Here is a 72,089-nt window from a genome sequence, read left to right on the forward strand (position 1 = left end):
ACTCACCTTGTCGCCTTGATGAAATGCTTCCGAATAATCCACAACTCGCCAATGGAATGTACCTATTCCATTATCACAAATACAATAACACATTTAGAGTGGATTTACAAACCAACTCAATTCGACCCTTAGTGCAAATTCGGCCAATTGCATTTACAAGCCCAAAACGCGCCCAAACTAACCAATAATCACTAACACAAGTGAAAATGGTCTTATTATGCCAACTGAACCCAATCTTAAGTGTTAAACACTTATCATTCTCAAAATCAACCAAAACCCCAATTTTGACTCATTTCCAAAATTAGTCTTTCAAATACACAAAGTGGGTTCTATCACTTACATAATCACTAATCCTAGTGATTAAACCCAAATACAAGTCCTAATCATGGCCAATTTGTTCACCAACCCAAAATCCACCAACAACAACCAATAACCCGATTACTAGCATCAATACACTCACTTCAAGAGTTTAATTGGGTTTCCTAACAATTTAAGTTCAAACCCTAACTTCAATATCAAAATCAAACAATGAAATTCGGAGTTTGAACTTACCAAAACTACCACAACGTAGCCGTGAACGAGATGAACAACTTTAAAACCCGAGCTTTGGTGAGAATCCAACTCCTTCTTCCCCAAATGAAGCTTCCTCTCTCTAAAACCTCTTCTCTCTCTAGGGTTGAAGATGAGAGTGTTTGTGGTGTAGAAATGAGGATAAGATGATTAATGGATCAGATTTGAAGGCTCCAAACCGGCCCAAAGTGAAATGACCAAAATGCCCATCATTTAATTCAAAAAGAAAAAGACAGAAAAATGTCGTCAGGTGAGTGCGCTGAGCGCACTCTTAAAGGTGCGCGGCGCGCACTAAACTCAGATCAGACAGTCAGCTTTTAAATTTAAACTACGCTTTACCCACTATACGTACATCATTATAACTCTTTGTACCATAAATATATGGGTGTTACATAAAATCCTGTATCTCTCGAAGGTTCTCAAGACAAATCGACCCGCACTTGCGTCATCAAACCCGAAAAGTTCACCTGAAAACTGCAGCAATTTCTATCATTCATATTTCAAATTACAGCGGTCCGATCATCCCTAAAATTTAGTCACCTATAAATCTATGGGTCTTCTATCTACAGTCCAATATTCAGGGCGATCCAACGGTTACCCGCTATGAATTTTTTCTTCCAGTTGCGCATGAACATCCGAATTCGATAGCTCAATCTTTTTTTCGCACGAAGTCGCGAAAAATGAGAACTCATATCCAAAACCCAGATCTTCCAAAAATATTTCTTTCAATAAAGCCCCATCTATCCTACCCCTGAATCCGTTACCCTTTGCTAGCGATCATCATCATAATATAATTGTCGCGATCAACTATGTTAGCTGGTCTCGGTACCTGTTGCAAACGAATCCTAAATTGCGGTTTGTTCACTCGATGAAAACCTATTCATCAAATTATCGAATAAACCATACTTCAATCCGTCGTCGTGTCCGATCTTCAAACCTTGAAGCTTTGATACCACTTCTTAGGAATTGGTAGCTGAAGACCTAAACTAACGATTCCTTCGTTGGCAAAAATATAACCCACACAAGACTTGTGTAATTGAATTACACCCACATACAACAAACAAATAAATAAACAATGATAAATATGTAAAAGGACACAAGGATTTAACATGGTTATACACTTATACCCTACTCCAACGTGAAAAAGGGTTTCTACCGGCGCAAACTAGAGAATCACTATTATTTTCGTGCACACCATAAATAGGAGGATAGGGTTACATTGTATAGGGTGAAAAAAAAATTGTTACCTAAACTGAACCGACTTTATGCGCAAAGCAGCCTCGTGGTCCGCGGGAGATGTCTCGGGATCCACGAGTCATGTAAATTCGACCTCGCGACCTGCGATCCTTGCCTCGTGACCTGCGAGAGGTTTCCGCCACCAAACTTCAATCCTCGTGCCCCATGAGCTTATGCCCGCCATCCGCAAGCCTTCCACCAACTTTCTCCGTTCTTTTCTTGTTCAAAAAACTTCACAAGACTTAACAGAATAGTGATTAATTTGTGTTGTAACGATTACGAGTATATATGTACAGTAATTGACAAACTGACAAACTGTTATTTTAAGCTCTCACTCTTCCCAACTAAGGTTTAGCTCTTCACATGCTAAAACTTTCATCGATCCACCTTTGACTTACTATGTGATTCTACATTTTGTTACTTAAATAAACTGTTAATTTTAGTGAATACTCTATATTGATATATATGATGAGATGACACGATGTATCATAAACTACTTATTATTATTTGAATCTAAACTATTATGGTTAATAGTATGTATAATCACGTATATGCATATGCTATGAATAATTTAGATTGATATACTAGCTCTACAATCGATGCTATGAATACTCTATATTGATATAGGTAAATTGGTATGGTTATTGTAGTTATACCAATATTTAAATATGCATTGCTAGGTTATGTTTACTGTTTGTGTTTGTATTTCTTTGTTACTCTATAGCTGCTGTGTGTTTTCAATTATGGTGCTTAGTGTTTTTGGACAACCTCAATTTCCACCCATGCGTGTAACCATTTATACTCTTTGGAGACTCAAATTCTGTATGCAGCTTTTGTGGTGCTTTGTAGCCCAACCAACACGGCAACACCACACAAAGCGCGGCCTCCCCTATGTTATAAAATGGAGAATCTGGAGTACGGACTCAGATGAAGACTAACTAAAATGGACAACTCCAAGTACAAATTCAACCTATGCAGACTAAAAAGAATATTTTGAATAAGATATAAAGACAAGACAAACTGGGGAGATCATGAATAACGAAAAAAACTGCATCATCTCTGAGTGACAATGTACACATATCAATTTGCATAAATGCTACGAGTATCTTTATTGTAATTTGACTTTAGGTATGTAAATGGTCCATTAAGTTCAGTACATAATACATATCATCATCACAAGTTTTTTTTTTTTTTTTTTTTTTTTTTTTTTTTTTTTTTTTTTTTTTGAAAGGCAAGGTTAGTTGTTAGTTGTTAGACTCGAACCTGGGTCACTCTCGAATCCATGAAACATGGATACCAATGAAGCAAGGCCTCATTGGCTATCATCATCACAAGTTACATAACATAATTTAACAAATAGTAAATTCAAAGTGCTGAATAAATTGGTACACCTGGTAAGGAATAACCTCCATCTACAATGAAAATATTACCTGTCACATAATTTGATGAATTATGGATTAAGTACCTAACTAATGACGTCATGGCCGGGTTAGTTGTGATAAATTCTTGTAACGGAACGGTTTTTAAAGTCACGTTCTTAACCCATTTTTTTTGGAAGAGTTCCTCTGTGATCTCAGATTTGAAGATCCCAGGAGCTATTGAGTTCACCCGAATTTTATGATGTCCAAGTTCCATTGCCATTACCTGTAAAGATTATTAATTACTTTGCATCAAATTAAAATTAATACTTATAGGGGGGAGGAATTAGTTTCATTACCTTTGTCATAGTATCTAAGGCTGCTTTTGAAGAAGCGTATGCAACGGTTCCATGGTAATGACAACGATTAACACCAGAAATAGAAGAGATGTTGATTATAGATCCTCCTTGATTATGAACACGCATTTGAAGGCCAACGTACTTCGACACCAACCATGATCCTCTTATGTTTATTTTGAAGGCTTGATCCCAGTCTTCTTCAGACAAATCGAGTGAACTTCTTATAGTACCTATGTACATATAATTTAAATAGGCAAGGTTAAAACATGAAAAAGAAAGGTATGAAGTATAAATACTTTTACCGCTTAGAATTAGCTAAGTCTTAGCCTCATTCCCAGAGACACCTCCAATGTGTTTTCCCCAATCACTCTCTAGCACATTGTTAGAGACTAGATTTTAGAAGGAATTAATAATTTGATTAATCAAATTGTGAGTTCAAGAAAATTTGTAATTGAATTCATGTACTCCGTAACAAGTTGTTTAGATTCAATACAACTTGTATTTTGCATTTGAATCTTCATCATCTATTCCTTTAATCAATACATCTTCCTGTTACTATATCTATCATATACATATATTTCTATAACTACTGTTTCCGATCCAAACACCCTAGAACACGAATCTGAAGCTGTTAATCTAGGCTTATCAGTTTTGTCCAACAAATCTGTCACCCGATGATAGGCCTTGGGATGTTAGGTGACCAAATACGTTTGGATATTAACCCTTTATTCAAATCCGATTGTGCAAGTTTCATCAACATAAATTTCACTTCTTTCATTTGATGAATCAAGTAAAACCCCTGAATTAGCTACTTCCTCTAGAAAAAGGTACTCGGTATATTTCATAAATACTCGCCATTTTTCAATTTATTCGGAAAAATCAATATCAATACTATATATCAAAACTTAACAATCACAAACTAGGACCGTCTTAACAATTTAGAAAACCTGGGTGAATATAAAAATGACCCTTATATATGTAAATTTTTTAATACTTACAAAAAAAATATACTAAAATTTATTAATACGACAGAAGTTTGCAAGACAATTGTATCATTTTGTTTTATCATCGAATATTTATTCGACAATTTTTTATTTAGTCTACTTAACTAATGAACAATTGTTTTATTAACAAACAAATATTTGGGCCTTCTAAAAATTTTGAGCCTTCACCGGTTATCCATGTTGCCCAATCTCGAAGAGGCTCTGCCACAAACAATCATGTGTACACATTCCTCTCAATAAGTAAAGGCAACATCTCACATTGACATTTTTATAAAGGGTGATGATATGTACACAATTCTTTTTTGTTATGTACACAATCAACATGCTTTACAATATTATACTGTACAACACTGTAAAGCATGTTGATTGTGTACATAACAAAAAAGGGTTGTGTACATATCACTCCCCATAAAGGGGAAATCGTTCAGAATATTCCAAAGGTTTTCAGCCTTTGAACCACGAGATATGGAGTCACTTCAATAGTTTGTACAAGTAATTTTGTTTCATTTTTTAAAAGCAGTATTTTTGTTTCACTAGTTACTACATTACTCCAAATACACATACGTCATGGTACAATATTATTTAGATTACAAAAGCAAACCAAATTATAGAAAAAGATGTTATAAATCAACAAATTGAAATTCATTTATCAACAAATTAATTTCTTCCCTCAATCCTTTCCGTCTTTATTAGTGCATAGTGTAAGTCCCTAGTTCATTATCATGTATTCGTGAGTACTATTGACATTGTAAGTACTTTGGACAATTGTTTGTTGTTTTGTTACCTTTTCTATTTCGATTACAGTCAATTGTATGCATTTATTGTTAACTTACAATTTGTCTGTGTAACCGCACGAATGCAGACTGCATCCATACTGATACAAGTTCAACCGCAGGGTTACATGTGCAGAGTATATATAATGTTGATTTCGGGTTCATTGTTGGGGTTACGAACCTTTACACAACCCTAGCCGTGTTTTTCATTCTCTGCAGGTCTAGCACTCATCAAGGTCGATCTATAACATCTACAAGTCGTTTTTAATCAATAGATCAAAGTTGTTTGAGTTGTTTTGATATAAAACCCAATATCGAGTTTTTCCGCACTCGATATTGTTAATTAGGTCGATTAATACTATTTAATCGCTCCTACAGTCTTCCCCGGCCTTCTCGAAACACTCTTGATTTTCAATACATATAATATAATGAAGTTTTATTGTTTGTTAAATACAAAATACACTATCAATATCAACAAATATTATACTCCCTCCGTCCCAGATTAATTGTCCCCAGACAAAAAACACACAGTTTAAGAAATGTCATTATCACACTGTACTTTCTCTGTACTTTTTTCTAACTTTACAGTTTTACCCTCAATCAATTAATTAGAAAACCCTCTATCTTTTGTAATTTAATTAATTCATTAGGGATAATATTGTAAACTTTGTTAAATTTACTTTCCATTTTTAGAAGTGGACAATTAATTTGGGACAGTCCAAAAAAAAATACTGGACAATTAATCTGGGACGGAGGGAGTATAAGTGAACAAATTGTAGGATAATTTGCACATAATATCTATATGACTATATCCACTATTATCAATAATTATATACCCCACGTTTAAGAAAAAGAGTAGCTGGTTGCTGATGATGTAGTTTATAGCTAGAGCGCTCTTAGCTGGAGTTTAAATTTTTAACTTGAAAGTTGTAACTTATATTTTAAAAGTGTTTGCTAGATTCGGTGGAGTTTATAGATGTATATAATATATAATATAAATGGACAGAAATTAAATTATTATATATAAGGATATAAGGGGTAATTAATAGTGTAAAACATTTCATAAGCTCGTAATTAATTAATTATTATTAATTATTAATTAATTAATTATTATTAGCCTTATATACTAAACTAGTGAAATGACCCGTGGAATCACGGGTTTGTTTAAATGAAACAGTTTAACGATGTGTTTTATGTATTAAGTGAACGTAAATGCTAACGTCATATAGTTTAATGACCCGTGGAACCACATATTCCGACTAAAAAACTTGTCATTATTTTTACAAACATATTGATATACTAAACTTAGTCAGAATAAATGAATACATTTATTCTCCCACCACTTACTTTCAATTTTGATCACAATTATTATTTTTTCTTATCATAAAATTTACATTACAACGTTTTATTGAGACATGTATTTCGCATACATATGTAACGTAATTAATCCCGTAAAGAAGACCTATATTTGAATAATAATAATATATATTAATACTCCCTCCGTCCGACTACAAGTATCCAGTTAATTTTTGCATAAAGTTTTATGAAATTCTACTAACTTCATTCTCCACTAATCAGAAATCTTCTCTATCCAGAATAACCTCTTCTGTTTGATTGAAATATCAAGTACATACTTGAAATGGGACAGCCCAAAATAGAAAGGTGGATCATTATCATTTTGCATTATTGTAGTAATATCGTTGTATATCTATGTAAATCAGTATTGTTATCTCATCGTATTATTGGTCAAAACAATAACTGAAGTGCTACTGGTGATGTGAGCAAAATAAGTAAACAATTGTAATTAGTTAGATGTATATATCAATTTTTTGACGAAACGTGATTTATAGTATCCGTAGCCTATCAATTAAGAGAAATTAACAACAATAGAAAAAATTCGAGTCAGCTAAAGATATATAAAGATAACTAATAGTGATCTGTCACACCCCCCAAAATGGACCAGGGGTAATTGTGACCAATCATATCATAACACACTTGTATAAACGAGAACGACTCTATATGAGACTTTTTAAATAAAACCTTTGTTAATAAAACAGCGGAAGCAGTAATACATGTTTACATTATTATTAAAACGTAAAATAAATGTTTATGAACTAAAATATAATATGCGATGTGGACTCCATGCAAGCATCAAATCTATCATCACAAAGTTGCAAACAGCTAGCTCAATCATCATCTGAGACAAAACATGCTTAAAGCGTCAACCAAAAAGGTTGAGTGAAATTCACAGGTTTATAAATAATATCCAAAGTTTTAGACCACAAGATTTAGTTTAAAGTTGATTGATATAGAAATATCAATCTAAAAGTGTTGCTGCATTTTGTAATATCGCTACTAAACAAGTTTACCCTATGACACCTTGTACTGTCAGTGTCGTGGAATCATTATTATGTAACCAAAGACCAACGGTCGAATGGTTAGAGACGTTACTCTCAATAGGCCTACTCACAATAATTAAGTTTGCATTTAAACGTAGCAATTGACGATATTACGGTAGGGATTTAGCATGAATCAAAGCATGAAAGCATAGTTAACAATTTAGTACTTGTGTCTAAGTGTAAAACAGTTATAAAGCAAGCATGTGTCTCACCCCAAAAGTTATAAATAGTTAAGTAAACAGTAAAAGTAGGGCTATGAAAATCACCTTAGTAGCACAAAAGAGTATTCCACGAAAGAATTGAACGAAAGGACGTGACCGAGATCTCAACCTAGAGATAGAACGTATGATCAGACATTGCCTAACAGACAATAGTATATAGTACTATATTGATAGTAATGGTTCACTAAAGAATTTTCATTTTCGGAAGGTTACTATTTATGAAAAGTTTCCACTTATAGTAATTTTTCAATTTTAGAAAGTTCGGGTTAATCTTTAGCAAGACGTTGTATAACTTTACTCAAACTTCGTTGCTATCAAATAAGTCAGGAATGACCAGATGTAACCGGGGGCCCAGGACTCTTGACCAGAATCTAAGTCATGGCATTCGAGATCCACAAGCTTACCCATAAATGGCAACCTAGACATCATTCACTTACGACCGTGAGTAGCGATGAAGTTCACATGAATTGTACATTATCTTTGATTAACCTTCACTTTAGGTTTATATGTTATTATATATGTTATATTATATTTATTAATGTATTAACAATTTGATTATCTTATATTATATACTATAAGTTATTATTATTAAATTAGTATAGTTATAAAATAAGTGTTTATTAATAATGTATTGTTATTAACTTACATTATAAGCATTATACTTTATTATATAGTATAGTTAGTTATTAACCATAAGTTATAATAATAATATTAATTTAGTATATGTAATATACTTATGTTAATCGAAAATCATACTAATATATGTTAATTCGAATATTAATTCATTAAATATTATATTTATAATTTTTATAAACTTAGTTAATTATACAATTCAGTAGGATATTTTATAAAAATAATTTTATCAAGTTTTTATATTTATTTCCCACTTTTCTTTATATATATACTCGGTTTATATTAATCAAATTAAATTAGGTAATAAATATTAAATCGACCTAAATAAATAATTTTATATTTTTTATAGGTTCTATATTATGTAAAAATGTTATAAAATTATTAAATCAAATTTTAAATCAAAATATTATTTATTTAATGTTTTCTAATTATTTAACCATTGTAATTGGCCTATAATTAAATAAATAGGAAAATTAATTTAAAATTAATTTTTATATTTTTTTAAAGTATCTAGTGATGCTAATAATTATATAAAAATTTTATAAAAATATTTAATACACGTTTGTATTTATTTTGTATTTTCTTTATTATTTCTCTCGGTTTAGAATAATGCAAAAGTAAATTCTTTTTAAATACTAATCGTCCCATTTATTTAATTTTTATAATTTTCACTTGTTTATAAAAGTATAATAATCTCAAAAAAAAAATATAATTATTTTTATTACTGTTTAATATTTTATTACGAATTTTATATTGTTTTTATATTTAAATACTACATAATTCGTATTTAATTATAAATAATATTCCATAAATTATCAAAATTATTTTTATACATCATAATACTTATAATACTAATTATAACATGTAAAAATAATTTATATATATTAAATTCGAATTTTTAAAGAATATACAAAAAAAAAAAAGCAATTCGATAAAAAATATAGAAAATACCTCAAGTACTTTCCCAAGTTTGTGAGAGAGTTTTTTCAAAGATTTGATACAAGTTTTTATAAAATGGAAGTGGGTATTTATAGGAAAAAAATGGTTGGTGAAAATAAAAAATATAAATAAAATAAAGGTGCCAATTTTGATAAAAAATAAAAACATGTTAAAAATGTTTTAATTAGTTTTTGTTTTTGAAAATATTTAGTCAAAATTCATGGGCTCATTATTTAATTTATAAAAAAAATCTCTTTTTTTATAAGCTAAAAATATATATATAATGATTAAAATAACTTATCATTTAATTAATAATTATGTTTCATATAGTTTTAAATATAATACGCATTAATATTAATATTAACTAAAGTTATTTTATATAATTAGTGTAAACTTTAGTTAACAAAAATTGTCGAATAAAAATAAATATTTGATCAATGTCAAATTTAATTATATATTACGTATGGATAACAACCCTATAGTCAAATTAGTCAATTCAGGTATGGAAATATGAGGGCTGTTATAGTACATACCCGTTAAAAGAAATTTCGTCCCGAAATTTAGTTGTTGCCATTAATCGGTGTTGTTCGTACATAGAAGAGGATATTTACGTTTTATTTGGTTTTCACGTTCCCAGGTATGCTCGGGACCTTGCGTGAATTCCAACGGTTAGAATATTGTTCTGTTTCAAGAATTAAAATCATACAAACCATAATTTCTACAAGTTCTTCTACGAAGTGCATTTTATTATTAATGCGAAGATCATTCAAAATGATGATGTTATACAAGTCATTTCAGTAAATTGGATATATAAAATGTGTTATGAATAATATCGAGCTCATTTAAACCTTGAGCTTTTATGCCACCACGCTAGGGTAGACAAAATAGAGAGGAGTTCATGAAAATCATAGTCGTGAAATTTAATAGATATTTTCATTCTTTACAACAAGAATGATGAATATGAGTTGAAAATATTGTTTTATCAACATTGGATAATATGGATAAAATGATTCGATTATAGGAAGAGTATAAATGAAGTTATCTTAAAAGTTTGAAATAAGGAAATATCAGTTTGCCTTAACTTTTGATATAATTAAAGGTGATTTTCGGAATTCAAGGGATTTAAAGGAAATCTTTATAATCTGTATAAGATTTGATTCTCCGGTAATTAAGGAAATTAAAATTGCCTTGATTGTTGTGTCTAGAATTTTGCTATAAATTAGCTTCTTCTGTTTCATTATCTTCACCACTTCTATACTTTCTTTCTCGATTCATACTTCCAAAGATTGTGAAAATGCTCCATCCAGTTCTTATCCTGGATATTTTTCTGACTATCGTTTCTGTCATTCTTCTTTTTCATTTACCCTAGAGGAATCTGTTTACTTCTACAATTACCTTGGGGTTATAGTGTTTTTAAGTCTCCCGTGTCTTTATGTTGCTATACGCATTGATATACACGGTTTGTAATTTCCGTGTTGTTATCGGGCTTTATATTTTCCCTTATATGTCGGAGCTCTATGATCTTGTTTTTCCTTCCCGAATTCAAGTCAAGCGAATAATGGTCTAGAATTCGTAGGTATGGAGTTTCGAATGATCATAATATACAAAGCAGAAGGAAAGGTAATAGCACGATTTGATTTGTCAAATTACTAGAATTACTAAGGATAGAACTATAAAGAATATATGTTCTTGATATGTTCAGAGGTTAAGTAGAATGTAAAAGTCATGTAACATGGCAAATGATGATTATAAAGTCTATGAATCCTCATCTTCCATTAAAAATTTAGCATGACTTACTTTAATATAATCACGTTGGCCTGACGTCATTATATTATACTAACTCATGCTTCAATTCCCAACACTACCTCAAATCATTTAAAATTTAAACTTGTATGTTATAGAAATATAGAAACTAAAACAGTTTCCTTTATTATGTAACGCAGATAGTGCGAAGTGATAAATAATTTCGGACAAGAATAGTTATGAAGGTATCTTCAGAAATATAGAGGATATTTATAACGAAAGATACGATGATATCTTAGAATTTTCTAAGATCCAATGCTAATGAGGAAAATTCTTCTGTAAGGATTTAGAATGCGTAAGGAGATCTTTTGTGGTTTTCATCAGAATTCAAATCATCTAGATTCTTTGATTACAGGTTTAGTCCTTGTGATTTGTCCATGGTCTCCTTCATGGTTAGCTCAATCCGTTTTTCAGTTCTAAATCTGAGCTTTTTCAATATGTCATTCTTTATCATCAAACTTTTGGCCATTAAGACCACCTATAGCTTTTGCTGCTTCGTCAGCATTCTCAAGGTTTACGAATCTGAATCATTGATTATCAATCCGAGGTGTTTTCAAGAATTTTGAATTTGAAGTGTTTAAGCGTAGGATGTAACCATCAATGGTTCTAATTTTGATGGTTTGACGTGATAATTCATCACAAAATACGAATGAATATATATATGAATTTAGTAATCTTTAGGAAGATAACACCTGCTAAAGCTTTACTTGGATTCTGATATGTCAAAATTAGAATATGTAATTGAATTTGTACAAAAATGGTTGTTCTTTAGTGAACGGATACATATATCTTGTGAACGTAAGTAGTATAGTTACTAATTATTGAATCAGAATTGAAGAATGTACAATGCAACATATTAATGTGAGATATAAATATTTCTCGGGTATTACCTACCCGTTAAAATATTTTCACAATTAACAGTTTGTACAAAAGAACTTTAATTACAATCTTTATAGAGATATACGTTCATATATGTATTCTTCAAATATAATATAGATTTAATGAGTTAATATAATATTAAAATCATTTGATTTGCGGTTGGAACAAGAATAAATAATCTTCAAAACTTGAGAGATTACATAATCATCGCGGAATATTTCTTTAATGGAGTTATGAATCAATACTTCATCGTTCATTGTTATTGATATACCTCGGTATATGATGTTGGTGCTCGTGGAATTCTTGTGAAATTCACAAGACACAAATAATGTTTTCTAAAAAGTTTCGAGTACATCGAAAATGGAAGTGTAAAATCAGACATGTATTTGAATGATACACTTGATTTATTATGAAATGGAGTTTATTGTACTGAAGCAGTAATTAACGATCATTAAGTCATTAACGAAGGATGTACATTATAGCATATTAGTGATATGAATTAACCAAGTAGTACATACTAGTTAAGATTTACACGTAATAGCTTAGCACAAAAAGATTTATTATTGTTTCAAACCATATATATATATATATATATATATATATATATATATATATATATATATATATATATATATATATATATATATATATATAAAGTATACATATATAATTCTTCAGGAAGAATGAGTCAATACATCTCAACTCATTATTACTAATATTCCTTGGTATCTATGGGGCGTATGATGTTCAAATCCGAGGTACTGAGTGTGATGTTGAGGCGTGAAATGCAGATGTTGTTGTTGGTGATGCTGATGCTGTTGGTGGTGATGCAGATGGTTCTTACAATGCTTATGGTGTTGGTGATGTTGGTGGTATTGTTGGTACTAGTGGTGCTGGTTATGTTGCTGGTGTTGCTTGTGGTACTTGGGTAGTAGGTGTGAGCCTAGCTTCCAAATCGTGCACTGTTTTCTCCAGGGTTTCTACTTTTTGCTCGAGTCTATGGATTTGTTCTACCCATTCCTCCGTAAGGTTTGTCAATTCTTGATATTTAGTTTGAAGTCTTCTAACTTCTTCTAATAACCCTATCTGGTTAGAATTCGGGAGTAGAGGAAGAATACTGTCTTGGGTTACATCGAGTCGACCTTCGAGGCGGAAAATCCTTGTGAAAAGAGTGAAAGTGGTATTGCGAACAGGTTCTCCGGTAAGCGGATCGAGTACTCCGACGTTTGGTGGTAAGTTTGGCTCGTGATAAGGAGTACTTTCTTCATTTCTCCATAGGGTGAGTATTTCGCGAACCCATCCCCATTTTCTGAAGAAATCTCGGTAATTGATCGGTGGGTGTGCTCCCATCACGCTATCTTCGGAGCTAGAGGAACTTGAGGAATCAGGTGAGAAATCCATATTATGTGTTTGGAATAAGGTTTGATATGAAATGGGTGTTGAATATTGAATCATATATTCGTCTCCTTGAATACGTATATATAGAAAAAGATTTTCGTAATTTACGGAGGAAATTTAGGAAAAGTGTTAGACAAAGTCTATTGGGATAGATATGATAAGATATGATTTGTCTATACTCCATTTATGCAATAATTGCAGTATGACGTGTCTAGATTAAAAATGATAAGTATGTAATCAGATAATGATTAAAGACTTTCAATTCGTAATGGCCTATTCAGGTCTAGGGCTTGAGCTATAGGATCCTTTAAATTGGTAATCCAAACCCTTCCATTCTAGAGTTTCGTAGACACCATCCGTCAAGAAAATTCAATGATAAAAAATAACGAGAAAACAAAGATTTAAAAGTAACGAATATGAGTAGTGATGACATTATAATATCTTTGAGATTCTCGATAACTCAATGACATTTTCCGGTTCGTAAACCGATGCATAAAGGCATAAAACATATAGGTACGTGGTATAACAAGGAGGTTATATACGTTTGAGTATAAATAGTAACAAATATTGGAGTTTCAAAAATCATGGATAATATTTCATGTAATACATATGTAATACACAAAACCATGATAGATGACATAGAAATGTCGAGAACGGTGTCGCATTTAAATGTGGTGGCGGAATTGAATAGTACTTAGGAGAATGAGCAGAGTTCTTAGATTGGCTCGGCATTCTAAGATAAGTAAAGTTTATAAAGTATAGTGTAGCATTTAACAGTTAAAGGCAACAATTAAAGGCACTATAGTCAAAGGAAGTTGTAGTCCTACATTGCTAAGGTACCTAATTGTATAAGGCACACTTAAAATGCAATCCTGGTTCTCTACAACAGTCTGCTCTGATACCAATCTGTCACACCCCCCAAAATGGACCAGGGTAATTGTGACCAATCATATCATAACACAGTTGTATAAACGAGAACAACTCTATATGAGACTTTTTAAATAAAACATTTGTTAATAAAACAGCGAAAGCAGTAATACATGTTTACATTATTATTAAAACGTAAAATAAATGTTTATGAACTAAAATATAATATGCGATGTGGACTCCATGCAAGCATCAAATCTATCATTACAAAGTTGCAAACAGCTAGCTCAATCATCACCTGAGACAAAACATGTTTAAAGTGTCAACCAAAAAGGTTGAGTGAAATTCACAGGTTTATAAATAATATCCAAAGTTTTAGACCACAAGATTTAGTTTAAAGTTGATTGATATAGAAATATCAATCTAAAAGTGTTGCTGCATTTTGTAATATCGCTACTAAACAAGTTTACCCTATGACACCTTGTACTGTCAGTGTCGTGGAATCATTATTATGTAACCAAAGACCAACGGTCGAATGGTTAGAGACGTTACTCTCAATAGGCCTACTCACAATAATTAAGTTTGCATTTAAACGTAGCAATTGACGATATTACGGTAGAGATTTAGCATGAATCAAAGCATGACAGCATAGTTAACAATTTAGTACTTGTGTCTAAGTGTAAAACAGTAATAAAGCAAGCATGTGTCTCACCCCAAAAGTTATAAATACTTAAGTAAACAGTAAAAGTGGGGCTATGAAAATCACCTTAGTAGCACAAAAGAGTATTCCACGAAAGAATTGAACGGAAGGACGTGACCGAGATCTCAACCTAGAGATAGAACGTATGATCAGACATTGCCTAACAGACAATAGTGTATAGTACTATATTGATAGTAATGGTTCACTAAAGAATTTCCATTTTCAGAAGGTTACTATTTATGAAAAGTTTCCACTTATAGTAATTTTCCAATTTTAGAAAGTTCGGGTTAATCTTTAGCAAGACGTTGTATAACTTTACTCAAATTTCGTTGCTATCAAATAAGTCAGGAATGACCAGATGTAACCGGGGGCCCAGGACTCTTGACCAGAATCTAAGTCATGGCATTCGAGATCCACAAGCTTACCCATAAATAGCAACCTAGACATCATTCACTTACGATCGTGAGTAGCGATGAAGTTCACATGAATTGTACATTATCTTTGATTAACCTTCACTTTAGGTTTATATGTTATTATATATGTTATATTATATTTATTAATGTATTAACAATTTGATTATCTTATATTATATACTATAAGTTATTATTATTAAATTAGTATAGTTATAAAATAAGTGTTTATTAATAATGTATTGTTATTAACTTACATTATAAGCATTATACTTTATTATATAGTATAGTTAGTTATTAACCGTAAGTTATAATAATAATATTAATTTAGTATATGTAATATACTTATGTTAATCGAAAATCATACTAATATATGTTAATTCGAATATTAATTCATTAAATATTATATTTATAATTTTTATAAACTTAGTTAATTATACAATTCAGTAAGATATTTTATAAAAATAATTTTATCAAGTTTTTGTATTTATTTCCCACTTTTCTTTATATATATACTCGGTTTATATTAATCAAATTTAATTAGGTAATAAATATTAAATCGACCTAAATAAATAATTTTATATTTTTTACAGGTTCTATATTATGTAAAAATGTTATAAAAATTATTAAATCAAATTTTATATCAAAATATTATTTATTTAATGTTTTCTAATTATTTAACCATTGTAATCGGCCTATAATTAAATAAATAGGAAAAATAATTTAAAATTAATTTTTATATTTTTTTAAAGTATCTAGTGATGCTACTAATCATATAAAAATTTTATAAAAATATTTAATACACATTTGTATTTATTTTGTATTTTCTTTATTATTTCTCTCGGTTTAGAATAATGCAAAAGTAAATTCTTTTTAAATACTAATCTTCCCATTTATTTAATTTTTATAATTTTTTCTTGTTTATAAAAGTATAATAATCTCAAAAAAAATTATAATTATTTTTATTACTGTTTAATATATTATTACGAATTTTATATTGTTTTTATGTTTAAATACTACATAATTCGTATTTAATTACAAATAATATTCCATAAATTATCAAAATTATTTTTAAACATCATAATACTTATAATAATAATTATAACATGTAAAAATTATTTATGTATATTAAATTCGAATTTTTAAAGAATATACAAAAAAATAAAAGCAATTCGATAAAAAAAATATTGAAAATACCTCAAGTACTTTCTCAAGTTTGTTAGAGAGTTTTTCTAAAGATTTGATACAAGTTTTTATGAAATGGAAGTGGGTATTTATAGGAAAAAAAAATGGTTGGTGAAAAGAAAAAATATAAATAAAATAAAGGTGCCAATTTTGACAAAAAATAAAAACATGTTAAAAATGTTTTTAATAAATTTTTGTTTTTGAAAATATTTAGTCAAAATTCATGGGCTCATTATTTAATTTATAAAAAAATCTCTTTTTTTTATAAGCTAAAAATATATATATAATGATTAAAATAACTTATCATTTAATTAATAATTATGTTTCATATAGTTTTAAATATAATATGCATTAATATTAATATTAATATTAACTAAAGTTATTTTATATAATTAGTGTAAACTTTAGTTAACAAAAAGTGTCGACTAAAAATAAATATTTGATCAATGTCAAATTTAATTATATATTACGTATGGATAACAACCCTATAGTCAAATTAGTCAATTCAGGTATGGAAATATGATGGTTGTTATATGATCACGGTATGTATTCTCACCTTATAATAGCTTTATACCGTTGAGGAGAATTAGATGATTAACATGTATCGATTATGATAGTTAACATCATAATACATAATTCGGAGAAGAAGAAAAAAAGAAAGCATGAATAATTGTCGCTAAAAAAATTAGGGCATAAAGACATATCACATTAAGATTGAATAAATGAGTAAATATGATGAGTTTATATGTTTAAAATGAGCTCATATGATATAATCATATTTAAGTGGATAAATATGTTATTATTAAAGTTAAGAAAGGTATATATGATAAAATTTTTAAATAAATAATAAAATATTTAATTAATATTAATGACAATATCAAGATGGCTTAGATTTTTTTTTTATTTTTGATTTTTTCTTAACAAAAAAAATAGCTTAATAATGACATCATCATTATAGGATTTTAATAGAAACTATAGATGTGGTGGTAAATGTTGTAGCTTAAGTTATATTCGATTGTAGTTTTGAGTTCGCTCTCAGATTACAAACGATCCCTCAACTTCGCCTATATTTCCACAATGGTCCCTCAAGTTTACACTTTTTAGGAGTAAAAAGTGTAAATATATAATTTAATTAAAATATAAGAAACTAATTCCACCCGAATTTATAAATGTGGTGGTAAATGTGGTGGTAAATGTTGTAGCTTAAGTTATATCCGATTGTAGTTTTGAGTTCGCGCTCATATTACAAACGGTCTCTCAACTTCGCCTATATTTCTACAATGGTCCCTCAAGTTTACACTTTTTAGGGGTAAAAAGTGTAAATATATAATTTAATTAAAATATAAGAAACTAATTCCACCCGAATTTATAACGGGCCCTATCTTCTCGCTGGGTGCGAGTTAAAGTTTTCAGAGACCACCGTTCAACTTGGAAAAATCTTACGAACCCAACGGGACTTACTATATGCGAAACGAACACTTCTCAAAAAAACGCTAAACAACGACAAACAACGACAACCCGTATCTTCCCGCTCGGCACGAGTTAAATTTTTTCGACTGCAGCGTCAGACTCGAAATAATTTTATGAACAAAACGATACTAACTACGTTCGAAACGGATACTTTTTAAAAAAACGCTACACACAACGACAGCCCGTATCTTCCTGCTCGCCACGAGTTAAATTTTTTCGCCAACACCATTAGGCTCGAAATAATTTTATCAACAAAACGAAACTAACTACGTTCGAACCAGACATATTTAAAAAAAAAAACTAAAGACGACGACACCAATAACGACGCATAACAGATGACCCGTTTTCCCTTCTGTAAATAAAACTGCGTTAAATATGAATACGCCGGCCGAAAGCCCCCGCCGCATCGCGCGGGCCGGTCCGGACTAGTTTATTTCTTAAGCTACTTTTTTTTCTTTCCAATTAACCTTACGCACTTTGCGAGCCGACTGATTTCAGGGCAACCACACACTTTGTGAGTAGCCTGAAGTCGTCGTGGATGAACCTTCTTGGCCACAAAGGGGTATATTATTTTCGAGCACGAGAACTCTAGGAATATTCACCTTTAGATATCAAGTCTTATTATTAAGCCACCACTCTTTGTGGGGTTTTTAAAATCTACTTCAGGTTGTTTATTTTTCAGAGCTTATTTTTCATTAACCTCTTAATATTTGACTACCAAACAATGCTAAAAATGGAGCTTGTAAACATAATAAGCTTAAGCGCGCTACTAGAAACTACTATGTCAAACAAACATAATGAATGTGAGTTACCTGTAATTCCAGCATTGTTGATCAACACATCAATACGGCCAAAAGCGTCCCAAGCCTTTTTAACACGTGCTTCAATAGTAGGACCATCAGCGCTAACATCAAGTTGAACTGCAACTGCTCGAACGTTATTATTGTTCCCAGCTTCAGTTTGGTTTGCTGGACCATCTGACCTATCCAAATTGTTAATTCTGTCACATAAGACTTTGAGGTTGTGTGTTCGACGTGCAGCTGCAATGATCCTACAATCATATCTGGCTAAGTCGATACAAATGTCCCAACCAAGACCTGAGGATGCACCAGTAACCATCACAACTTTGTCTTTAATGTCTCCACTTGATTCATGATCATACTTTGGAAATGATGATTTTGCCATTACTGTTTTAGTTGTTATAACTAGTATTTCGAATGCTAAATAAACTAATACTGTATTTATATTATCGTTGGGACCGCAACATATATAATTAGTTAAGGAAAGTCGTTGGCCATTTGTTAATCGTTGGGACCGCAACAATTGTAATTAGCTAGGGAGAGGGATTAGACGTTACATAAAAGTCAATAATCACATGCATTGGATGATCTCGGCTGATCATAAGTGTTTTACAAAAAAATCTATAAAAACACCAAATCAACAGTTTGCGTTTGCTTAAGAAAAGGTAACATATTTACATACTGATACTTGAGTTCAAAATCTAACAGAGATGTCTTCGAGCATAGATAAGATAGACAGCCGTCTATGGACTAAAAATTTAGAAGTGCTCAAAATTTTGAATATGTAAATATTTTTCTCAATATATTTAATTAAATTAAATAAAAAAATTGTCAATTATCGTTAAAATATCTTGTTTTTGATAGTTAAATACAATGTAAGTAAATAAATAGATAAATTAGAGTATTATTTTTTTTATGCGTAGTAAAAAAATTTAACGTATATGTGGGCCCATTTTTATTTTCGTCTAGGCCCTTTAAATTGTTGATATTGGTGATTTTAGTGTCATCGGTCATTTTGTGTGATAATGTGATTTACTTGAGACAAATGATTTCGAGTTAAGCTTTATAACAAGTTAGGAGAGTGTGAAATACACGCTTGTTTAAGTTAACTAGAGTCATCTAATTGAAAGGTTGTGTTTGTCAGTTGGTGTCTTTTTTGGCCAAAAGACATGACTAATTATGAAATGATATAAACTCTAATGAAATGGTGTAAGCTTTCATGGAATGGTGTAAGCATTCATGGACACCTTTTCATTGAAAGTTATAACCATTCATGGACACCTTTTATTCAAAAGATGTAACCATTCATGGTACCTTTTAAACAAAAGGTGTAACCTTTCATACTCTATATATAGAGAGTATTTGTCTCACTTTCAATGACGATAAAAACTCGAACACTCACAATATAGCTCTCAGTATGGAGTCATAACACCAATTAGGAAAATGATACTAGGGGTGGGGGTGGGGGTGGGGGTGGGTGGGGGGGGGGGGTTATAGTAGTGCAAGGGTGGGACGTGGTTTCGAAGGCAAGGGCATTCAATTTTGAAGGGTTTGATTGTCGTATTAAACTATTCATTTGAATTATTACCTATTTTAAAATTCATAATATCTCTTACGCCTACAAAAAGCCACAATTATGTCATATTCATGTAGAGATTATCATTGATTGATTGATTGAATTGATCAACCATTGATTAATTGATTGAATTGATGATGATTTGTTGCCGGACCATCCCCGGACCACCACCAAACAAGTACTAGACCAAGGGATAACCACCAGACCACCCCAAACCACCACCGGGCCAATGGACCTCCACCGGACTATCGAACCACCCCAGACCGCCAGACCACCCCGGACCGCCGACCGCCGGACTACCAACAGACCACCATCGGACTACCACCGAACCACTGCACTACTCCCGGACCACCGTTGGACCACCGTACCACCCCTGGACTACTGGATCACGAACCATCACCGGATATTATCAACTAGAAATAGGAGGTGCGCGCTTCGGTGCGCTCTACGATATTTTACAGAAGGATGTTTGATATGTAAATGTTACGATAGTGCTTTATTAATAAACATTAAAAATAATAACAATAAAAAAGTAAAATTAATAATAAACATTAATAATAACAAGAAACATTTAAGTGCTTGTGTAAGAGACATAAATTTTTTTCGACTGACGGGATGATTATCATTATACAAAACTGTATATTTCTCTTTAAATATTTTACCCGTAATGTGCTTAAAAAATTAAAAAAACTCAGTTAAACTATTAAATCTGCATAATTTATTTTTATAATTTAACCAATCAAATTCACGTAATTTAGTTGTTTCAAAAGTTTAGAAAAAATAAGTATTAAACAATAGTCAATGATAATCGCTAGGGGTGTTCACAAAACCGTCAAACCGCGAAAATCGGCCTGACCGGACCGATTTATTGGTTCGGTCCAGTTTTGGATATTAGCGGTCCAGTCGCCGGTTTTAAGATCTCCAAACCGCGAAACTCGGTCCGGTTTGCGGTTTCATTAGGCCACCGGCCGGTTAAACCGGATCGGACCGTGCACACCATGTTAACTTCATTCTGTATTTGTCTTTGCTTTCTTATTGTAGGGAAAGTTGTATATGATTATGGAATTGAAATATGTCGTGCTTTTGATAAAACATTTAAAGAACATCTTGATTGCATGTATGTATTCTCTCTATGTAAACATATTTGATATGATGTTAGTATTATTATAGCAGCAGGTGGTAACTATCTATTACCTTTTTCTTATTTTGGGTTGACAGACGACAAGGTGGTGACAAAGTGTACATCGTATTCGATAATCAACTACCTGCTGCATTGAAACTGTTACAATTTGACAAACAACTTGCAATATATGGAAAATGAGAGGAAACTAATAACAGAAGCTGATGGATATCATCCTCATTTAATAGCTCTTGTGACCACAATTTGACACACACTTTTGCGACTATGTATGCTTGATCCAAAAGATATGCACCCTTATATTCTATTATTCTATTATCGGGGAATAAAATAAAGAAAGAAAAAAAGAAGTCAAAACCGTTAAACCGGCCAAACCGGACCGGGCCAAACCGGACCAAACCATCCAGAAAGACGATTTTCTTGGTTTGGTTTGGTTTGATATATGTTGAAAACGTGAATGCCGGTTTGGTTTGAAATTTAGTCCAAACCGGACCGTGAACACCCCTAATAATCGCTATATACGACACAGTATGTTAATAACATATTATAGGGTTATTGTTAAATTACTGAGTAAATAAATAAGTAAAACATAAAAATTATGACAACAAATATATATATATATATATATATATATATATATATATATATATATATATATATATATATATATATATATATATATATATATATATAGTGGTAGGATCAAGGGGGAAGTAACCAATCGGGGAGAAGCGGGGGGTAGTAAAAATTTTTTTCGTTTTTTGAAAAAACTTTGTTCACGAACATTATAGATTGGATGAAAATATGAACATTTAATAAAGATACTTTGTGATAAATATTTTTATTTTGGCGGGAAAACGATCAAAGAAGTAATATATAACAATTATCGTGTTTTTCGAGCGTATGTTGTGTAACGACCGACTTTTTCGACTTATATTTTTGTGCTCTATACTTTCACGAATCTGCGTATATGTGCGTACTGAGCTAGTTTATGCTCTGGGATCTTACTTCATGATAATTACTTTCGTTAATACCTTACAGCGTGTTATTAAGTGCTTAATCACTTAACTTGATCCCCGAATGCTTTTATGACCGTTAGTGTCACTTGTCGTTTTGAACGAGCTACGTACTTGGTACACGTTTAACTTTTGTCGTAATTGGAATATTATGACTACGTAATACTAATTGTTATTTTCTAATAACAATTACTTGGCTTAATGGTTGCTTAATTACGCTTAGTAATTTACTAATGCACATTAGTTAGTCTTGTTGGACTTTCTACCTTATTGGACTTAAGCCCACCCTACTCTAGCTAATGGACTTTTAAGTTAGCCCAATTTTAATGGATTTATGATCCATTAATATGTAGGACAAAAACCCATTAAGAAGAGCCAACATACTAGCATTTTTGTTAACCATTACTACAAATGTTGTATGGGATCCCAACAATAAGCACCACCTTTAGACCACCACCATGCAAAAAGCAAAAGTTGTCCCCCCTTGTCCCCCCCATGAGGCTACGGTTTTGGAGACACCCATCACCCCTCCACCACTATAAATTCAAGCCTTATTCCTTCCATTTCACACTTGATTTCATTCTCATTTTACACACACTTACTCTTAAATTTTCTCTCTAGTCTTTCTCACACTAAAATTGTAAGTTTTAAATTTTCTTCTTCTTCTTTTCTTCTTATACACGACATCATCATCATCATCATCATCATCATCATCATTATAAGATCAAGCTTTTTAGCTTTTTGATCTTGTTATATCTTGTAGATTCAAACTTTAATTTGAATCCTTCAAAACATGAAAGATTCAAGCTTTTTAGCTTTAAATCTTCATTACTTTGTTGGATCTAAGTTTTGAAGCTTAAGATCACTTTATTTTGTTAAAAGATCAAAACTTGTGTTTATGATCTTCATGTAACTTGTAGATCTAGCTTTTTGCTTTAAGGATCTTCAAGAACATTAAAGATCCAAGCTTTCTAGCTTAGCGTTTCATTATTTTGTTGAAGATCTAAGCTTTTTAGTTTATGATTTCATTACTTTTACTAGATCTTAGCTTTCTAGCTTATGGTCTCATTAATCTTGTAAAAATCCAAGCTTTCTAGCTTAGGGTTTCTTAACACTTGAGATCTAAGTTATTATTATAGATCTCACTTACTTGGAACCTTTTATGATTTTTATGATGATAAAAATCAAGTCTTCATCATCTCATATGACGAAGATGCATAAACTTGTATCAAAAAGACAAAGGTTGAAGCTTTATTATGTTTATACAATAAAGAGACAAAATTGATGTTCAAAACTTGTAAAAAGTTAGCTTTTACTTTTAGTTGTGTGTTTATGGTTAAAACTTGGTCATAATGATGCTAAAACATCAAAGAGTTATACACTTGAAGCTTAAACGCATCAAGGATGAGAACCGTGATGAGCATCAAGCACAAAGAAACCCACCGAAGCACTTGTTTTCTATTTTTCGGGGTCTGATCAGACACCTGGGACTTCTGTCAAACTGATTTTTAGATAGTTCGATTCGAGTAGATGACTTTTCGTTTAAGACTCTCCTAAATCCGATATACGGTTTAGGATTTATAGCCTTCCGAAAATCACTACGCCTTTGTAACGACGTGCTGTAAATTCTGACCTACTCGCGCTTGAACCGTCGCCACGGTCAAACGACATCGAGTTAGGATCTGAAAATTGGACAGCGGTACAAGGACTCACATACGGAGCCTTGGCCACTAACAGCTATAACGATGTGTCTTTTCAATTTGTATAGAGGTCGTAACAGCTGTGTGAAGTCAGCCTTTTGTTTTGATCTCTATTCTTGTTGAAAACTTACTTTATCTTTTACGAATGATGATGATGATGATGATACTTAAGACTTAACTTATTTACTTTTAAACTTTTGGGGACAATTTACTGACCTAGTAACCTTTGACTTAGGTTGAGGACCTTTCGGACCGACTTACTACTTGCATACTTTTCATAGCGACTTTTACTGCACATTCACTGTGAGTTATAGCTCCCTTTTACTTTAACTATTTTTGAGACTGAGAATACATGCGCTTTTATGTTTTACATACTAGACACGAGTACTTAAACTTTATATATATGTGGGTGACATAACGACACAAAGATTCCCTTTAGCTCGGTAACGTTTAGTCATTGGTTATTGAACCGGTGAACGCGAATCTTAGATATGGATCCACAGGAAAAGTATGCAGACGCAACGGAGATAATAAATGCAAGGTTGGCCTTTGAATCATGAACAATACCCCTATCACTACCCATAAACTCCTTATTTAATACCCATGAATTCCTTAGCTTTAAACCATTTGAAAAACCCGTTTTGAAATCACCCGAACATACCTCCGTCGTAGTATTTTATGTATAATACTAATAATAATACTACTTAATAATAATAATAATAATAAGATTGATAATAAGTGTAATAATAATAATAATAATAATAATAATAATAATAATAATAATAATAATAATAATAATAATAATAATATAAATACTAATGATAAAATGCAGAGTAAAAATTGAATGTGCCAGAATGAGAAATCGATCATTCATATATATAGATTAATAAAATAATAATATAACTATTTTGAAATAAAATATAATAATATAATAATATAAATATAATATAATAATATAATAAAGTAATAATATAATAATAATAAAAAAACGTGTGAAATTCATTTTGTCAATTTCTGCCGACAGTTTTCACGGACCGGTATTTTGTACTCTGTTGCTAATAATTGACGGGTAAAAGTATGAGTAAAAATTTCACTTTTTATATTTGAATATATATATATATATATATATATATATATATATATATATATATATATATATATATATATCTGTTTTGATCTTAAGCTATATAAAATTAGTTGTAAAAAAGCTCGTTTATAAAGTTTATAAGCGTAATATGTGTTTTTCTAGTTTTTGACTGGACAAAGATATATAATATAATATAAATTTTAATATAATAATATAATGAATATAATAATATAATAATATTGAAATAAAATATAATAATATAATAATAAATTTAGAATCAAATTTGAATCGTAAATTTTTAAAAAGTCGTATTTATTAAATACTTCAGGGGTATATTATGTAACTTATAATTAATAATTTCTATCATGTCGTTTTTATTTGAATAGTAAATTAATTAATTTCGTTTCATTTACTATTCATATGAATAGTAAATGAATTAATTTCGGTCAACTATTTAAGTTACATTGTTGTACGTTGTGATTTACAAATTGTACATTTTTAATTTAACTTCGTTTCTTAAAAAAATACAAAAATTATATCATAAAAATAAAACGAATTAATACGTAAAAAAATTTTAAATTTGAAATAGCATCGTTTAATAGTAATTATCATTTAATATATAAATATTATAAAATTTAGTTTTCTAGAACTAATTATATTCAAAATTATTTTATTAAGAGGTTATAGTAACAGAAATTATTATATCATAAAACGTCTTTGTTTAAGAAGGTAAAATCATATATAAATCATGACGGGTTCGAATTTTAAATTACAGTATGTTCGTGAATCACAGGGTAAAGTCTAAAGGTTAATTAAATGTATGAAAATATTTTAATGCAACATATCAATTTGCTTATCTTGTCGGAGTTATCAGAGTTTAAATTTGACCGAAATTTTCGGGTCATGACAGTACCTACCCGTTAAAAGAAATTTCGTCCCGAAATTTGATTGGGATCGTCATGGCTGACAATAAGTATGTTTTCATGACTCATACGAGTTGGAAATTAGAGTTTTATCATCAGTGAGTAATAATGATAAAACAATTTGTTTATGTGAAGAGTACGAGTGAAGCTATCACAAAAGAGTGAAATGAGTAAATGCAGGATCGTCTTAACCGGTGACATAATCACGGTTGATTTCCGGAATTCAAGGGTTTAGAGGAAGTCTTCGTAATAAGATTTGATTCTTCGGTAATTAAGGAAATTAGGATTCTCTTTGGTTAAATGCGATAATATGTTTCGATTTCTTTGTCGGATATTTTACTATAAATCCATCATATTCATTTCCTTATTTCCACACTCTCATCTCCTATACTTTCTTTCCCATTTTATACTTTAAAGCATTCATCATTATGCTTCATCCAGTTCTGATTCATGATATACTCCTAACTTCCGTATCTGTCATTCTTCTTTTTCATCTACCACCGGAGGAATCTGTTTACTTATACTATGCTCTTGGGTTTATAGTATTTTTAGTTCTCCCGTGTCTTTATATTGCTATACGCATCGATATACACGGTTTGTAATTTATTTTCGCTCATATTCTTATTTATATTCTGAAGCTACATGTTTTTGTTTTTCCTTCCCAACTTCAAGTCAAGCGAATAATGGTCCAGAATTCGTAGATATGAATTTCGAAATGAACATAGTTAATGTTCTAAGAAAGAAATTGTAACGGCACGATCTTGATTTGTCAAATTACCAGAATTCAAGGGAAAAGATAGAACTATTAAGAGAATATGTTCTTGATATGTTTAAAGATTAGATAGAATGTAAGAGTCGTGTAACATGGTACATGATGATGGTATGGTCTGTGAATCGTCATGTTTCATTAGAAACTCAGCATGAGTTACTGTAATATAATCACGTTGATCAAGTGTCATTATATTATACTAACTCGTGCTTCAATTCCCAACACTACTTCAAAACATTCATATTATAAACTCGAAATTTTCAGAATTTAGAAACTAAAACAATTTCCTTTATAATGTAACACTGATAGCGCGAAGAGATAAATGATTTCAGATAAGAATAATTATGAAAATATCTTCAGAAATATCAAGGATATTTATAATGAAAGATACGATGATATCTTAGAATTTCTAATATCGAAGGATGATGAAGAAGATTTGTCCGTAAAGGTTTAGAGTCAGGAGCAAGGTATTCGCTAATGTCTTCAGTAGATACTGATTCATTTGGATTCTTTGAAGGTAGATTTAGTCTTTGTGATTTTTCCACAGCCTCCTTCATGGTTTGCTCTATCCATTTTTCAGTACCAAATTTTCTCATTTTCTGAGCTTTTTCAACACGCTATTCTTTATCATCAAACTTTTGACTATTAAGGTCATTTACAGTTTTTGCTGCTTCATCAGCTTTTCAAAATTCCAAGAATTGATTCGTAAACTGGAGTGCTTTCAAGAATTTTGAATTGGAGTGTTTGAACACAGGTTGTATCCGTTAGTATATGATGGTGGAGGTGAAATCATAGCGAATTATGAAAGATACGAATAATATTCTCCACGATTTTATGAATAACATTTTGAATTCAAAGTATGGTTTCGAAGGATGTAGGAATTTAAGATTGATGACACTTCTTAAATCTTGACTTGAATTTTGATTTGTCAAAATCAGAATATGTAATTGAATTGGCATGGAAAATGGTTGTCTTAATTTTTGTAAATAGTAAATAAATTAAATTTCGTTTCATTTACTATTCATATAAATAGTAAATGAATTAATTTCAGTTCAACTATTTAAGTTACATTGTTGTATGTTATGCTTTACAAATTGTACATTTTTAATTTAACTTCGTTTCTTAAAAAAAATACAAAATTTATATCATAAAAATAAAATGACTTAATACGTAAAAAATTTTTAATTTGAAATAGCATCGTTTAATAGTAATTATCATTTCAAATATAAATATTATAAAATTTAGTTTTCTAGAACTAATTATATTCAAAATCATTTTATTAAGAGGTTATGGTAATAGAAATTATTATATCATAAAACGTCTTCGTTTAAGAAGGTAAAATCATATATAAATCATGTCGGGTTCGAGTTTTAAATTGCAGTATGTTTGTGAATCGCAGGGTAAAGTCTAAAGGTTAATTAAATGTATGAAAACATTTTAATGCAACATATCAATTTGCTTATCTTGTCGTAGTTATCAGAGTCTAAATTTTACCGAAATTTCCGGGTCATGACAGGAGTCGAGTCAAGACATATCGTATTACTACTTGCTACACGTACAACTCGACACGAGACCCATATTGAATTTCTAGAAAGGAACCTAACGAAATTACCTGAACCCAAACATTTTGAAGAAAATTTCGGGACATTTAAGTATTGATGCATGACCTACGGAACCTACGCACCCACACCGAGAAACCGTGAGATTAATTATGTAGATTTTGTTTTGAGATAGCATAGATAAAGCACCGTTAGATGAAATTGAGTAGAACTTGAAGTGATCACGTTACATTGACCATATGGAGTGATATTGGAATGAACGTACGATTTAGTACAATATAATGACGCCAGGCTAGCATGATTATATTGAAGTAAATCATGAAGAAGTTCCAATGTTACTACGTAAGGAATATGAAGTGATTCAAAGAAAATTTTGGTAGGAACCACTTGAGTATACGCATTATGGTCTGTTAGAGGTAGGGAAAGAATAACCACATAGCCCAGATACCGTACAAGAAGGGCCTTGATTGCAGAATTGATAACCCAAAATTATTTTATAGATATAGACACCCTGGACACTTAAGGAAAAAGTTCTCAAATAGGAAAAACTTTGGACTTACTTAAAATGTCCCGTTCTTATTGATTAAAAACGTTCCATATTAATTGATTTCGTTGCGAGGTTTTGACCTCTATATGAGACATTTTTCAAAGACTGCATTCATTTTTAAAACAAACCATAACCTTTATTTAATAAATAAAGGTTTAAAAAGCTTTACGTAGATTATCAAATAATGATAATCTAAAATATCCTGTTTACACACGACCATTACATAATGGTTTACAATACAAATATGTTACATCGAAATCAGTTTCTTGAATGCAGTTTTTACACAATATCATACAAACATGGACTCCAAATCTTGTCCTTATTTTAGTATGCAACAGCGGAAGCTCTTAGTATTCACCTGAGAATAAACATGCTTTAAACGTCAACAAAAATGTTGGTGAGTTATAGGTTTAACCTATATATATCAAATCGTAACAAGAGACCACAAGATTTCATATTTCAATACACATCCCATACATAGAGATAAAAATCATTCATATGGTGAACACCTGGTAACCGACATTAACAAGATGCATATATAAGAATATCCCCATCATTCCGGGACACCCTTCGGATATGATATAAATTTCGAAGTACTAAAGCATCCGGTACTTTGGATGGGGTTTGTTAGGCACAATAGATCTATCTTTAGGATTCACGTCAATTAGGGTGTCTGTTCCCTAATTCTTAGATTACCAGACTTAATAAAAAGGGGCATATTCGAATTCGATAATTCAACCATAGAATGTAGTTTCACGTACTTGTGTCTATTTTGTAAATCATTTATAAAACCTGCATGTATTCTCATCCCAAAAATATTAGATTTTAAAAGTGGGACTATAACTCACTTTCACAGATTTTTACTTCGTCGGGAAGTAAGACTTGGCCACTGGTTGATTCACAAACCTATAACAATATATACATATATATCAAAGTATGTTCAAAATATATTTATAAAACTTTTAATACATTTTGATGTTTTAAGTTTATTAAGTCAGCTGTCCTCGTTAGTAACCTACAACTAGTTGTCCACAGTTAGATGTACAGAAATAAATCGATAAATATTATCTTGAATCAATCCACGACCCAGTGTATACGTATCTCAGTATTGATCACAACTCAAACTATATATATATTTTGGAATCAACCTCAACCCTGTATAGCTAAGTCCAACATTCACATATAGAGTGTCTATGGTTGTTCCGCAATATATATATATAGATGGGTCAACATGATAGGTCGAAACATTGTATACGTGTCTATGGTATCTCAAGATTACATAATATACAATATAAGTTGACTAGATTATGGTTGGAATAGATTTGTTACCAATTTTCACGTAGCTAAAATGAGAAAAATTATCCAATCTTGTTTTACCCATAACTTCTTCATTTTAAATCCGTTTTGAGTGAATCAAATTGCTATGGTTTCATATTGAACTCTATTTTATGAATCTAAACAGAAAAAGTATAGGTTTATAGTCAGAAAAATAAGTTACAAGTCGTTTTTGTAAAGGTAGTCATTTCAGTCGAAAGAACGACGTCTAGATGACCATTTTAGAAAACATACTTCCACTTTGAGTTTAACCATAATTTTTGGATATAGTTTCATGTTCATAATAAAAATCATTTTGTCAGAATAACAACTTTTAAATCAAAGTTTATCATAGTTTTTAATTAACTACCCCAAAACAGCCCGCGGTGTTACTACGACGGCGTAAATTCGGTTTTACGGTGTTTTTCGTGTTTCCAGGTTTTAAATCATTAAGTTAGCATATCATATAGATATAGAACATGTGTTTAGTTGATTTTAAAAGTCTAGTTAGAAGGATTAACTTTATTTGCGAACAAGTTTAGAATTAACTAAACTATGTTCTAGTGATTACAAGTTTATAACGTTGAATAAGACATCTTTATATGTATGAATCAAATGATGTTATGAACATCATTACTACCTCAATTTCCTTGGATAAACCTACTGGAAATGAGAAAAATAGATCTAGCTTCAAAGGATCCTTGGATGGCTTGAAAGTTCTTGAAGCAGAATCATGACACGAAAACAATTTCAAGTAAGATTTCCACTCGAAATAAGATTGTTATAGTTATAGAAATTAAATTAAAGTTTGAATATGATTATTACCTTGTATTAGAAAGATAACCTACTGTAAGTAACAAAGGTTTCTTGATCTTGGATGATTACTTGGAATGGATTTAGAAAACTTGGAAGTAAACTTGCAATCTTGGAAGTATTCTTGATTTTATGAAACTAGAACTTTTGGAATTTATGAAGAACACTTAGAACTTGAAGATAGAACTTGAGAGAGATCAATTAGATGAAGAAAATTGAAGAATGAAAGTGTTTGTAGGTGTTTTTGGTCGTTGGTGTATGGATTAGATATAAAGGATATGTAATTTTGTTTTCATGTAAATAAGTCATGAATGATTACTCATATTTTTGTAATTTTATGAGATATTTCATGCTAGTTGCCAAATGATGGTTCCCACATGTGTTAGGTGACTCACATAGGCTGCTAAGATCTGATCATTGGAGTGTATATACCAATAGTACATACATCTAAAAGCTGTGTATTGTACGAGTACGAATACGGGTGCATACGAGTAGAATTGTTGATGAAACTGAACGAGGATGTAATTGTAAGCATTTTTGTTAAGTAGAAGTATTTTGATAAATGTCTTGAAGTCTTTCAAAAGTGTATGAATACATATTAAAACACTACATGTATATACATTTTAACTGAGTCGTTAAGTCATCGTTAGTCGTTACATGTAAGTGTTGTTTTGAAACCTTTAGGTTAACGATCTTGTTAAATGTTGTTTACCCAATGTTTATAATATCAAATGAGATTTTAAATTATTATATTATCATGATATTATGATGTATGAATATCTCTTAATATGATATATATACATTAAATGTCGTTACAACGATAATCGTTACATATATGTCTCGTTTCAAAATCATTAAGTTAGTAGTCTTGTTTTTACATATGTAGTTCATTGTTAATATACTTAATGATATGTTTACTTATCATAATATCATGTTAACTATATATATATCCATATATATGTCATCATATAGTTTTTACAAGTTTTAACGTTCGTGAATCACCGGTCAACTTGGGTGGTCAATTGTCTATATGAAACCTATTTCAATTAATCAAGTCTTAACAAGTTTGATTGCTTAACATGTTGGAAACACTTAATCATGTAAATAACAATTTCATTTAATATATATATAAACATGGAAAATTTCGGGTCACTACAGTACCTACCCGTTAAATAAATTTCGTCCCGAAATTTTAAGCAGTTGGAGGTGTTGACGTATCTTCTGGAAATAAGTGCGGGTATTTCTTCTTTATCTGATCTTCTCGTTCCCAGGTGAACTCGGGTCCTCTACGAGCTTTCCATCGAACCTTAACAATTGGTATCTTGTTTTGCTTAAGTCTTTTAACCTCACGATCCATTATTTCGACGGGTTCTTCGATAAATTGAAGTTTTTCGTTGATTTGGATTTCATCTAATGGAATAGTGAGATCTTCTTTAGCAAAACATTTCTTCAAATTCGAGACGTGGAAAGTGTTATGTACAGCCGCGAGTTGTTGAGGTAACTCAAGTCGGTAAGCTACTGGTCAGACACGATCAATAATCTTGAATGGTCCAATATACCTTGGATTTAATTTCCCTCGTTTACCAAATCGAACAACGCCTTTCCAAGGTGCAACTTTAAGCATGACCATCTCTCCAATTTCAAATTCTATATCTTTTCTTTTAATGTCAGCGTAGCTATTTTGTCGACTTTGGGCAGTTTTCAACCGTTGTTGAATTTGGATGATCTTCTCGGTAGTTTCTTGTATTATCTCCGGATCCGTAATCTGTCTATCCCCCACTTCACTCCAACAAATCGGAGACCTGCACTTTCTACCATAAAGTGCTTCAAACGGCACCATCTCAATGCTTGAATGGTAGCTGTTGTTGTAGGAAAATTCTGCTAACGGTAGATGTCGATCCCAACTGTTTCCGAAATCAATAACACATGCTCGTAGCATGTCTTCAAGCGTTTGTATCGTCCTTTCGCTCTACCCATCAGTTTATGGATGATAGGCAGTACTCATGTCTAGACGAGTTCCTAATGCTTGCTGTAATGTCTGCCAGAATCTTGAAATAAATCTGCCATCCCTATCAGAGATAATAGAGATTGGTATTCCATGTCTGGAGACGACTTCCTTCAAATACAGTCGTGCTAACTTCTCCATCTTGTCATCTTCTCTTATTGGCAGGAAGTGTGCTGATTTGGTGAGACGATCAACTATTACCCAAATAGTATCAAAACCACTTGCAGTCCTTGGCAATTTAGTGATGAAATCCATGGTAATGTTTTCCCATTTCCATTCCGGGATTTCGGGTTGTTGAAGTAGACCTGATGGTTTCTGATGCTCAACTTTGACCTTAGAACACGTCAAACATTCTCCTACGTATTTAGCAACATCGGCTTTCATACCCGGCCACCAAAAATGTTGTTGAGATCCTTATACATCTTCCCCGTTCCAGGATGTATTGAGTATCTGGTTTTATGAGCTTCTCTAAGTACCATTTCTCTCATATCTCTAAATTTTGGTACCAAAATCCTTTCAGCCCTATATCGGGTTCCGTCTTCCTGAATATTAACATGCTTCTCCGATCCTTTGGGTATTTCATCCTTTAAATTTCCCTCTTTTAAAACTCCTTGTTGCACCTCCTTTATTTGAGTAGTAAGGTTATTGTGAATCATTATATTCATAGATTTTACTCGAATGGGTTCTCTGTCCTTCCTGCTCAAGGCGCCGGCTACCACATTTGCCTTCCCCGGGTGGTAACGAATCTCAAAGTCGTAATCATTCAACAATTCAATCCACCTACGCTGCCTCATATTCAGTTGTTTCTGATTAAATATGTGTTGAAGACTTTTGTGGTCGGTATATATAATACTTTTGACCCCATATAAGTAGTGCCTCCAAGTCTTTAATGCAAAAACAACCGCGCCTAATTCCAAATCATGCGTCGTATAATTTTATTCGTGAATCTTTAATTGTCTAGACGCATAAGCAATCACTTTCGTTCGTTGCATTAATACACAACCGAGACCTTGCTTTGATGCATCACAATAAATCACAAAATCATCATTCCCTTCAGGCAATGACAATATAGGTGCCGTAGTTAGCTTTTTCTTCAATAACTGAAACGCTTTCTCTTGTTCATCCTTCCATTCAAATTTCTTCCCTTTATGCGTTAATGCAGTCAAGGGTTTTGCTATTCTGGAAAAGTCTTGGATGAACCTTCTGTAGTAACCAGCTAGTCCTAAAAACTGGCGTATGTGTTTCGGAGTTTTCGGGGTTTCCCACTTTTTAACAGTTTCTATCTTTGCCGGATCCACCTTAATACCTTCTTTGTTCACTATGTGACCGAGGAATTGAACTTCTTCCAACCAAAATGCACACTTTGAAAACTTAGCGTACAATTCTTCCTTCCTCAATACTTCTAACACCTTTCTCAAATGTTCACCGTGTTCTTGGTCATTCTTTGAGTAAATAAGTATGTCATCAATGAAAACAATGACAAACTTGTCAAGGTATGGTCCACACACTCGGTTCATAAGGTCTATGAACACAGTTGGTGCATTAGTTAAACCAAACGGCATGACCATAAACTCGTAATGACCGTAACGTGTTCTGAAAGCAGTCTTTGGAATATCATCTTCTTTCACCCGCATTTGATGATACCCGGAACGTAAGTCAATCTTTGAATAAACAGACGAGCCTTGTAGTTGATCAAATAAGTCGTCGATTCTTGGTAGTGGGTAGCGGTTCTTAATGGTAAGTTTTTTCAACTCTCGGTAGTCGATACACAACCTGAATGTACCATCTTTCTTCTTGAAAAACAAAACAGGAGCTCCCCACGGTGATGTGCTTGGTCGAATGAAACCACGCTCTAAAAGTTCTTGTAATTGGCTTTGTAGTTCTTTCATCTCGCTGGGTGCGAGTCTGTAAGGAGCACGAGCTCCTGGTACAGCTCCTGGTACAAGATCTATTTGAAATTTAACGGATCGATGTGGGGGTAATCCCGGTAATTCTTTCGGAAATACATCGGGAAATTCTTTTGCGACGGGAACATCATTGATGCTCTTTTCTTCAGTTTGTACTTTCTCGCCGTGTGCTAGAACAGCATAGCAACCTTTTCTTATTAGTTTTTGTGCCTTCAGGTTACTAATAAGATTTAACTTTGCGTTGCTCTTTTCTCCGTACACCATTAAGGGTTTTCCTTTTTCTCGTATAATGCGAATTGTATTTTTGTAACAAACGATCTCTGCTTTCACTTCTCTCAACCAGTCCATACCGATTATCACATCAAAACTCCCTAACTCTACTGGTATCAAGTCAATCTTAAATGTTTCGCTAACCAGTTTAATTTCTCGATTCCGACATATATTATCTGCTGAAATTAATTTACCATTTGCTAATTCGAGTAAAAATTTACTATCCAAAGGCGTCAATGGGCAACTTAATTTAGTACAAAAATCTCTACTCATATAGCTTCTATCCGCACCCGAATCAAATAAAACGTAAGCATATTTATTGTCAATAAGAAACGTACCCGTAACAAGCTCCGAGTCTTCCTGTGCCTCTGCCGCATTAATATTGAAAACTCTTCCACGGCCTTGTCCATTCGTGTTCTCCTGGTTCGGGCAATTTCTAATAATGTGTCCCGGTTTTCCATATTTATAACAAACTACATTGGCATAACTTGCTCCGACACTACTTGCTCCGCCATTACTCGTTCCGACACCATTTGTTCCTTTCGTTCTGTTAACCCCTGGTCCGTAGACCTCACACTTCGCCGCGCTATGACCATTTCTTTTACACTTGTTGCAAAATTTGGTGCAGAACCCCGAGTGATACTTTTCACACCTTTGGCATAGCTGCTTCTGATTGTTGTTGTTGTTGTTGCGGTTATTATTGTTGTTGGGATGATTGTTGTAGTTGCTATTGTTGTTGTTGTTGTTGTTGTTGTTATTGTTGTTATTGTTGTTGTTGTTGTTGTTGTTGTTATTGGGCCGTTTGTTTTAGATGCGATTGATGTTGCGATTGTTGGGATAGTTGTTGCGATTATTGTTGTAATTGCTGTTGTTGTTGTATTGGTGATTCTTATCACCGTTTTCCTCCCACTTTCTTTTGACTTGCTTCACATTGGCCTCTTCAGCAGTCTGTTCTTTAATTCTTTCTTCAATCTGGTTTACTAGTTTGTGAGCCATTCTACATGCCTGTTGTATGGAGGCGGGCTCGTGTGAACTTATATCTTCTTGGATTCTTTCCGGTAATCCTTTCACAAACGCGTCGATCTTCTCTTCCTCATCTTCGAACGCTCCCGGACACAATAGGCACAATTCTGTGAATCGTCTTTCGTACGTGGTAATATCAAATTCTTGGGTTCGTAACCCTCTAAGTTCTGTCTTGAGCTTATTGACCTCGGTTCTAGGACGGTACTTCTCGTTCATCAAGTGCTTGAATGCTGACCACGGTAGTGCGTAAGCATCATCTTGTCCCACTTGCTCTAGATAGGTATTCCACCATGTTAATGCAGAACCTGTGAAGGTATGCGTAGCGTACTTCACTTTGTCCTCTTCAGTACACTTACTTATGGTAAACACCGATTTGACCTTCTCGGTCCACCGTTTCAATCTGATCGGTCCTTCGGTTCCATCAAATTCCAAAGGTTTGCAGGCAGTGAATTCTTTGTAGGTGCATCCTACACGATTTCCTGTACTGCTAGATCCAAGGTTATTGTTGGTATGTAGCGCAGCCTGTACTGCGGCTATGTTTGAAGCAAGAAAGGCACGAAATTCCTCTTCGCTCATATTCAAGGTGTGTCGAGTAGTCGGTGCCATTTTCTTCAAAATAGTCAAATGAAATGAGTTAAGCATATAGAATATCAAGAGTAGTCAATAGTATTTCGTAGCGTAATATGAACTTATTTATAAAAGCTCTTTCTTCATATTAGCGTTTTATACTCTTCAATTCGGGTAGTACCTACCCATTAAGTTCATACTTAGTAGCTAACATACCATTTCAACTACTACAATTCTATATGAAAAACTAATCACAAAAAAAAAATCATATTCAAACCTTTATACAATAACTTGCAAACTTACAATACCGCTTTTTTCTACATATAGCATGAAATATAGCACATAAAACTTTGATACAAAGTAGTTGCGAAGATAATTCTAGTTAATAAATAAGGCATTCAGCAAAAGCAATAAAGATACGTAATTCATACGTCCAGAAACAAGTCATTCATTCTGGTTTTACTAATACCACTTCCCATCATTGGTTTTGTGGAACATAACCGTTGTGACCGATAGTAAGACAATGTGTTGTAACGTCGTCAAAAGGATGAAGGTTACGTAATGACCAACAGTCTCGTAATAACCTAAAAACCTCATTTCTTACCCCAATTACCGACTCCGTCACTTGTGGGAACGTTTTGTTTAATAGTTGTAACGCGATGTTCTTGTTCTCACTTTGGTGAGAAGCGAACATTACTAACCCGTAAGCATAACATGCTTCTTTATGTTGCATGTTAGCCGCTTTTTCTAAATCACGAAGTCTTATATTCGGATATATTGAGTCAAAATAATTTCTTAACCCGTTGCGTAAAATAGCATTTGGGTTCCCCGCAATATATGCGTCAAAGTAAACACATCGTAACTTATGGATTTCCCAATGTGATATCCCCCATCTTTCGAACGAAAGCCTTTTATAAATCAAGGCATTCTTGGAACGTTCTTCGAATGTCTTACAAACTGATCTCGCCCTAAATAGTTGTACCGAGGAATTCTGACCGACTCTAGACAAGATTTCATCAATCATGTCTCCGGGTAGGTCTCTTAAAATATTGGGTTGTCTATCCATTTTGTGTTTTTATACTGTAAAATAGACAAGAGTTAGATTCATAAAAAAAAATACTTATTAATACAAGCAATTTTTACATATATCATAAAGCATAAGCACACTATATTACATATATTACATCACACGAATACAACTATCTTATTCCGACTCGCTCGTTTCTTATTCTTCGGTTTTGGTTCGTTTTGCCAAGTTTTGAGGGATATATGATGTTCCCCTAATACTAGCTGTCGTTTTTCACAACGGTTTAGAAAAACCTGGTGGTTTAGAGGTTCCCGGGTCATTGTTACAACTTAAGGACTTCGGGGGTTGACGATACATATAAAGTTCATCGGGGTTGGAATTAGATTTCTCTATTTTTATGCCCTTTCCCTTATTATTTTCTTTTGCCTTTTTAAATTCAGTTGGGATAATTTCTATAACATCATCGGAATTCTCGTCGGAATCCGATTCATCGGAGAATTGGTAATCCTCCCAATATTTTGCTTCCTTGGCGAAAACACCATTGACCATAATTAACCTTGGTCGGTTGGTTGAGGATTTTCTTTTACTTAACCGTTTTATTATTTCCCCCACCGGTTCTATTTCCTCCTCCGGTTCCTCCTCTTCCGGTTCTGATTCTTCTTCCGGTTCCTCTTCGGGAACTTCTGAATCAGTCCAATATATATTCGACTCTTCGTTATTATTAGGTGAGTCAATGAGATTTGTGCTAGAGGTAGACATCTATCACACAATATCAAACATGTTAAGAGATTAATATATCACATAATATATACATGTTAATAATATATAGTTTCCAACAAAAATGTTAAGCAATCATTTTTAAAGAAAACACGGTCGAAGTCCAGACTCACTAATGCATCCTAACAAACTCGATAAGACACACTAATGCAAATTTTTTGGTTCTCTAAGACCAACGCTCGGATACCAACTGAAATGTCCCGTTCTTATTGATTAAAAACGTTCCATATTAATTGATTTCGTTGCGAGGTTTTGACCTCTATATGAGACGTTTTTCAAAGACTGCATTCATTTTTAAAACAAACCATAACCTTTATTTAATAAATAAAGGTTTAAAAAGCTTTACGTAGATTATCAAATAATGATAATCTAAAATATCCTGTTTACACACGACCATTACATAATGGTTTACAATACAAATATGTTACATCGAAATCAGTTTCTTGAATGCCGTTTTTACACAATATCATACAAACATGGACTCCAAATCTTGTCCTTATTTTAGTATGCAGCAGCGGAAGCTCTTAGTATTCACCTGAGAATAAACATGCTTTAAACGTCAACAAAAATGTTGGTGAGTTATAGGTTTAGCCTATATATATCAAATCGTAACAATAGACCACAAGATTTCATATTTCAATACACATCCCATACATAGAGATAAAAATCATTCATATGGTGAACACCTGGTAACCGACATTAACAAGATGCATATATAAGAATATCCCCATCATTCCGGGACACCCTTCGGATATGATATAAATTTCGAAGTACTAAAGCATCCGGTACTTTGGATGGAGTTTGTTAGGCCCAATAGATCTATCTTTAGGATTCGCATCAATTAGGGTGTCTGTTCCCTAATTCTTAGATTACCAGACTTAATAAAAAGGGGCATATTCGATTTCGATAATTCAACCATGGAATGTAGTTTCACGTACTTGTGTCTATTTTGTAAATCATTTATAAAACCTGCATGTATTCTCATCCCAAAAATATTAGATTTTAAAAGTGGGATGATAACTCACTTTCACAGATTTTTACTTCGTCGGGAAGTAAGACTTGGCCACTGGTTGATTCACAAACCTATAACAATATATACATATATATCAAAGTATGTTCAAAATATATTTACAAAACTTTTAATACATTTTGATGTTTTAAGTTTATTAAGTCAGCTGTCCTCGTTAGTAACCTACAACTAGTTGTTCACAGTTAGATGTACAGAAATAAATCGATAAATATTATCTTGAGTCAATCCACGACCCAGTGTATACGTATCTCAGTATTGATCACAACTCAAACTATATATATATTTTGGAATCAACCTCAACCCTGTATAGCTAACTCCAACATTCACATATAGAGTGTCTATGGTTGTTCCGCAATATATATATAGATGGGTCGACATGATAGGTCGAAACATTGTATACGTGTCTATGGTATCTCAAGATTACATAATATACAATATAAGTTGACTAGATTATGGCTGGAATAGATTTGTTACCAATTTTCACGTAGCTAAAATGAGAAAAATTATCCAATCTTGTTTTACCCATAACTTCTTCATTTTAAATCCGTTTTGAGTGAATCAAATTGCTATGGTTTCATATTGAACTCTATTTTATGAATCTAAACAGAAAAAGTATAGGTTTATAGTTGGAAAAATAAGTTACAAGTCGTTTTTGTAAAGGTAGTTATTTCAGTCGAAAGAACGACGTCTAGATGACCATTTTAGAAAACATAATTTCACTTTGAGTTTAACCATAATTTTTGGATATAGTTTCATGTTCATAATAAAAATCATTTTATCAGAATAACAACTTTTAAATCAAAGTTTATCATAGTTTTTAATTAACTAACCCAAAACAGCCCGCGGTGTTACTACGACGGCGTAAATCCGGTTTTACGGTGTTTTTCGTGTTTCCAGGTTTTAAATCATTAAGTTAGCATATCATATAGATATAGAACATGTGTTTATTTGATTTTAAAAGTCTAGTTAGAAGGATTAACTTTATTTGCGAACAAGTTTAGAATTAACTAAACTATGTTCTAGTGATTACAAGTTTATAACGTTGAATAAGACCGCTTTATATGTATGAATCGAATGATGTTATGAACATCATTACTACCTCAAGTTCCTTGGATAAACCTACTGGAAATGAAAAAAATAGATCTAGCTTCAAAGGATCCTTGGATGACTTGAAAGTTCTTGAAGCAGAATCATGACACGAAAACAATTTCAAGTAAGATTTCCACTCGAAATAAGATTGTTATAGTTATAGAAATTAAATTAAAGTTTGAATATGATTATTACCTTGTATTAGAAAGATAACCTACTGTAAGTAACAAAGGTTTCTTGATCTTGGATGATTACTTGGAATGGATTTAGAAAACTTGGAAGTAAACTTGCAATCTTGGAAGTATTCTTGATTTTATGAAACTAGAACTTTTGGAATTTATGAAGAACACTTAGAACTTGAAGATAGAACTTGAGAGAGATCAATTAGATGAAGAAAATTGAAGAATGAAAGTGTTTGTAGGTGTTTTTGGTCGTTGGTGTATGGATTAGATATAAAGGATATGTAATTTTGTTTTCATGTAAATAAGTCATGAATAATTACTCATATTTTTGTAATTTTATGAGATATTTCATGCTAGTTTCCAAATGATGGTTCCCACATGTGTTAGGTGACTCACATGGGCTTCTAAGAGCTGATCATTGGAGTGTATATACCAATAGTACGTACATCTAAAAGCTGTGTATTGTACGAGTACGAATACGGGTGCATACGAGTAGAATTGTTGATGAAACTGAACGAGGATGTAATTGTAAGCATTTTTGTTAAGTAGAAGTATTTTGATAAATGTCTTGAAGTCTTTCAAAAGTGTATGAATACATATTAAAACACTACATGTATATACATTTTAACTGAGTCGTTAAGTCATCGTTAGTCGTTACATGTAAGTGTTGTTTTGAAACCTTTAGGTTAACGATCTTGTTAAATGTTGTTAACCCAATGTTTATAATATCAAATGAGATTTTAAATTATTATATTATCATGATATTATGATGTATGAATATCTCTTAATATGATATATATACATTAAATGTCGTTACAACGATAATCGTTACATATATGTCTCGTTTCAAAATCATTAAGTTAGTAGTCTTGTTTTTACATATGTAGTTCATTGTTAATATACTTAATAATATGTTTACTTATCATAATATCATGTTAACTATATATATATATATATATCCATATATATGTCATCATATAGTTTTTACAAGTTTTAACGTTCGTGAATCACCGGTCAACTTGGGTGGTTAATTGTCTATATGAAACCTATTTCAATTAATCAAGTCTTAACAAGTTTGATTGCTTAACATGTTGGAAACACTTAATCATGTAAATAACAATTTCATTTAATATATATATAAACATAGAAAAGTTCGGGTCACTACATTACTTGTGGTAGAGCAATCGTTATCTCAGCTATGGAGACTCGCATGGATCCTAATTATAGTTAGGGTACGATTCGTCACAACGATTTATTGTCTCGAAGTTGTTTAATACTAGAGTAATAGAAACCTTATATCTAAGGACCTCGTGTTATGATTAATAAGCCATTAACAACCATGAGAGTTAAGTATTCTATAGGACAAGCTAAGGGCAAGTTGGCAGAGATAGAGGAATAATTTAAGGTAGTACATTAAAATTAACAGGTGGGTCATTTGGAGATGACCTCATATCAACAAAACGTGGAAGTTTTAAAGTAGTGGTTGGAAAGGGTTAGTTACCTACGCACAAGCAGATGTTATTTGAGAAGATTGATAGAATTTTTCACGGTAGTATATTAAGATTTAGTTGGAATGAACTTTAAGATTAACCTAACACCCATCAATTTGGGAAGCTTGATGCAATAGTTGGAATGGACTTTAGGATTAACCTAATACTTATCAAGTTAGGAAGCTTTGATGAAATAGTTGGAAAGGACTGGCTTTCAAGGATGAAAGCGAAAGTAATTTATAGTGAGAAGATTATTCGTATACCTTACGAGAATGGTGATCCAAAAGCCATCTGGGTTACTTCAACAACCCAAAATCCCACAATGGAAATGGGAAGGAATAACAATGAATTTCATCACGAAGCTACCGAAAACAGTAGGCGGTTATGACACTATCTGGGTTATCGTTGACCGCCTCACCAAATCTGCTCACTTTCTAGCCATGAAAGAAACTGACGTAATGGACAAACTTACACAACGATACATAAAGAAAATTGTATCCCGTCACTTCAGCGATTCAAATTCTATATTAAAGACTACCCAAGAATCTTATTTGATACTCATTCTTACGCGACTCTAAATCCTAACTTATTCCGAGAGATTTCTTATTTGATGATAATCACACCATCTTCCTTCTTACTTCGATATTAGTCATACCAGTTCAAAATTTTTCAAAATCAATGGGTGGTTAATTCTCATCCTCATACTCTCCCATTCGTATCTTACTTATAAGCAACAGCTTTACACTTAAGCATTTTTGGTCAAAGGACTTATGCCCTACTAATAGTCATCAACCACATTTAAATTCAACAGTTTTCATTACCTCGTGACATTGTTGCTCAAATATCACCCGAAATTTTCAAAAATCTTGTACTCGATTCCCATCAATCTTTTTCCAACTTGTAACCTCCGAAAAATGGAAATTTTGTCTGCCAAAATTTTACACACACTATTTTACTGTGCGATCCTCTTAAAGTTTTATAAAAATAAATTTATTTTATTGCCATTCGTACAAATTTTAGAAATCGTATATGTTATATATAATAAAGTAAATAATTACTTATTTTTGATTAGTACATATGAAATTTTACTTTCACTTTTACAAATCAATTCTTTTATTCAAAAGGTATTTTACTTAGAATAGTACATGTTTACTAAGAACTTCGTTTCTTTTCTTACATTGTCACCTTAAACGATTTCTATAAAATTTTCGTTGCTTGATTAAAATTTTTCGTATTATTCGTATCCCAGTCATCATGAAGACTTCACAATCGTCGAAACCGAGAGATTCATGTGTGTGATAAAGGCACTTACTACTACGTCATGCAGAACCTTCGGGCATCCATTAACACTTAAACCATTAAAAATTATTGCAAGGATCTTATTTGCCACACATGTTGGAACGATGCTCTTTCTTACATAACTCTAAGTCCTGACTTATTCCAAGAGATTATCATTTAGTGATATTAACACCACCAGTATTCCGACTTTAATATTAGTCATAACCTATTTGGCATTTTGTAAAGTCAAGAAGCGATTAACTTCTCATCCTCGTGCTCTATCCTTCATACCTCACTTTTTAGCAACGGCTTCGCACGTAAACATTTTTGGCCCAAAGACTTATGTCCTGATAATTATCAAAACTACATTTAATTCATTAGTTTTCATTACCTAGTGACATGTCACCCGATGATTCGAAGATTTTTCACTCGATCTTTTTCAAACTCGTAACCTCTAAAATACGAAAAACTATGTTTATAAAAAAAAATTACACGTTGTTTATTTGTGCGGTCCTCACGAGATTTATGGACAAAGGAAAGTAATAAAAAATTTTATGTCACTTATGCGATTTATAAAATCATATAGGTATGTATATAATTAAGTTAATAAATTTATCTTTACTTATTTTGGTTAGTACATACTAAGTTATACCTTCAAATTATTTAAAAATTGCTCCTTTATTGAGTTGTTTAACTTAAGACAAATAGTTTTGTGCAAAATGGTACACGTTGTACACACTTCTAAATTTACTAAGAATTCGTTCCGTTTATGTTGTCACATCAAACGTTTAAAGGTTTTTCAAAACTTCCTTGGTTGATTTTATTAAAGGTTTTCGTATTAGTCTACACCATGTATGGATCACACTTCTTCTCGTCCTCCATTTAGGGATAAAGCTTACGATTAAGATCTTTGTTAAAAACTCTTGAGCCACTTTGGATGGCAGTTTTATAAAATTTGTTAGGAGGTCTTTGCGCTCATAAAATGTTCATTTTAAGGTTAGACATGGCAAAAACGCGGGCCGATAAATTAGTTTTCTGAGGTACACTCAGTGATCACCCTATTGTAGGAAATGCACTAGGTGAGTTTCTACTCTCAATATTTCACGGCTAATCGCAACCCCCTCGTAAACATCATCTCTATGAATCAGTATGTTGAGGTACAAGAAATCATTTTTGAGATTCTTTTCACTTGGAGTAACCCATTCTTTATGACCAAGGGTTCACGTATCTTCTCATCTGCGCATCCCCTTAAGTATAAGGATAAATTCAGATCAACTCGTTCGTTGTACGAAGAGTTCACTCTCGTTCAAAGATCACACGTTTCGTGCGATTTTCTTTTGGAAATGTAATGTAAGTTACTTTGAAAATCTATGAATCTTGTTATCCTCTTGGAAGGGACTGCTTAAAACATCTATAACACTGATGTGGTTACTCTATATATATTTCTTCATTCGTTGGTTGCAACTATATGTTGTTCTAGTCGATGTTAACCCTAACTTCAGCATGTAACTGAAAGCATATAGTTACATTATGGAACTGTGCTTTCAATCCATCCCAGGATAAGTTCACCTGTAGTATGTTAAACTGGGTGATATCTTTCATTGTTAGTTCAGACCGTCCTGAAGACACTATAAATAATTATGGCTTGCATTAGTCACTCTCAGCTAAAATTTCAATTCTTTTATTCAAATGAAACGTTTCTTAGATATCGGGTTCTTTATGCCTATGGTCTCCTTCTGAAATTAAGGGGTTAGTAAAATCCGTGGCTAACACTATCCAGACATCAAATCGCATGGTTGTGATCACCATGATTACCATTCTATCTGTCAGCTTAGTATTGCGATATAAACGCTCAATGTTTTAGATGAGTTTGGTAACATTCATGATGCATTTCATGCATCCAGCTTACTGAAGACGCCTGTAAGGCTAAAAACATCATCTTTCCTTTTGTGGATATATATTTAGATGAAATATTCATGTTAACAAGAAACGAAATCAATTTGTTGATCTTAAGGTTAAGAGACTTAATTAAGGGCATATACCTATTCTTATACGCCCAAGTACCTTTCAAGGTAAATCGCTCACTTCTGAGCCCACGAGTCACTCGGAACTTTGATACACTCCTTCTTCTTCAAATTCGGTACCGTTGTTGGTTCCTCCTCAAAATTTCGGGATGAAATTTTCTTTAACGGGTGGGTAATGTAACGACCCGACTTTTTCGACTTATATTTTTGTGCTCAATACTTTCACGAATCTGCTTATATGTGCGTACTGAGCTAGTTTATGCTCTGGGATCTTACTTCATGATAATTACTTTCGTTAATACCTTACATCGTGTTATTAAGTGCTTAATCACTTAAGTTGATCCCCGAATGCTTTTATGACCGTTAGTGTCACTTGTCGTTTTGAACGAGCTACGTACTTGGTACACGTTTAACTTTTGTCGTAATTGGAATATTATGACTACGTAATACTAATTGTTATTTTCTAATGACAATTACATGGCTTATTGGTTGCTTAATTACGCTTAGTAATTTACTAATGCACACTAGTTAGTCTTGTTAGACTTTCTACCTTATTGGACTTAAGCCCACCCTACTCTAGCTAATGGACTTTTAAGTTAGTCCAATTTTAATGGATTTATGACCCATTAATATATAGGACAAAAACCCATTAAGATGAGCCAACATACTAGCATTTTTGTTAACCATTACTACAAATGTTGCATGAGATCCTGTGACGATCGCTCCAAATCCATATGGACGAACACGTCATTCATTGATTTCATTGCGAGGTATTTGACCTCTATGTGATACGTTTTGTAACATTGCATTCGTTTGAAAAGGTATTTCATAAATGAATATATAAATTCCAGGTTTTTTTACATCTGATGATTCCTACGTATAGACAATCACCATTTAAATGGTTTACAATAATACATCTGTTGACAATACAGTCAAAATAAGATACATGGTAATGGTTTGATGAATGCAAGTTTCTTGTATATAGCATGTATGACTCCAAGCACATAACTTGTATCACGTATGAGCAAACAGCGGAAGACTTCTAGAAACCTGAGAATAAACATGCTTCAAGTGTCAACACAAAGGTTGGTGAGTTCATAGTTTTAATATTACACATAATCCGTATATCAATGTGGATTACAAAATTTCAGTTGTTTTATTCAAAACGTTTATCATTATGTTTTAAATAAAAGGTGGATCACAAGATTTTAGTTGTTTCATCCGAAACGTTTATCAATCGGTTCTACAAAGTTGAGTACCCTGGTAACTAAACTTTAACGTATATACAATTTGTACCCTTTGTATAATCATCTTAATAATACACTCAAACCAACGTGTACGCTTATCAAATAGCATACGTCCGTTAAAAGGCTAGCGCTCTAGCTCGGACGGGGATGTCAAGCCCTATGGATCCATATACTACTACTCGCGCCCACCAGTTCTTATAACCGGCAGTTACTAGTTACCAAAGCTAAGGGATTTTCGGTTCAAACTCGGTGTAGAATTAAGTATGTACTTGTATCCATTGCGTTTAAAATAAATTGCATGTATTCTCAGCCTAAAAATATATATTGCAAAAGCAATTAAAAAGGGAGCAATGAAACTCACACATATAAATATTGTATATCGGTTAATAAAGCATTTGCATGTATTCTCAGCCCAAAAATGTAGAGAGTAAAAGGGATCATATGAAACTCACGCATATAAATATTGTAAATCAGTTAGTAAAGCATTTGCATGTATTCTCAGCCCAAAAATGTAGAGAGTAAAAGGGATCATATGAAACTCACACAAAATCAGTTTTAGTATTTGTATCCATTTAGTAAAACAGTTTATAAAACTGCGCATGTATTCTCAGCCCAAAAATATAATTTGAAAAAGGGATCATATGAAACTCACGCATATAAATATTGTATATCGGTTAATAAAGCATTTGCATGTATTCTCAGCCCAAAAATGTATAAAAAGGGATCAATGAAACTCACGCATATAAATATTGTAAAATAGTTAATAAAGCATTTGCATGTATTCTCAGCCCAAAAATGTAGAGAGTAAAAGGGATCATATGAAACTCACTGTTTAATATTGATATACAATATTGCAGGAAAGCACGTAGACGCATCGGATATGATAAACACGAGGTTTGATTCACAAAAAATACCCCCGAACATTACCCATAACCTCCTTGGCAATAACCCATAATTTCCTTAGCTCTAGCTTGCTCGAAAACTCATTTTGAAAATTACTTGGACAGCACCCCGTCGTAATATTTGATGTACATTATTATTTTTGTATCGCAAAAATAATAACACTAAATAAAAAAAATAATAAGATTAATAATAATCTTATTAATAATAATAATAATAATAATAATAATAATAATATAAATAATAAATAAAATAAATACGGAGTAATATGTATGTGTGTGTTTTTTTTTCTTTACTCGGCAGAAAATGTTGCAATTTATAGAACCTGGCCTGAAATCTGGAGTCATGCGACTCGCATGGAAATGGCCTTCTGGCCATGCGACTCGCATGAGGACCAGGGACAGCTCATATTGTTTTGGCTCCTAGCTTGTCGACATAATATAAAATAAATATATAATATATATAATTTAAATAATTAATTATATATTATATTAAATTCACATGCATAGTTGACTTGTAACTTTTGTTCCGATAAGTCGTACGTTGTTACTTGACTTATGTCCCGGTTCCGGTTTCTCGAATGTCCTTTCGTACGCTGAGAAAACTTGCATTTTACATTTCGTGACTCGTACCTTTGTTAAAATATAGCCTTAAATTATTCCTAAACTATACCACTCAAAGTATATCTTAAACTTTCGAGTATTTTGGTCATTTACTTCTATAAATCATCGTCTCACTATTTGTTAAAATACATTTTTAAAATAGTGTTTTACTGTAGCAAAGTTACTGTAGCATTTCACTGTAGCAAAGTAAATTTTACTGTAGCAAATAGTGATTTTCGAAAACACTGTAGCATTTTGGGTACTGTAGCAATTTGAAAATACTTTATCAAATTAGTGTTTTACTGGTTCATCTTAAACGTTTTAGTTAACTTATCTAAATATCAATCAAATCAATAATCGAATGTTACTATCGTTTACTAAATAACTTGAAATCATATATATTTAATTAGATATATAAACCGATAAGTTTAATGTACGGTATTATGCAATTAAAACTTTGTTACGTTTTCAAGTTATAGTATATATATGTATCTATTTACATATAATTGTTCGCGAATCGTTGAGAAAATCGAAGGGTACTTGAATAGTTCAAAAATTTTGAGATTCAGTTTTACAGACTTTGTTTATCGTGTCGAAATCATTAATCCTTTAAAGATTAAGTTTAAATTTAGTCGCAAATTTTCGAGTCATTACAGATCCCAACAATAAGCACCACCTTTAGACCACCACCATGCAAAAAGCAAAAGTTGTCCCCCCTGTCCCCCCATGAGGCTACAGTTTTGGAGACACCCATCACCCCTCCACCACTATAAATACAAGTCTTATTCCTTCCATTTCACACTTGATTTCATTATCATTTTACACACACTTACTCTCAAATTTTCTCTCTAGTCTTTCTCACACTAAAATTGTAAATTTTCTTCATCTTCTTTTCTTCTTATACACGACATCATCATCATCATCATCATCATCATCATCATCATAAGATCAAGCTTTTTAGCTTTTTGATCTTGTTATATCTTGTAGATTCAAACTTTGATTTGAATTCTTCAAGAACATGAAAGATTCAAGCTTTTTAGCTTTGAATCTTCATTACTTTGTTGGATCTAAGTTTTGAAGCTTAAGATCACTTTATTTTGTTAAAAGATCAAAACTTGTGTTTATGATCTTCATGTAACTTGTAGATCTAGCTTTTTGCTCTAAGGATCTTCAAGAACATTAAAGATCCAAGCTTTCTAGCTTAGGGTTTCATTATTTTGTTGAAGATCTAAGTTTTTTAGTTTATGATCTCATTACTTTTACTAGATCTTAGCTTTCTAGCTTATGGTCTCATTAATCTTGTAAAGATCCAAGCTTTCTAGCTTAGGGTTTCTTAACACTTGAGATCTAAGTTATTATTGTAGATCTCACTTACTTGGAACCTTTTTATGATTTTTATGGTGATAAAAATCAAGTCTTCATCATCTCATATGATGAAGATGCATAAACTTATATCAAAAGGACAAAGGTTGAAGCATTATTGTGTTTATACAATAAAGAGATAACCTTGATGTTTAAAACTTGTAAAAAGTTAGCTTTTACTTTTATTTGTGTGTTGATGGTTAAAACATGGTCATAATGATTCTAAAATATCAAAGAGTTGTACACTTGAAGCTTACACGCATCAAGGATGAGAACCGTGATGAGCATCAAGCACCAAGAAACCCACCGAAGCACTTGTTTCTACTTTTCGGGGTCTGATCAGACACCTGGGACTTCTGGAAAATTAATTTTCAGATAGTTCGGTTCGAGTAGATGACTTTTCGTTTAAGACTCGCCTAAATCCGATATACGGTTTAGGATTTATAGCCTTCCGAAAATCACTACGCCTTTGTAATGACGTTCTAAAAATTCTGACCTACTCGCGCTTGAACCGTCGCCACGGTCAAAGGACATCGAGTTAGGATCTGAAAATTGGATAGCGGTACAAGGACTCACATACGGAGCATTGGCCACTGACCACGTGTATTTTCAATTTGTATAGAGGTCGTAACAGCTGTACGAAGTTATCCTTTTGTTTCGATCTCTATTCTTGTTGAAAACTTACTTTATCTTTTACGAATGATGATGATGACGATACTTAAGACTTAACTTATTTACTTTTAAACTTTTGGGGACAATTTACTGACCTAGTAACCTTTGACTTAGGTTGAGGACCTTTTGCACCGACTTACTACTTGCATACTTTTCATAGCGACTTTTACCGCACATTCACTGTGAGTTATAGCTCCCTTTTACTTTAACTATTTTTGGAACTGGGAATACATGCGCTTTTTATGTTTTACATACTAGACACGAGTACTTATACTTTATATATGTGTGGGTGACATAACGGCACAAAGATTCCTCTTAGCTCGGTAACGTTTAGTCATTGGTTTATGAACCGGTGAACGCGAATCTTAGATATGGATCCATAGGGTTTTGTAGCGACCCGATAAAATCGTCATTGACGGCACCGTCTACTTAGGTCCCGTTACGTGGTCATAAGTCTTTAAAATGACGTTTGACCGAAAATATTTCGCATTCATTTCAAATGTAAAGATGTTTCAAAGTTTAGATGGTAGTTCAACAACTAGTTATGTTACACGTTTTAAGTACAAATGAAACCTATGCGACACGATTTAAAGTAAAGTCAAAAGATGCTCCATGTATGCATGTATACTCGACATCCAAGCAAGTATCAAAATAGAGTGCGGAAGCATGTATCACATAGCATTCAAGGACCTGAGAAAAACATATAGAAACTGTCAACGAAAACGTTGGTGAAATCATAGGTGTTGTAATAAACGTTGTTTTTGAACCACAAGATTTAGTATAGTTAATTTTCCAAATCGTTTGCATTCCAAAAATACGTTCGCGAGCACCCAATTATCAAGATTTTACTATTTGGTACCCTGTTACGTAGTGTTAGAATATACACTAAAATTGAAAATATATTTCATCCCTGACGGTAGCGAACCGTCTGAATGAGGGCACGTCTAGCCCGCATGGATCCACACAACATAAGTTCACGCTCACACTTACACCCTGCAAGTGTAACTAATGATAATTGAATTGAGGATTTTTGTTCAAACTCACTGTGGAATGTTTGTTTTCGTACTTGTGTTCAAAGCATAAAAGTAAGTAGTACAAGATGTAACAAAGTATATGTTTCTCAGCCCACGATTTAAAAGTATAAATGTTGTTGAAAAGGTGGGACTATGATCTCACCTTGAGTGCACGAATATAAATGTACTTCACAAGTAACCATGTGCAAGAACGGATGCTAGTTTTGACCTAAACAATTAGGTTGTATCAATATCGGTAAACACGGTCGGTCAAAGTGTTCAATTAGTCCTATGGCTCGTTACGACTCGATTATATATAACATGTGAATCACATTGTCAAGTTTCATGCAAGATATAAGTATAAAAGCATGTTAGAACGATTGTATAAGTGTTTGGTTAAGTTTGAATAAAAGTCAACTTTGGTCAAGTCAAAGTCAACGAAAAATTCAACACGTTCGGGTCGGGTCCCGAACTATTTTTCTGAGATTTTTAATCATATATAAGCATGTTGGCCAAGTTTCATGTTAATCGGAGGTGCGTAGCATAGTTAGAATTAAACGAAAAAGTAAAATTTTCGACAGCCGGGTTTGGAGCGCCGCTCAAGGTATTGGAGCGCCGCTCCATGTGTCTGTTAAGCAATCTGGGCAGTTTGAACACTTAATGCACGAATCCAACTTCAAACAACCATAACTAATGAACCGTAAACATTCAAAACACGTATTTTATATCGTTGGAAAGGTAATTTAACGAGGAATACAACTAAACACTTTTCATCACACAAAAATATCATTTACAATAACCGAATTCTCATCAAGTGATCATTAAAGGTTCATTATCAAGGTTTCAAGTTCACAAAATGCATAAGATGATTCGGGAACTTAATACATACATATAATATGCCGTTTCGTAGGTAATTACGCACATAATACTACTAAACACTTACAAACAACATTGCAAGGCTTTTAATGCATCAAAGATCATATTTAAGGCCACCAAACCCTAACTAACAATCATAAAATCCTTAATCATGTTAATGAGGCTTTTCCGAGTCAACTTACATATCAAATTGAAGCTAGTGATGCTAGTAACACATTTAATACATGCACTTTTAACATCTAACAACGTATGATCAACCAAAACTCAAGATCAAACACACCCATTTCAAGTTTAAGCTAGTTACATCAAAATGATAAGAACAAGCATACAAATCATATATTCATATTAGACTTGAGCCATAGACACTAATTAACACTTTTATAAGTTAAAAACATCAAGAACAAAGAATCTAGTGATTTTAGAAAGTTACCCAAACTAGATGAAATCAGTATGGAATCGAAGAGGAAGTTGCAAGGATTCCAAATATGTAATTTGTTTTGAAGAACACTTGCTAGATTGAGAATAGATGTTGATTCTTTGATATGGTGTATGAGAGAAAAAGTTGAAAGTAGTAGAAATGGGGAAGATGAAATGAAAGGAGGAGGGTGAAGGTTGACTACTTGACCTAGTCAATTCTTTGCCCACTTGGCAAGTTTAGTCCCCCAAGTTTCAAAGCGGGTGCGTGAATTAACCGAACGAATTATTTTGAAATACACGAGAGTAAATGGAAGATGCTATAATTCAATAACAAAAATATTAAGAACGTTAGCTAACGAAGGATACGAATCTAGATACGAACGATATTATCAAAATAAAAAGACGGGTGTTAAAATAATTTAACAGAAAAATGCGGGATGTTACATTACCACACCTTAAAATAAATTTCATCCCGAAATTTAGTTGGAAGTAGTAGTCGATGTCTCTTCCTCGAGACCTTGCGTTGTCAATTCTACTAATAAGTGAAGGTACGTCCTTGGGCATTCCCACAAACTTTGACAGTCAGAATTTTACGTTGTCTTAAGGTTTGGTTTTACGATCCATAATTTCAACCGGTTCTCCTATAAAGTGGAGTTTGTCGTCAATGGTAAGCTCATCTAAAAGAATAACAAGTTCCTGTTCCGCAGGACACTTCTTAAAGTTTGATACCTAGAATGTAGGATAAACGGGAATTTAATTGAGTTGGATGATCTAAACAGTATGCGGCGGGTCCAATACGCCCCAAGATTTCAAAAGGATCAATATCGCGGATTTAACTTTCCCAGATCCCGAAACGAATTACACCTTTCCAAGGTGCGACTTTTCAATATTACACGGTCACTCACTTGGAGTTCGAGAGGTTTACGTCTAACATTGGCATAGTCCTTTTGGCGAATACGGGTCATCTTGAGCCCTTCTCAGACTTGATCGATCTTAACGGTTATTTCGTGAATGAGTTCGGGTCCGGTGATTTGCTTGTCACCTACTTCGACCTAACGAAAAGGGGAATGACATTTGCAGCCATAAAAAGTTTCGAAAAGGTGCGGCGCTAATACTAGAATGATAATTATCATTGTAAAAGGGATCGGCTAAAGGCAACAATACAAGTTTGTAACATGTCCTTCCAAGGTTTGAATCGTATGTTTGCTTGGTCCGTCGGGTTGTGGATGGTACGCGGTACTCATGTCTAAACGTGTTCCCAAAGTTTCTTGTGAAACTAGAAGTGAAACGAGTATTTCGATCCAAGATAATTGACAATGGTACACCGTGTTGAAATAGAATTCTTTAAGATATGTTTGAACAAGTTAGTTAGGGCTCGAAAACGTTTGCTGGAACAAGTTTCTTATCGGCTACTGAAAACGTTCGTCAGGGCTACTCACCCTCGTGGTGAATACTAGTAATACGTGAAGAGTCTCTGTCTCCACTGAGAATTTAGATAAAAGGTTTCCTTATACGGAAGTACGAGCAAAAAATATAGGAGTGAAATGAGGATTTAGAATAGAATGAGTTTTCACCTCGATGTAGCCATATCGCGCATCTTGTGGCCAAATGTTGAGATTTGGTGGGAACGAGATAGTACACGTACTTGTATAGTTCGGAGTTGAGTAGTAGTTGGCCGTATATCAGATGCATAAGGACGATAAGTCAAAGAAGAAAGAGGTATCCTTGACTTGTGTGTTATCTTGGGTCTCAGTAATATCAGACTGTAATAGTGGAATAACAGAGTTATGTATCGTGGTACGTGGTGATGAGAAGATTGATCGGATCCATAATTAAGTATTCAAATTCTTCATGCAAAATAATGAATTTCAGTTTCCTTGATTTCGAGTCGAGAGAGTATGCCTTTCAGGCGTTCACGTAGAAATATTTCCATATTTGAGTTCCATCTGGTGCTACACGAATTTAGCTAGTAAGGTTGGTGTGGATAATCACGTTCGAGGTTCGGACATGGAGAGATTAAGGGACGACCAATACGGGAAGAGTCGGAAATGAATCTTCGGTAATAACCGGCGATATCCAAGATTTTACGAATACAAGTCGGATTCGTGAGGGTTTTCCGATTACGTGTGACTTCGATCTTTGCGAGATCTACTTTAATACCTTGACCACTAACAACATGGCTTAGAAAATGGTCTTCGTTTAACCGAAATTCCCACTTGGAGAGTTTGGCATAGTGCTGTTCTTTTCTCAAGAGTTCGAGCGTAAGACGAAGATGTTTTTCGTTTTTATTCTTCACTTGAATTGAATAGGTTAGGACATCACCTATGGATATTTTGATGGATTTGTCTAGATAAGTTTACATACGCGATTCATAAGGCCCATGGATATGGACGGAGCCTTAGTTAAACTGAATGACACTAAAGAAATTCATAACTCTCGCAACGAGTTTGGAAAGCGGTTTTGGATACATCTTCTCCCTTAACCCTCAATTGATGATAACCAGAAGGGAGGTTGATTTTAGAATACACACGGAATCCTTGTAATTGATCAAGAGGTCATCGATACGGGGAAGAGGATATCGGTTCTTAACTGGAAGTTATTTAGTTCACGATAATCTGTACACATTCGTAGGGAAACAGTTTTCTTCTTAACGAATAGGTTTTGAGCTCCCTAATTCTATAGGTACCAACTAAATTTCATATTCTTTACCCAAAAAGTTTAACGTACACCCTCCGATAAAATTTGTCGGCATGCAATAGTTTTTCATTGGTCACTTGAATGGTATAAGTAGTATTTAAGGAAAATGGTAGATTGCAAGGAGTAGGAGTCAAAGCCTTGGATACAAAACATTCATCGGCGCCTGAATCGAATAAATAAGAAATATAAGAGTTGTTGAGAAGAAACGTACCCGTGACTAGTTCATTGTCATCTCGGGCATCCTTGGCATTAGTGTTGAAAGCTAAACGGCGTGCGTTCATTTTAGCTTTATTCTTTGGGCATGCATTTCTAAAATGACCCGGTTGGCCACATTTATAACAAACACCCGTTTTTGGTACATTGGGTCCCTTTTTAGAGACGGGGGCGGCACTTCTACAATCGTTGGCCATATGACCACTTCCTTGGCACCGGTGGCAAATTACCTTGCCACATTTGCCAAAGTGATGCTTGTGGCATTTGTTGCAAAAAGGTAGGTATCCGGCATAACCTTTCTTGTCGTCGGAGGTGAAGGGCTTCTTGGTGAAGTTGTTGTTGTAGTTGCTCGATTGGGGGGCTTCCTACTTCCTTTTGTTGCCACCCGATTGATCCTCGGCCGTTGGGGCCGGCGCTTCAAATTCATCCACTGTTTCTATAAATTGGCTGGACATCGTTAAAGCCTCTTGTAGGTTTGCGGGTCTTGATGACATTACCCCGTGTTGAATGCTCTTCGGGAGGCCCTCCATGTAAAGTTCTACTCTTAGGGACTAGGGAGTCATGAGGTTTAGACACATTAAGGCTAGTTTGGCAAACCGTTGATTATAAGCTTCGAGATCATTCCTGACCGTTTTTAAATTTCTTAGCCCCTGTTCGATCCTTCGAGTCTCTTCGCGCGGGAAGTATTCGGTGATCATTCTTTCCCTTAATTCGGTCCAAGAGAGTGTGTGGGCTTCATCGGTACCCACCAATTGTACATGCGTGTTCTACCATGAGAGAGCAATACCAGGGAAAGTGAGGGTGGAAAACTTGACCTTATCTTGGTACCGACAACCGCTTATGCTAAAAACGGCTTTCGTTTGTTCAAACCATCGGGTGAGAGCAACTGGTCCCCCGGTTCCATCGAAAGTGGGAGGTTTGCACCCCATGAAGTCCTTGTAGGAGCACCCCTCGTTTGAATTACCGGCTCCATTATTGTTGTTGTTATTGGAGGAGTGACCGGCCATGGCCGCATCCACGGCGGTGGCTATCATTCGTTGAAGAGCTTGTTCGAGAGTTTCGGGAGGAGTGTTGTGTTGACCTCGGTGAGCCATTGTTCCTTCATGACACAAGAATATCGTTGATTAGTATTCTCAATAATACTAATCGTGATATGGGATAAAGATAGAGAGAAAATTTTCCTTAACTCGCCTTAAATTCTTTATGTCATAATGTCGGAACGTCCATATGAGTCACCATAATATAATCCCGAAAATAATATTACCCTAATTCATATGTGCATTCGACATTATTTCATATAGGCAAGGTGGCGTGTCAATCAAATTAAACAACGTTAGTTTAAGATGGAATACGAGTTAGATATGAATAGAAGAGTTCGAGTATAAATGCACAAGTAGTTAAGTAATTCCTACTTCAAGTCTATATGCCGGTTGTAGTCTAGACTCACTAATGTACCCTATGACTCGGGTTGACACCAATGAACTCTAAATCCCTACAACCAATGCTCTGATACCATCTGTAGCGACCCGACAAAATCGTCATTGACGGCGCCATCTACTTAGGTCCCGTTACATGGTCATAAGTCTTTAAAATGACGTTTGACCAAAAATATGTCGCATTCATTTCAAATGTAAAGATGTTTCGAAGTTTAGATGGTAGTTCAACAACTAGTTACGTTACACATTTTAAGTACAAATGAAACCTATGCGACACGATTTAAAGTAAAGTTAAAAGACGCTCCATGTATGCATGTATACTCGACATCCAAGCAAGTATCAAAATAGAGTGCGGAAGCATGTATCACATAGCGTTCAAGGACCTGAGAAAAATATATAGAAACTGTCAACGAAAACGTTGGTAAAATCATAGGTGTTGTAATAAACGTTGTTTTTGAACCACAAGATTTAATATAGTTGATTTTCCAAATCGTTTGCATTCCAAAAATACGTTCGCGAGCACCCAATTATCAAGACTTTACTGTTTGGTACCCTGTTACGTAGTGTTAGAACATACACTAAAATCGAAAATATATTTCATCCCTGACGGTAGCGAACCGTCTGAATGAGGGCACGTCTAGCCCGCATGGATCCACACAACATAAGTTCACGCTCAGACATACACCCTGCAAGTGTAACTAATGATAATTGAATTGAGGATATTTGTTCAAACTCGCTGTGGAATGTTTGTTTTCGTACTTGTGTTCAAAGCATAAAAGTAAGTAGTACAAGATGTAACAAAGTATATGTTTCTCAGCCCACGATTTCAAAGTATAAATGTTGTTGAAAAGGTGGGACTATGATCTCACCTTGAGTGAACGAATATAAATGTACTTCACAAGTAACCGTGTGCAAGAACGGATGCTAGTCTTGACCTAAACAATTAGGCTGTATCAATATCGGTAAACACGGTCGGTCAAAGTGTTCAATTAGTCCTATGGCTCGTTACGACTCGATTATATATAACATGTGAATCACGTTGTCAAGTTTCATGCAAGATATAAGTATAAAAGCATGTTAGAACGATTGTATAAGTGTTTGGTTAAGTTTGAATAAAAGTCAACTTTGGTCAAGTCAAAGTCAACGAAAAAGTCAACACGTTCGGGTCGGGTCCCGAACTATTTTTCTGAGGCTTTTAATCATATATAAGCATGTTGGCCAAGTTTCATGTTAATCGGAGGTGCGTAACATAGTTAGAATTAAACGAAAAAGTGAAATTTTGGACAGCCGGGTTTGGAGCGCCGCTCAAGGTATTGGAGCGCCGTTCCATGTGTCTGTTCAGCAATCAGAGCAGTTTGAACACTTAATGCACGAATCCAACTTCAAACAACCATAACTAATTAACCGTAAACATTCAAAACACATATCTTATATCGTTAGAAAGGTAATTTAACGAGGAATACAACTAAACACTTTTCATCACACAAAAATATCATTTACAATAACCGAATTCTCATCAAGTGATCATTAAAGGTTCATTATCAAGGTTTCAAGTTCACAAAATGCATAAGATGATTCAGGAACTTAATACACACATATAATACGCCGTTTCGTAGGTAATTACGCATACAATACTACTAAATAATTACAAACAACATTGCAAGGCTTTTAATGCATCAAAGATCACATTTAAGGCCACCAAACCCTAACTAACAATCATAAAATCCTTAATCATGTTAATGAGGCTTTTCCGAGTCAACTTACATACCAAATTGAAGCTAGTGATGCTAGTAACACATTTAATACATGCACTTTTAACATCTAACAACATATGATCAACCAAAACTCAAGATCAAACACACCCATTTCAAGTTTAAGCTAGTTACATCAAAATGACAAGAACAAGCATACAAATCATATATTTATGTCAGACTTGAGCCATAGACGCTAATTAACACTTTTATAAGTTAAAAACATCAAGAACAAAGAATCTAGTGATTTTAGAAAGTTACCCAAACTAGATGAAATCAGTATGGAATCGAAGAAGAAGTTGCAAGGATTCCAAATATGTAATTTGTTTTGAAGAACACTTGCTAGATTGATAATAGATGATGATTCTTTGATTTGGTGTTTGAGAGAAAAAGTTGAAAGTAGTAGAAATGGGGAAGATGAAATGAATGGAGGAGGGTGAAGGTTGACTAGTTGACCTAGTCAATTCTTTGCCCACTTGGCAAGTTTAGTCCCTCAAGTTTCAAAGCGGGTGCGTGAATTAACCGAACGAATTATTTTGAAATACACGAGAGTAAACAGAAGATGTTATAATCCAATAACGAAAATATTAAGAACGTTAGCTAACGGAGGATACGAATCTAGATACAAACGATATTATCAAAATAAAAAGACGGGAGTTAAAATAATTTAACAAAAAAATGCGAGATGTTACAGGTTTGACATCCCCACTCGGGCTAGTCGCGATAGCATTCAACGGGTGTTTAATACTTCGTAAACTTACGCACTTTCCAGGTGTACTTTTAGGGTGTGATATTACTTGTTAAGTTAGTTACCGGGTGCCCACAGATAAGCATATACTTTATCATACTGATTTGAAACGCTGGTTGAAGCACTGAAATCTCGTGGTCTACATTATATTACTGAATACAAACAAACTATAGCTCACCAACATTCATATTGACTTTTAAGCATGCATTTCTCAGGTGCATAGACGTTGTGGCTTCCTCTGTTAGACTTGCTGTTATAGTCTTGGTGTTATAGACTTGCTGTTACAGACTCGCTGTGTTAGACTTCCGCTGCATTACTTAGAGATGTCTCAATCATGGAACTTTTTCTTTGCATTCACAACTTATGTTATTTTTGAACAATGGTTTTGTAATGACCTTTGTGTCACATACTTATGTTTAGGCTTTCTATTCGTAGAAGCACGTTATCTTTTGTAAAACATTATCTTTTCATGAATGCAAAACTTGTTTTTAAACATCATATAGTGTTTGACCTTGTAATGATCCTGTTGTTGATGATCCGTACACATTGATTTTGTACGGGGCGTCACAAGGTTTTAGATATTAGGTTTTAGATATTAGGGTTTATAGGGTTTATATATTAGGGTTTAGAAATTTAGGGTTTAGGGTTTAGATTTAGGATTTAGATTTAGAATTTAGATTGAGTTTTTAACACGAACGGTTTAGAGTTTAGAGTTTAGGGTTTAGGGACTAAACCCAAATCACCAAACTCTAAACCCTAAACCCTAAACCCTAAACCTTAAACTCTAAATTGGGCTAAATTTTACTTCACAAAACATGAAAAAAAAACGTTAACATTCTTCACGATCAATATTATCTTGAATGTTATTTTTGTCGATCATTTTTCTGCCTAAATAATAACATTCATCACGAAGTGTCTTTTCTAAATGTTCATATTATCGTGTGATCTTGATGCCTGAAAAAAATTCCAAAAATAAAAATAAAAATTTGCTTCCCCCCGCTTCCCCCCGATTGGTTACTTCTAGAGCTGTAAATAAGCCGAGCTACTCATGAGCTACTCGAGCTCGGCTCGTTAAAAACTCGATTCGAGCCGAGCTTAAACGAGCTCGAGCTCGAGTTCGAGACTAACTAAGGGATCATTTAATAAACAAGCTCGAGCTCGAGCTTTAAATGTCGAGCTCATTTAGGCTCGCGAGCCTAAACGAGCTTTCATATATATATATATATATATATATATATATATATATATATATATATATATATATATATATATATATATATATATATATATATATATATATATATATATATATATATGTTAATATTTGTATTAATATTAAGATTAATATTTAATATTATTTTATTTTATTATTTAAATGAAAGATGATAATATTGCAGTACTTTTCTTTTCACCTCACATTGAGCCTCACCCACGTTGCAGAGTAATAATTATTCCCACCTTCCAATACCAACTTGACTTCAATTTTCACCTTCCCAAATTTTATTTACAATTTCTTCCAAAGTCACAAATCTCGAGTTCTCCCTCTTCATCTTCATACAAGTGTGTCTTCCTCATTTCAAAATTCATGAATTCCAAAAATGAAATCGCATAATCGATCATAAAATCGGTAAGAATCTATCAACTACATCTTCAGTTCTTCATATATATTTATAGTTTTACTTGTATAGTTGTATATCTACTTATGTATTTATTTTATTTTTATAGTTCCGTATTAGATTTAGAAATCTTAATGGTAATATACATTACATACCATTATACAAACAAAAGATATAGATGTTATACTTTTAAGCATGAAATCATTCTATTTAGTACTCTGTAATAAGAAGTTTTGAACGGCTAATGATTAAATTATGAAATAATCAAATAATAGTAGTTCAACACATGAAAATAACTACTAAGTTGAACAGTGAGTGTTGTTAAAAAAATATGATGGTAGTAACAAGTTAAACTATATATATATATATATATATATATATATATATATATATATATTGTGAATCAGGTGAATATAACTATACAAGTACGAAAAAGATATATATAAGTGTCTATGAGGGTGTTAAAATGGTAGTATACATATTTAACTTTTGATAAATACGGTAAAAATGAGAGACTATGTGAGAGAGAATGTGATTGCAGGTTATGGTGCTACGAGGAACGCGGCGGCGGTGAGCGGAAGATGCAACGGCAGCAACTACGAGAACAACTTTTCAAGATTATACGGACCTCACATCACTTCCTTTCTCTTCTTCAACATTCCATTGTCATGGTTTGTACCAGATCTGTGGAGTTTCTTCAAGAAACAAGGTGATGTAAGGGACATATACATGGCAAGGAAAACGTTAGGCAATGGCCAAAGATTTGGTTTTGTGAGATTTGCTCATGTAAATGATCCTGAATTCTTTGCATCTAAGCTAAGTAAAATTCAAATTGGAGATTCAAGACTGAAAGTCTACAAAGCAAAGGATCAGATGCAAAAGAAGAGTTTGAGATCTGGTACTACTTCGAATACCCCAGCACACTGTGACGATCGCTCCAAATCCATATGGATGAACACGTCATTCATCGATTTCATTGCGAGGTATTTGACCTCTATATGATACGTTTTGTAAACATTGCATTCTTTTGAAAAGGCACACCATAAATGAATATTTAAATCTAAGGTTTTCGACATCTGACAATTTCTACATATAGACAATCATCGTAAATAATAGTTTACAATAGTACTTCCGTTGACAATGCAGTCAAAATAAGATACATGGTGATGATTTGGTGAATGCAACGTTTCCTTACAAAATATGCCATGTAAGACTCCATGCACATAGCTTGTCTACCATATAAGTAAACAGCGGAAGACTTCTAGGGAACCTGAGAATAAACATGCTAACAAGTGTCAACACAAAGGTTGGTGAGTTCATAGTTTTAGTGTTTCGCATAATCTGTAAATAAAGGTGGATCACAAGATTTCAGTTGTTTCATCCAGAAATGTTTATCAAAATATTCTACGAAATTGAGCACCCTGGTAACTAAACTTTAACGTCTATATAATAAGTACCCTTTGTATAATCATCTTAATAATACACATAAACCAACATATACGCTTCTTAAATAGCATACGTCCATTAAAAGGCTAGTGCTCTAGCTCGGACGGGGATATCAAGCCCTATAGATCCATATATAACTACTCGCGCTCACCAGTTCTTATAACTGGCAGTTACTAGTTACCAAAGCTAAGGGATTTTTGGTTCAAACTCAGTGTAGAATTTAGTATGTAATTGTGTCCATTACGTTTAAAATAAAGTGCATGTATTCTCAGCCCAAAAATATAGATTGCAAAAGCAATTAAAAAGGGATCTATAAACTCACCTTAGTAGCATATAAAGTCGTTCACCAAAATGTGACCAAAACTCGGATTACCAAATAACCGTAGATCTCAACCTAGAGAACATATGTTGGTCAATAAATGTCTATCAAGCTAGGTCAGGTCATAGTGTATCACAATCCTAATGCTCGAGATCGACATACAAAAGTTTATCAAAAGTCATTTCAAAAAGTCATTCTGACTTTAGTTCAACAAAACGAGACATGCCTTATATAAGGATTCATTTACTCGGTTGGTGATGATGTAGCGTGAGGGTACGAAATAGTATTATTTTTAATACAAAATACTACAAAATATGACACAAGTTTTATTAATTTACGGATGGGATATACCTAAACCTTGCTACAACACTTATAGGCAGTGTACCTAATCGTAGAGTAGTGTAGTTTTTAGTAAGTCCGGTTCGTTCCACAGGGAGCTGGTGATACTTACTATATTTTTAACAACTATATTTATACAAAATATATATAATTATATAAGTAGTAATATTATTATAAAGGGGGGTTTTTTTACCGTTTAATGACCGGTTTTTCGATTTTAAAACTTTAGTCGCAGTTAAAACTAAATGTAAAATAATAAATAAATACAAGACTTAATTTAAAGCGTAAAGTAAATAACGAAAATGAAATTGCGAATAATAAAAGTGCGATAAAATAAACTTGCGATAATTAAAAAGTACGATAATTAAAAGTGCAATTAATTATAATAACAATAAATAAAAGTGCTATAATTAGAAGTGCAATTAAATATAAAATAAAGGAAATTAAATATGAAATAAAAGAATTATGCTTATTTAAACTTCCGTAATCATGATGTTTGACGTGTTGATTTTAGTTTTATGCCCATGGGTTAATTGTCCTTTGTCCTGGATTATTTAATATGTCCGTCTGGTTTTTGTCCATAACAATCCATCAGTCATAAATATAAAGTGCGAGTATCCTCGTCAAATTATCCTTATACCCGAAGTTAAATATTCCAACTAATTGAGGACTTAAACTGTAACAAGATTTTAATACTTTGTTTAATAATTACACCAGGATGTCGACTGAGTGTAACCCAAGGTTTTAATATTTTGTTATCAATTAATGCCAAGTGTCCTTTTACATAATTTCACCCCTGTTTTAACAAGTCTAGTGGTTATTAATCCATTCCCGTGTCCGGTTAAATGAATGATTATTTGTACATATAAATACCCCGCCCATCGTGTCCGATCGAGTGTAAATGGTTATTTATAGGGACGCCCAATTGTAAATCTTTATATTAACATTAACAAACTATCATTTAGTTAAACAAATATAAAGCCCATTAATAGCCCATAGTCTAATTTCCACAAGTGTCGTTCTTTTGTCCAAACCCCAATTATGGTACAAAGCCCAATTACCCAATTTTAGTAATTAGCCCAATATCATGATTACTTCGGATTAAATAAGCATAATAATAACTTAGCTACGAGACATTAAATTAAAAAGGTTGAACATAACTTACAATGATTAAAAATATCGTAGCGTTACACGGACAGAATTTCGACTTACACAATCAAAATATTCTCTATCATAATCTTATTATTATTATAATTTAAAATTAAAATTAAAATTATTATTATAATATTTATATTTATATTACGATATAGAGTATAGATAGATTTTAGGATTGAAAAGAAAAGGTGTCCTTATTTCATCGAATTACATGGCCTTTTATAGGCAAATTATAATTTGAAATTTTCACTTATGACCCCTTAACTATGCTCAATTAACAACTTTTTATTATTTATTATTATTCATATTATGAATTATTTAAATATTATATTATATTCTTGAGCATAGTTGACTTGTACTTTCAGCTCCGTTGCGTCGAGCGTTGAGAGTTGACTCTGATCCCGGTTCCGGATTTTCGAATGTCCTTGCGTACAATTTAATATCTTGTACTTTGCGTTTTGAATCTTGTACTCTTGTAATTTCGAGACGTTTCTTATCAATAATTGGAACCTCTTTGATTGTCTTTTGTACTTTTGAGCTTTTTGGTCGTTTGCGTCTTCAATTCGTCGAATCTGTCTTTTGTCTTCACCTTTTATTATTTAAACGATAATTACTTGAAATTAGAACAATTGCAACTAAAAGCTTGTCTTTCTTGAAGAATAATGCTATGAAATATATGTTCGTTTTTAGCATTATCAAATATTCCCACACTTAAGCGTTGCTTGTCCTCAAGCAATATAGTCTTGAAATAAAAACACTAGAATCACTTCTTTATTCTTCACACTTTGTACATCAGTGATTTCTATATGGTGGTATGAACAATGATAGTAACGTTGTGGTTTACAGTCCCACATGACTATAAAATTTAGATCCTTTATGAAACTGGATCTTTATGAAAACATTTGATCTTTTGAAAATTAAATCTAGTTTTTACCCTAGATAAGTTTTCCGGAATAACCCTTTACCGGTGTTTGCAAAATATTTTTGTGGGTTTGGTGGGTTTCAGATTTGAAAATTTTTAGCTCAAAACTTGCGGTTTTGTGTCACCCACTTGCTAACCTTGTATTAGGAAAGCAACACGTCCAGTTTACTTGTCCCGTATATTACCTTTTGGTAAACTACCATCCGGTTGTAAAGGAAAGCGATGAACAAGAAACTGTTAAGGTAATGTCTCGTGACATGCATTTTATTATGGTCTTTAACATGTCGGATGCTAGTACTATCCTTGGTAGGAGAAATAGTAAAGATCATCCTATGATTTTTCGGTCTGGCACAAGGTCCTGTCTTTGACCATGCTATGCAACCACCGTTCTTATGGTTGACACCCGATTTGGTTCAGGTGACCTAATGAATTCCAGGTGAATTCCTAGGATTTTACGTTCAATGGTAATGAACGCTTTGAAAATAGGGTTTTCAGAAAACAAATCGGTTTGTAATTTTGATCAAAATATTTTCTCGTTCAAGCTCGAGTTTTGATATCATTGAATTCCATGAGTTTGAATTCTCAATCTTTAAGGTCAATCTCTAGGATTGAGTAATATCAGGCTTAAAAGCTGATTTTTAATCTTTAAGGAGATTATCCTTTCTGGGGATCTGATTCATTAGTCTTATCCAGCTAATTTGCATGGTGCCCCCCCATTTTACGAGATAAATCCTTCTCATGGTTAGGATAAATCTGACCACTTGGCGACCCTGTTTAATGCCGAGGTCCGTGGATTTCCTGCTGATTTTAGTGATGACTTTTCTAGATTTTTTGTCAACCTACAGCTGGTCTGGACGACAACTTCATGACCTAAATCAAGAAGCGCGTTTCTTTTTTCGGAAGACTTTACTTCCTTTTAATGATGGAATTGATTCATCGTGTAGATCCATCTTTCTTTTCTTTCATCGGGTAAAATAGTTTAGTTTAGTCCAAAGCAAAAGTATTTTAAGTTATTTGTTACAGATATATGTGACATATGTTTAAGATAACTTGGTAAATTTTCCCACACTTGGCTTTTATTTTCCTTTTTATCGTCCTCTATTCCATTTTAAATGAATTTTAACATTTTGGTTTGTTTCTCAATTTATGTCCTTTCCGAGGTAACAATAATTTCGGTGTTAAAACCTAGTTTTATCGTTCATAAATATGTATAAATATGATTATGAGTTCATTTAATTGAAAAAATTTTTTAAAAATTTTACTAGAATTGGGTAGTCAGTATATAAGACTAGGGCTATTCTTTATTATCAGAGAGCACTAGATTCTAATACAACTATTGCTTTACTAGTATTTTTAATGGTAACCAAGTGTTTAAGATAAAAATTTTAAAATCCGAAAGAATTTAACCCCTTTCCACACTTAAGATCTTGCAATGCCCTCATTTGCAAGAAATCAGTAACAATTTAAATTATTGAGGGTGATTTTTGTGAAAATGATTAAATTTTTACCAAAGTTTCCAAATATATTGGCGTTTGTTTGCTGAATGATAAATGGTGCACATCATTTGTTCATTCCGTCTTGTTGTTATTTCACATATATTTTGCATCTTGTCGTCAAAATTAGTTGCTTTTGCTGAACTTAATGCCAGTCTTTGAAAATGCGTTGTTTTACCCTGTTGTGTACATAAGATAAACTGCAAACATATATACATATTTTTGAAGTTTGGTATATTACCTCACATTCAAAAATTATTAAAATCTAAGAATAAAAGTTAGACAATTATAAAAACTATTACTATATTAACAAAAGTATTAAACGTATCAATCATTACAAATTACAAAATAAAATAAAAAATAAGGAGACTAGGGATGATATTGATACCAATAGGGGTTCCAGGCATAACCATAGGTGCTATAAAATGCTTCGGCATGGTTATACGTAGGATATGGTGGCTGCATCTCTATAGACGAGGGAGGGAAGATGGGTTTCGGTGTAGGAATATAGTTTCTACCTATATGTTGGCAATGAGCTATGATTTGGTTCTGATGAACTTGCCAATCTTCAAATGCTCTCTGTCTAGCATTTTCGTACTCCTGAGAAGCTATAAACCTTTGCATTTCTTGCATCTCATTCCCCCCTCCTACATTACCTTACTGTTGGTTTCTCTCAACCTGTGGATGTCTACCATGGTATTGTACTGCGGCGTTATTTCGCCTCTTCAAAACTTTCGCACCATGGTATACATTTAAACCTATAGTATCGCGGGGTTCTGGTTCTTCTACTAATAATCCCCCCGACTTATATCCACACCGAGATATTCACCAATCAAAGTAATAAAAATACCACCTCCTATTATGCTATGCGGTCTCATCCCCCGAACCATAGCTGATAAATAATAACCCACACAATACGGTATACTTACAGCGCTTTTGTGGGTCTCGAATACACATATGGTAAAACAAATCCTGTTCATTTACTTTTTCCTTGTTCTTACCCCTTTGTGTAATCGAATTAGCTAAAAACCTATGAATTACTCTTAGTTCAGCTCTATCTATATCCAAATAAGAGTAATTTCCCCCTTTGAAACGGTGATGGCTTGTCATTTGACTCCACACACCGTGTGTATCAAAATTTTCATCTATCTTTCTACCATTTAGTATCAACCCTCTACAATCGGCAGATGCTAACTCCTCAGGCGTATATATACGTAAAGCCTGAGCCATGTCTAGTAAAGACATGTGGCGCATCGAACCGCCTAACAAAAATCTAATAAAAGAACGATCGGTTAAACTAGCTACCCGATCATTCAACTCTATACTACACAACAATTCTTCACACCATACTTTATATACAGGTCTACGCATGGTGAATAAACTTACCCAGTCATTAAAAGTAGAATTACCATACCTCTGTACAAGTAATTCTCTAATTGGCCCGGCCAATTCTACAGCTTCTAAGGGTCCCCATTCTATGACCCTCGGTACCTCAACAACCTTAGAATGAAGAGTATGCAAACCCCTTTGATATTTTGGATAATCTATCCAAAGTCTGTCAAATCTCAGGTTCGGGTGCAACTCTTCCAAGTGCATATCAGAAAAGGTCATGACTGGATGAGGTATATCCTGCTTGTAGTAGTTATCCACCTCCTGTTGTTACGCATTCTCAGCAGGAGCATTGCGAGCTTGGGATGAAGATTCACCCCTTTCAGTCTGCAAAACACATTAAACACAATTTTTGTGCATCCAAATATGCATTAGTGTCAGCAAAATCATCAATCAAAATAATTACAATGACATGATCAATTTATATCAAACTTAAGCTCATTTTCATATTTTCATCAAATCTACACTTTTTCAAAATAGCATATACGAAAATGTTTGCCAAGTTCATAAGCATTCAACTCAAACAACATGTCAAAATAATCATTACTAGCAATTAAACAAGTTTCAAATGGCATTATCTCTCAAAAATCAAGTTCATGAATTTTAGACTTGAAAAAGTCCACTTTAATTCTCAAAATCATGTTTAGGCTCAAAGTTTGTATCATTTAACTACCTAGACATGTTACACTACTTAATTTAGCAACAATTCATGACAAAAATCGGTCATAACCTGTTTATATCAAAAAGCCCCAAATTTGCTCAAGAACACAAACCCTAGATTACTCAAAATTTGAAGTTTAAGGCTTCTAATCATGTTAAACAGCATCAATCTAGGTTATACAAGCATAATACATAAACAATTTAATCATAATTACACTAAAAAGCATTAAAATCAAATTGGGGAAAAAATTGCTCAAGAACACCAAATTTCGGATTAAATGGTGTTTAGGTGTAGAAATTTACCGTTTTTCTTGAGTAATTCCTAGATAGCATCCTTCTCAACATGATTTTAGTAAAAAATTTGGTGATTAACGGTTAAAAATTGTGATTTTGGGGTGTATTTTTCGGGTTTTTGCGTGTTTATGTTCGCAGTATTTGTGTGTTTTGTGGGTTGGGACTGATCTGTTCCAGCTCTTTATTTTTTTCTGATTTTCGGTCCTCCCGCGACTCGCGGCATTTAAGCCTTCAGACTCCGCGAGTCGCGGAGTTTGGTATATATTTTTTTTTTTATAATCTTTAACTTATAAAACAATTAAGTAAATAATTTTTAAAATTTTGTTTCCCTTATTATTGAGGACGAGGTCGTTTCGGATCGATGTCCTAGTCTGTCCCTCGATAAAATTTTAAAATTTGTCTTTTTGTAGCGATTGTTTTAAAAGCTAAGATTTTTGGTTTTTTAATGTTTTTGGCATACTTTAATTCAATAAGATTAAAAATAATGATAATAAAAGTTCTCGTCCCTCCCTTGGGTAAAGCAATTTCGGTTCAAAGACCTAGTCTTCAACTTACGACGAATTTTTAAAATCATATTTTTAACTTAATGAGATAAAGTAAATTTTTTTGTTTTTAAATTCACACAATTTAATTATAAAATTCAAAATTAATATTAAAAATTCACACCAAACTTACAATTTAAAATGCATAAAATTAAAAATTCATATTTTTAAAAATTAAAAATTCATATTAAAAATTCACACCAAACTTACAATTTAAAATGCATAAAATTAAAAATTCATATTTTAAAAATTAAAAATTCATATTAAAAATTCACACCAAACTTATTTTAATTTTTCAAATATTTACAATTTTAAAAATATTGATTTTACAAAGTTTACAATATTTATAAAGGGTTCAAATATTAATTTTAAAAACATGGTAAAAACAAAATTAAAAATCTTTTTGGCTTTTTATCCCACTTTAATCAATCAAATATTATCAAAAATATGCGCCCCTCTTTTCGGTAAAGTAATTTCGGTTCCAAAACCTAATTTAACTCATGACGAATTTTTGAAATATTTTGGGTTGATTGATTAAAGATATTTATACCTTAAGAATAAACGTTAAATTTCGCAGTGATGTAATAAATTTTTGAATGATATCAATAATTTCGGTCGCCAAACCTAATTTTATTCAATACCAATTTAATACTTTTTAGCGAACAAATTAGCGTTTATTATCAAAAGGTTAAAAAAAATAAAAAAAAAATAAAAACTGTACAGACTTACCTGTGAAATAGATTTCTTAGTTATATGATCTATCCCATTCATAAGATAGTCGGTTTAATTGGTTTTCCATAGCTACATAGGCGTAACCTCGAGCATTCAGTGTCTTTTCTTTTAAACATATGAATGGTCCGTCTCTGCATAAAGTAACAAATTCGGTGTTTGAATAGGTTTGATTATTTGAACATTTACCTCCATGTGACCATTTTCCGCATTTGTGACATCTTTCTAGGTGTCGTGCTCTTCTTTTCGCTGCGAATTTTGATTTTCCTTTACCAAATTGTAACTTATTATCTTCGCATCTGGATTCTTTTCTAACTCCGTCCATTCTTTCTCTGATTACTGATACTATTTCACTCGGTAGTATGTCATTATTACGTTTAGTGATCAAAGCGTGTAGCATTAGACCATGGTTTAGTTCACAGGCAGTCTTCATTTTGTAAAAACCTAAAAAAATAAAAATTCAGAATGGGGGGAGAAGACTAGTTCTTTAGGGTCTGCTAGGGAAAGACCATTCGGGTTCCATTTTCGAGAACTACACGAAAATAGACAATCTAACTCTAACAGAAATACATATTATCCTTTAAAGACTTGATTCTCCCCACACTTAGTTAGCTGTGGTGTCGAAATTGTGATTAACTTCGTTGTCAACTTCCATCGGACCATGTATGTAATGTTTAACTCTGTGACCATTAACTTTAAATTCAATCCCATTTGAATTTATTAATTCTATCGTTCCGTATGGAAAAACTCTTTTGACTATGAATGGTCCAAACCATCTTGATTTCAATTTTCCAGGAAATAGCTTGAATTGTGAATTGAAAAGAAGAACTCTGTCTCCTTCTTTAAATTCTTTTAAACTTCTGATTCTTTTATCATGCCATTTCTTCGTTCTTTCCTTATAGATTAACGAATATTCGTATGCTTCATGTCTTAATTCTTCTAATTCGTTTAGTTGACTTAATCGTAGACGTCCAGCTTCATGTAAATCAAGATTACATGTCTTCAAAGCCCAAAATGCTTTGTGTTCAATTTCTACTGGAAGATGACATGCTTTTCCATAAACTATTCTAAAAGGTGTGGTTCTAATTGGAGTTTTGTAGGCTGTTCTAAAAGCCCAGAGTGCATCCTCCAATTTA

At 32.9% G+C, this 72,089-nt stretch overlaps 1 protein-coding gene across 1 annotated transcript; it reads right to left on the reverse strand.

Annotated features, from left to right (window-relative positions):
* Positions 1 to 3,171: 3,171 nt before the first annotated feature.
* Positions 3,172 to 19,338, reverse strand: LOC139840164 (uncharacterized). Its single transcript, XM_071830387.1, has 3 exons — positions 19,017 to 19,338; positions 3,524 to 3,753; positions 3,172 to 3,450 (listed from the first exon to the last, which is right to left on the reverse strand). Exons 1-3 carry the CDS (start codon positions 19,321 to 19,323, stop codon positions 3,172 to 3,174), a joined length of 816 nt encoding a protein of 271 aa, XP_071686488.1. The 5' UTR covers positions 19,324 to 19,338.
* Between the last annotated feature and the right edge of the window lie 52,751 nt (positions 19,339 to 72,089).

The sequence above is a fragment of the Rutidosis leptorrhynchoides genome, chromosome 4, assembly GCF_046630445.1.
Source record: "Rutidosis leptorrhynchoides isolate AG116_Rl617_1_P2 chromosome 4, CSIRO_AGI_Rlap_v1, whole genome shotgun sequence".
NCBI lineage: Eukaryota > Viridiplantae > Streptophyta > Magnoliopsida > Asterales > Asteraceae > Rutidosis > Rutidosis leptorrhynchoides.

Coding starts and splice junctions, on each gene's coding strand:
- LOC139840164 (XM_071830387.1), bottom strand. CDS start 19,323: ATGGTTACTGGTGCATCCTCAGGTCTTGGTTGGGACATTTGTATCGAC. Junction 3,754..19,016: donor CAACAATGCTGGAATTACAG/GTAACTCACATT, acceptor ATATGTACATAG/GTACTATAAGAAGTTCACTC. Junction 3,451..3,523: donor CCTTAGATACTATGACAAAG/GTAATGAAACTA, acceptor TAATCTTTACAG/GTAATGGCAATGGAACTTGG.